Here is a 72,089-nt window from a genome sequence, read left to right as displayed (position 1 = left end):
TACAACCAATAACTTTAGTACTGATTTACTGTATATTCAGGGCACAATGCATGTGTACCATAAGTTGATTTACAATTATTTTGTTTAGCGCCCATTAAATAAAGGAATTACCGCTCTTTGAAATTTACACACAGATCTCATGTAACATTAACGATAATAACTGGTCCCTCCAAGTCTGATTGCGACACAATGTGAAGTGATGTGGGGAAGTTTACAAAATTGATACTTATCAGTGAAAACCTTAACAAATACAGGGTCTGATCTTGCAGTCTGTGCTCATGAGAGTAAGGGTACGTCTACACTATGAAATTAGGTCAAATTTTTTTAGAAATCGGTTTTATATATTCGAGTGTGTGTGTCCCCACAGAAAATGCTCTAAGTGCATTAAGTGCATTAACTCGGTGGAGTGCTTCCACAGTACCGAGGCAAGCGTCGACTTCCGGAGTGTTGCACTGTGGGTAGTTATCCCACAGTTCCTTCAGTCTCCGCTGCCCACTGGAATTCTGGGTTGAGATCCCAATGCCTGATGGGGCTAAAACATTGTCGCGGGTGGTTCTGGGTACATGTCGTCAGGCCCCCCCTTCCCTCCCTCCCTCCATGAAAGAAAGGGCAGACAATCGTTTTGCGCCTTTTTTCCTGGGTTACCCGTGCAGACGTCATACCATGGCAAGCATGGAGCCCGCTCAGCTCACCGTCACTGTATGTCTCCTGGGTGCTGGCAGACGTGGTACTGCATTGCTACACAGCAGCAGCAACCCATTGCCTTATGTAAGCAGACGGTACAGTAGGACTGGTAGCCGTCATCGTCATGTCCGAGGTGCTCCTCTGTGAGGTCGATCAGGAGCGCCTGGGCAGACATGGGCACAGGGACTAAATTTGGAGTGACTTGATCAGGTCATTCTCTTTAGTCCTGCAGTCAGTCCTATTGAACCATCTTATGGTGAGCAGGCAGGCGATACGGATTGCTAGCAGTCCTCTTGCACCATCTTCTGCCGGGCAGGCAAGAGATGAGGATGGCTAGCAGTCCTATTGTACCATCTTCTGCCGAGCAGCCATGAGATGTGGATGGCATGCAATCCTTCTGCACCGTCTGCTGCCAGCCAGAGATGTAAAAGGTAGATGGAGTGTATCAAAACAAGAAATAGACCAGATTTGTTTTGTACTCATTTGCAACCCCCCCCTCACCCACCGTCTAGGGGCCTCATTCCTCTAGGTCACACTGCAGTCACTCACAGAGAAGGTGCAGCGAGGTAAATCTAGTCATGTATCAATCAGAGGCCAGACCAACCTGCTTGTTCCAATAAGAACAATAACTTAGGTGCACCATTTCTTATTGGAACCCTCCGTGAAGCCCTGCCTGAAATACTCTTTGATGTAAAGCCACCCCCTTTGTTGATTTTAACTCCCTGTAAGCCAACCCTGTAAGCCATGTCGTCAGTCGCTCCTCCCTGCATCAGAGCAACGGCAGACAATCGTGCATTCGAGTTGAGAGTGCTGTCCAGAGCAGTCACAATGGAGCACTCTGGGATAGCTCCCAGAGGCCAATACCGTCAAATTGTGTCCACAGTACCCCAAATTCGACCTGGCAAGGCCGATTTAAGCGCTAATCCACTTGTCAGGGGTGGAGTAAGGAAATCGATTTTAAGAGCCCTTTAAGTTGAAATAAAGGGCTTCATCGTGTGGACAGGTGCAGGTTTACATCGATTTAACGCTGCTAAATTCGACCAAAAGTCCTAGTGTAGACCAGGGCTAATTTAATTCTTACAGGTTTAAAAGGTCTATTCCCATAAGCAAGCATTTCAGGATCAGGCCACAGACTTACATTCCTCACCCCAAGTAGTGTAGGACCAGATTTTTAAAGGCAGATAAGTGTTTATTCAAGTTTTCAAAGGTGCTTATGGCAGTTAGGCACCTAGGCACTTTTGAAAATCCAACTAGATGCCTCTCTGCATCTTTAGGTATCTAAATACCTTAAAAATCTGGCCCTTAGTCCCCCTGTGCCTCAGGTTCCAATCTGTAAAACAGAGTGTACTATAAATCCCTACATCACAGGAGTGCTATGAGGATAAAGTAAAGATTTTGAAGTGCTCATAAACCATTGTGATGGGGACAATAGAAGAAGCTTAGATACACAGATAGAAGAGCCTGCCCTTCTGTACAGGGTGGTGAGAGTCAATCACCCTGTTTTATAAGAAAACTTGATGAAATTGTATTTCTCCTCCACTATTAATAGCAGTTCTATGATTGGGTCTGAATACAGATAGCTACACAGCTGTTCTGAGGTCAGGTGAGTAAGGAGATGATAGTTTACATAAATTACAGGGGTTATTCTTTCACCATATTGCAAGGATCAGTGCATTCTTGGGAAATTCTCATTACTTGACTTTTGCACTTTCACTGCAGATATTGCATTGACACTGATATATAGGGACTTTGGCTGGGGCTTATCTCCTTTTATATGATCACTCTGATACCTTCTATTTCATTTTGACAGCTATTATGCAGTACAAGGCCAGTGAACCTGATCTTCATTATTCCTTCTCACTCATCTTTTTGTATCCTCCTCTTTAGACTCCAGGGGCTTGATTTTCCCATTCATTTCAAGGCACTGCATAGAGAAAAAGAGTGTGTTACATCACACAGAAAGCACAGTAATGTAAAACACAGCAAATATGCAACACTTTGTGTTCACAGCAGATGTGGAGACATGCATTCCTCAGGTGTCACTGGGCTGCACAAAGCTGGTGAACTGATGGAAAAGTGGGTGCAGTCATGGAAAATGGAGGTGTGGTGAGGAAGAGGTGGTCATGCTCCTGATTTAAAATAAAGCATGGCATAAGAAGAGTACTTTGGTTACCTACTGCTAACTCATGTTAAGTGTACTGCTTATAGCATGCACCTTTGAATATGAGCACTGCCAAAAATATTGCTTTTATTTAGATCCTTGAATGACAGGTGGGAGAGAAATATGAAGCATTATAGTGAGTAACAAAGTCCAGTACTAAAAGCCTTCAATGCCTTGAACTCCCAGTGAGTTCAATGGGATTTCTGCATACAGGGGGTTGCAGAATGGGATGTGCATCATCATATAAAGATATGTTTCATCTTTGAGACATAAACATCTAGACTAGTAGTCAGGAGCTATTTAGTAATCACATTTAATGATTAATGTACTTTGAGAATAAATAAGGAAGCAAGAACAGGTTTTCAATGAACTGCATAAATAAATGGTCCTAATTATTGTTCCCCTCCCAGCTGCTCTCAAAATGTCCCTTTTAATGAGGCTAATTAAACAGAAGACTGTATTAAAATCAAATATGCTGCTCAATAATCAATCCAACAAAGATATGGCATTTTGTGGGTTAGGCATGAGTCACATGATGGCTACTAAGTTTGAAATACATGAAGGGAAATAAACATATCTTAGACAGATATCTGAATAGTGCCAGTCAGCATTAATATACTGTAAGTGAAACATCAGTTATACTAAATGTTAAGTTAAAACGCACACTCCACAATATGATATTAAAAATAAGGAAGGAACAAGAAGAATTAGCTTTAGGCTTCTTTTCTGCTAGCACTGAATAAGAAACATTGCATTCACTTTCTTAAGCGGTCTCAATGCAATACACACCTATTGCACAGACACCTTATGATCTCTAGGAGGTAATGGCTTGTGGTCCTACAAAGACACCAATGTGTAATCCTCCCCTTTAAATATAGACCAATAAGACTCTAAAAGCATGAGGAATGAGTAATATATGAGTCAGTTATTGGAGTGAGAATAAACATTCAAGGGCAATTGATCATCATGGTTCAAGGAACAGCCTGAATGCTAGATGGAGTAAGGAAGGAATCCCCCTTCTTATATCATAGTAGTGGTGCATTAATGGAGGCAGGTTGGGGTTACATTTTCCTCTAAGGAATCTAGGTTTGGGTGTTTGTCAAACACTTGGTGGGCCATTGATCTGTTCCATTATGATAAATGCTAATATGCACCTGTGGGGAAATCTGAGGTCAACTGAAGTTTGGCCATTGACTTCAGTGGGGCCAGTATATGATTCTCGGAATTTATTTCTCTGAAAAATCATCAGGTTTACTGAGTAACATGGTAAGGGAGCAGAAAAGAATGGGAATACTTGTAATTTGTACTGAACTAGCAATCTGAGTATGGACATCATGAGATTTTCATAGTACAGAAGCCTGGGGTTCCTTTTCTAATGAATAGAATACCTAATTTGCAATATTCTCAGAATCCAACATAATACAAGTTTTTAATTTGCAATGGGGACTACAAGTAAATGACAAGAATGTCAAAACATTCATTCATACATTTTTAAACTGTCATTAAGGATGACTTATTCTAACTGTAGGAGAAAGTACACACAAAAAAAAATTAAAGCTGAGGTACTCCATAAATTAAAGGTGATTGCATTTTCCTGGGTGTGCGTTTGTGTGTGTGAGAGAGAATATGTTCTTTAGTAATGGTGTTTACTGTCTGAATATGTTTGAGCTTACTTTAATGGATCTAACTTAATTTTATATATTCAGGACACAATTTCTACAAAATAATGAACAGTTATGAAAATAGAAAAAGAGTACTTGTTGCACCTTAGAGATGAACAAATTTATTTGAGCATAAGCTTTCGTGAGCTACAGCTCACTTCATCGGATGCATGCAGTGGAAAATACAGTGGGGAGATTTTATATACACAGAGAACATGAAAGAATGGGTGTTACCATACACACTGTAATGAGAGAGATCAGGTAAGGTGAGCTATTACCAGCAGGAGAGAAAAAAACCTTTTGTAGTGATAATTAACGTGGGGCATGAAATTGTCTATTAGATAAAAGGTCACTTCTATAAACTGCCATTTGTTTGTACAGGCAATGTATTTTTTCCTTCATAATAGATATAATCATTGTGACTTGTCTCTGCAAAATATTTCTAATTACTTATAGTAGTACGAAATTTACAGTTCCATTTTACTATTAATCCAGTCAAGTATTATTATTGTTTAAATTCAGCTTCTACCAAAATGACTGTCTGAAATCACCAACAATAGTTAATTAACTGGCACTATCCTGAGAAAAGAAAAAAAATAAATTACTAATTTTAGTAGGTCTTATTATGAATTCACAAGCTTTCCAGAGCATTTTTAAGTATTTCCAATTTTCAGATTCATTGATGATAGATTACTTCATGAATTGTATTTCTTATTTTATTTTATTTTATTTTGCCAAAGTCTCTCTTGTGAATGGTATTGATGGTGGGAGAGTGATGTATCTTGATTACTGGAATTTGAGAAGATTATCACTATTCAGAAAAGGTAAAATCAATAATTTTTAATCAGCTTGCATTTGCAATGGCAGTCTGTATATGTTTTTAAGTGCTGAAAAGCAGAGCTTCAAGCTAAAAGAACACCTACTCTAACAGTAAGAGTGTATTTTTAGGACATGTTATACCTCTGTGAAATATCTAAACTGCTAATACAGTATAGCTTCCCCTTCATATTACAGAAATACTGAGACACAGATTTTCAGTGTATTCAGGATCAGGCCATCTAAGAACTAACAAGAAGTGCTTAAGCCTCACCTTTTGGAAAGGAGCTTCATGTGATGCATTTCTATCATGGAATCAGAGGATAGTGTTTAAAAAAAAATCTGAATCCTATGAAGAAAACATATATAATGTTTTTCTCAATGCCTCTGATGCCACAGTTATACTGAGGTAGTAAAAGCAAGCATACTTACTGTAGGATATTAAGACCAACATTTTTTATTGTGTCCATTGCCTTTCTTGAGACAAGTAGGAGGGTACCCCAAACTAGAGGCAGCTTTTGAAAATGTGGGCCTAAATGTATGAGAAAGCATGTTTTCCCACATAAGTGACATTACCAAGGGAGCATAATAGAGATAAGTAGCTATCTTCTGCAGGAACAGTATTAACATTCTAGTGGTATGAAAGGAAAAGGGAAAGGGAATCTAGAGAAGACAGGGAAGGGAATTTAATCTGGATAGGTAAGGGAGAGTAGGGGAAACAGATCCAGAGAAACATGCACACCATGGAGAGAAGAAAGAATGGATAGTGAAACACTATAGTCTGAAAGCAAAGGAGATTTAATACCTGAGCCAAGGCCTACCAAAGTCTGTGAGAGTCTTTCCTAAGACTTGGGGGATAAGTGGGTACAAGAGTGAAATATAAGCTTAAAGGATATTGCTAAAGGAGCCCTCTCATAAAGAACAAGCTTGAACCTAAGATAATTTCTATTTTCTTTTTTTCAGGACATAAATAACCATACCACTTCATATTTTATAGAAATGCTTCTTTCTCTCTCTTTCTTTCTCTTTCTCTCATTCTGTGTAGTTTGTTTTCCACTTCAGAACATTTTAATTTCATGAAACTCTAATATATATATATATTAGTTCTATGTGAAATTTTAAAACTTTGGAACCTTCTGAAGTTCCCCTCCCTTTTGAAGAAATACTGTAAATATCCCTGACAACTGTAATAACTGGACATTTTTAGAGCAATACTAACAGAGAGGGTTAACAGCTTGTGCTTGTACAAAATACTTGAAGTCAGTCAGAAAGCCATTATTATGACCTTGTGCTGACCACATTCTATGAAGTGTTACATGATCAGGGACAGGAAAGTTGCTTAATGGAAGTTATATAGTATCTAGATGTATCCTTGTCACACTTCATCTAAACTGATACATTGCAATGGTCCGCACTGCTCAGACCTGGCAATTACTGTCCAATTCCAATCTATTTCACACTGCCACTATAATGAAAAATAATTAGGAGCCCGAAAATGAGTTTTCACATGAAATGGTTTCAGTGCTTGGACACAATCGCCTTTGGCAGATGGCTTTGGGTTTTCTTTAATATAATAAAGACAGTTAATCATCTCTAAAGAGTGCACTGAATGAATAAACTTTTAACACTACTTTCTCCATTGAAATTCACATTGTGATTAAATGTGATCAGGAGTTCATGGTTTTGTTTTGGTTTTTTGGTTTTTATGGTTAACTGTTCTGAAACAGAGGACACCCATGAAATCTCTGTACACTGTAATATATACAGGTGAAGAACAAAAATTAATCCAGAAGTCAATTATCCGACATCAGTGTTTAGAAAATCATACCAAAGCTGAACTAAATAATAATAATACTAAAAATTTGCTCTCCTAAATATAGTAAAGGCAACAAGTGTTCAGGATTTAGAATGGCTTCATGATGTCTGCCTAGGAAAATATGGGTTAATTAAATCTTAGGAAATAATGTAAGGGCTCTAACAATAAGTTAATGCTGTTGGTAAATGAAACTTCAATGAGAAGCTGTGATTGCTGAAGATAACCTGCACAATAGACATGAATAGGTCTGGTTAAATAATGGTAATAGATTAGATATAGATAGATAATGAGTTTCAAATTATGATATAGATATACATATACACAGAGAGAGAGAGATACATAGATATATATACATAGATATAGATATAGATAGATAATGAGTTTCAAAGTATGGTATGTGTGTTAAACAATATCACTAAATCATTGACCTCTAGAAGACAAATATGAGCAAAACTTATAATGAAAAACCAGATACTAGTTTTGACTGCAGTTTATGCTTTCCAGTACAGTATTTAATAGCAGTAGGAGAATAAAAATAAATACATCTGATAACACTGTCTACTGACACAAACAGGTGTGTGAAAATATAATATAATATAATATAGTATTCCCCACTTCAGAGTAGGTCTATAATTTGTTAATTTAGTCATTAATATGATTTTTTGTAAAACATTATTTATTGAATATATTTAGGAAAGTGTTCAACCAGCTGTTGGAATCAGAATTTATGGTGTGTGTGTGTGTACAGAGAGCTAATTAATACTAAAAATGAACAAAAACAAATATATATTTTAGATATAAATATTTGATATATTTTAGTGGAAAGTATTTGGAAAGGAGATATTTCTTTCCAACTGGATAATAAATTAAGGTGTACACTAAATTACATTTTACAGAATCATCAATCATATGTGCTTTAGTGATGGTGGTGTGTTTTTTCTTCAAATAGCACTTGTTTAGCAAGATTTGGCTAAACGCTTTTCTCTTAAAATCCCTTTTCAGCTGCTTTGCCTGTATTCTTTGAGATCTTCTGCCGTCTTCAATAATTATGCTAGTTGCATTGCTCTAAGAAACAATGTTTAAGTGTTGGAGTTGACTCATTCCAACTGCTTTTTACCTAAATCCACTTCATAGTTGGCATAACATACTTACTCTAAACTGAACCTGCAAATAAAATAAATAACTCCATCCTCTCTTGATATTAATGCTAACCCACACCCCCCAAAAACCCACCTTTTTTTCAAAATAAAAGTAAAGCAGAATTTGAGACTCCTTGTCCTGAAGGAATATTATCATAACTTGCTGTCCCCTATATCTTGACTTGCTATTACTGATTGGAGAGCTGCCGTGTAAAGCACCAAAGTTATGATTGAAGTTCTATCTCGTTCAGCCTTGAGAATCTCTTAGTGTATTTAAAACTCATGTAAAATATCTATTTAATTTAGCTTTTCAAGGATTTAATGATTGTGCCTTCATGTTCTTTGATCTACTTTTATGGCAAAGAACTCTGAAATGCTTTCACTAAAAAACTTTAAATAAAGTTTTCCATTGATACATTAATATAGCATGCTACTATATGAATAGCAATGTATTACTATATGGATAGCAATGTATTTACTCACCAAAAAACATCACACTCTGGCATTTCAGGTTATTCAAGAATATTATTCTTGACAAATGTGGTGAATCTATTGTAACTCCATTGACATCAGTGGAGTTACTGTGGAGTTACTGGTGTGAACGAGAGGAAAAAAATGCCTCATTTCCATTTGGTACAGAAGCTGTCATAGGAAAATGTGGCTTAAAGCCACCTTCACTCTTCTTGGATTTTTGAGCCAAATGGGCCCAGTTTGGCCCTGGATTAATTTAGAGCAGTCTCAGGGACCAATTTAGAACAATACTCAGCAAGAATGGCTCCTCAAGGAGGCCATTCCACAGCCAATAATATCCAGAGCATTGTGTCACTCCACTCTGTAGTATGGGATGAAAAGGTGAGAGTTTTATTCTATTTGAACTCTCTTGAGATAGGTGTATTCCTCTGGGGACTTTATCCAGACAGTTATGGCTCATTAGCACTGCTGGTGTGGTTCAAAGATGATATAGTGGACATGTGAGTTGGTCCCTAAAAGTTTTTATTTATTTTTTTACCCAAATAATTGAGGAATCAGGTCCTTCTGTGCAACAGTGACAGCCCACAGCAGCCACAGTAGAACAGTGGAAAATGCAAGGCTGAGACAAGTGACCCATGACAGCGAAACCCACTCTTAGCACACATTAGAATGACCAAAAGTCCCTCTGGCTTCAGAACAAAATGCAGAACCCATTGATTTGACTTACATTTCCTTTATAAAAAAACTGTGTGCAGAGGGAATGAAATCACTTAAATATATAGACTTTAGTTTTTAAAAAAGTATAAAATGCTTGGATATCATGGCAATTAGCATGGCATAGGGGCAAAGATTCATATCTCTTCATTTCCAGCCTTTTCCTCTAACCTCAAGAATACATTGTCTCTTCTTTAACCTGAACCAGTGCACCTAAAGTATTCTAATAGCTTAGCCTTTTGGTTTGTTTCCCATTAATTCTGGCTTTTTTCTATGTGTAAACTGTTCCCATGTTCACTGGCAAAGCAGATGGAAAAAAAAGGCACAGGGAGACACTTCCCCTTTCCTCAGAGGCAGACAATATACCTTTCTCATGTGAAGAGAGAACTAGGAAGTTCACCAACCAATAGGCCAGAAGATACATCACATCCTTTAGGGGGTGGAGAAGGAGTCTGTGATTTGGGAGGCATATTCAGAATCCCAGCTGGATAATATACAAACTTCAGGCACCAGCACCGTTAGCCAGGTATACTTCACTGTACTTCTTCTTAGAGGAAGCATAACTAGTACCCAGCAGTGTGTTGTGTTATCCTGCCCTCAGATTCATAGATTCATAGATATTTAGGTCAGAAGGGACCATTATGATCATCTAGTCTGACCTCCTGCACAATGCAGGCCACAGAATTTCACCCACCACTCCTAAAAAAGACCTCACACCTATATCTGTGCTATTGAAGTCCTCAAATTGTAGTTTGAAGACCTCAAGGAGCAGAGAATCCTCCAGCAAGTGACCCGTGCCCCATGCTACAGAGGAAGGCGAAAAACCTCCAGGGCCTTCCAATCTGCCCTGGAGGAAAATTCCTTCCCGACCCCAAATATGGCGATCAGCTAAACCCTGAGCATATGGGCAAGATTCATCAGCCAGATACTACAGAAAATTCTTTCCCGGGTAACTTGGATCTTACCCCATCTAAAAACCCATCACAGGCCATTGGGCCTATTTACCATGAATATTTAATTACCAAAACCATGTTATCCCATCATACCATCTCCTCCATAAACTTATCGAGTTTAATCTTAAAGCAAGATAGATCTTTTGCCCCCACTACTTCCCTCGGAAGGCTATTCCAAAACTTCACTCCTCTGATGGTTAAATATCCTGTCATGCAAATGTGAGATAGCTCTTAAGCCAGACACATGGCTGGAACCGCTCCATTCTCATCTTGTGTGGATTCCTTAGATTAAGTCAAGATTTTGCCCTATATTTAGGAGACAGAGATGAATAGATACAGTTATCATAAACTAACACAGATGTCATCAATATAAAGGTGTCTGTGAATGGTGTTGAATATATTATATTGAAGTCAATGGGGGTGTATAGCCACATGGAGTCAATTGCAGAAACAGGGCCTACATGCTTGATCTGGCTCCCCCTGAACTCAAGGAGAGTTTTAGCAGTGCATGATGGGCCAGGTGCTTAAACTTGCTCTTCTAGCACTGTGATCATGTTCCCTATGAACCCTTTGAAAAGGATGCACTGGAATAGGTTATAATTATAGTATATTATAAATGCTGGTTCAATATTATATGTCTTTCATTACATATGTAATATGAACACCTTTATATCCATTGCTCTACAAACTGCTGCAAATATGACAAATGGATATTAGTGTTGATTGTGTCTGGGATACCAAAGTGTCCTAGAAAGACATTCTAATATCTTATGTGTAAGGAAATGTGAGAAATTTTAAGATACAGAAGTAGCTGATTCTGGCAGGCTAGGGAATAGAAATAGCAATTTAAGGATATTCTTGAAGAGAAAAGGACCAAATTCTTCCCTCACACTAACCTCATTGTGTGTCACTGAGAGGATAATTTAGCCTATTATCTTTTTGGAGCTCTTCACATATGTGACCTTTTTGTGAGATAGCTGTGTCAACTTTTAAAATCTTTCAACCAGTGCAAATGTGGCTACTTGAGTTTTAAATGTAAAGAGAAGCACTGTGTACTAAGAGGCAGGGAGTTATATTAAGCTGACACAACAATATATCAACTCCTCCACTGCATAATTTAGACAAACATAACAAAGCACTAAATGCCCCATTTTCCATGTTAAACTTTAACATGTTCACAGAAGGCACATTCCTAGTGGGGATAAAGCTCCAGTACTTCTTCCAAATCACTAGTGCAGCTGCCAAGTGCTATGTATTTTTCTTTTTTTTTTTTTTGTTAATGAGTTTTCTCTTAAAACAAAAAGAGACAGAGAGAGAAAGAAAAGTTTTTAAACTGCCTGAGGCCAGAATTGTGTCTCAGTCCAAATCCTCTGAAGTGCTATTTATAAATTCAACACATGTATACACTAAAACCTACTGTACTGCTAAATAATTGTCAAAGGTATTTAGTAACAAAGCCAAATACCATGTTTTCATGGGTTATTTATATTAAAACAAAAAAAATCCTTTATTTCTGGCACCACATATAGAATTATCAGTTATAATTATGTCTGATGGTGTTCTGTAACAGTATCCCTATGTCACACCGCATGGCAAGAACTCTTCCTACTGTACACTCTGTAATGTGATAAAATTGCTAAAATGTCAAATTGTGTACTTGCAAACAACTTCAATAGCTACAAATCATTTTTATACCCTAGATAATTGTGTCAAATGTCTAATTTCAGATTGTAGAAGAAGCTATGGACATTTGTAGTATTCGGGTGAGGAATTGTTCTGTCTAGGTAGATACTTTCTTGGAATATATAGTATCTATAAGTGTTACTTTTCATCTGACTTAGTAACTTAACGCTGTGTATTGTAAAGGTTTGCTTAATTTTTTTCGTTGCTTTTTTCTCTCTTATTTTTAAGTAAACAATGGCATACATGTCAAAAGATAACAATTACATTTTAATTTTATTTACTTATCTCAGAATTTTTTTACAGTGAAGAGGCAATATTTTAGATACATAGCAAAGACACTTTACTTAACTGCACTTTTCTGAATACAATGTTAACAATAATCAATTTTACAGTGCAATTAGCATGTTTTTTTCTTGATGAGAAGTTGTCATATGAGACCAACACACAGGATTAGTCTTGAACTAACTTTATTAACATTAAGAGCACAAGATGCATGCATTACATATTTTTGCCTGATACAGTGTTTAATTACACAATCACAGACTATTTTTTCCTTTGGGCCCTTGCATCATTCAGTGCACAGAAGAGAGCAGCTATTCAATATTTTGTTTACTCATCATTGTTCACTGGCCTGATTTAATGCACACTATTCAAACCTTGTTCTGAAGACAGAACCATTAATTTTCTAATTGGACTTTCTATAGTGCTTATCACGATAGTATCTGAGTGCTTCACAAATATTAATGCAGTTATTTTCACAAAAAAATTTGAGGTGAGGTTTTATTATTCCCATTTTACTTATTGGGAACCGAGGCACAGAGAGATTAAGGTCAGAAATATCCATTAAATTGCCCATTTTGAAACACCTAGAACTAGATTCTTCTGAGTACTTAGTATTATGTAGCATTTTGTATATTCAAAACACAGCTCCAACTGATTTAACTTGCAGCAGAGGATGCTCAGCACTGCTGCAAACCAGACCCCAGCGCATCAAGTCAGGCACCCAGAAAATGGAGGACACACAATTGGTGACCATCTTGAGATTTAAGAGACTTGAGTAGCATCACCTCAGAATTCTATGACAGAGGCAGAGATACAATCTAGTTCTCTGACGTAGCATTCAACTGCATTAAGCACAAGACCATTTTTATTTCTCTTTCAGCAATCCATCTAATTCATTACACAACTTCCAACTTCTGCAACAAATAAGGCAGGGGTCTTATAAGCAACAGTTTCCTTCACTACACAACCTTGATTCATCTCCAAGCAGATTTGTCCTGTGCAGTGACTGTGGCAAGTGACCTGTGTAAAATATTATACATGATCGTGTAATTAAAGATTGTATCCATTAAGATACATAATAGGGGGTTAACTGAGGTTCCCAGAAACCTTAATTTTGGCATTTCCTAACTTTTGAGCACTTGACTATGCAGCCTTAATGCTCTTTGAACATTATTTTGGTTGTAAATTTTTGTATATAATTTCTAAAGTTTACAAAAACTGAAAAACAAAAACAAATTCCATCATATAGAATCATATTGACACCCACATTCATCATCACCAGGACTGTACCCTTTAAATCCACGGGCCTCTTCGAGTTAAGCTAATGGAGTAACTGATAGCAGTAGTAGGTATATATATATGTGATATATTTATACCAATGTGATATAAGCCATCATGTGCCAGCAATGCCCCTTTGCCATGTACATTGGCCAAACTGGACAGTCTCTACGTAAAAGAATAAATGGACACAAATCAGACGTCAAGAATTATAACATTCAAAAACCAGTCGGAGAACACTTCAATCTCTTTGGTCACTCGATTACAGACCTAAAAGTAGCAATTCTTCAATAACAAATCTTCAAAAACAGACTCCAATGAGAGACTGCTGAATGGGAATTAATTTGCAAACTGGATACAATTAACTTAGGCTTGAATAAAGACTGGGAGTGGATGGGTCATTACACAAAGTAAAACTATTTTCCCATGTTTATCCCCCTCTCCCCCCCCCCCCGCTGTTCCTCAGCCGTTCTTGTCAACTGCAGGAAACTTGATTATCACAACAAAAGGTCCCCCCCCCCCTCCTGCTGGTAATAGCTCACCTTACCTGATCATTCTCGTTACAGTGTAACACCCATTGTTTCATGTTCTCTGTGTATATAAATCTCCCCACTGTATTTTCCACTGCATGCATCCGATGAAGTGAGCTGTAGCTCACAAAAGCTCATGCTCAAATAAATTTGCTGGTCTCTAAGGTGCCACAAGTCCTCCTTTTCTTTTTGCGGATACAGACTAATACGGCTGTTACTCTGAAACCAGTAGTAGGTTGTCATTGTTTATGTAGACCAGCACTAGATGAGGATCTGACACTTTAACTGTAGATTTTACAGATGTTTGCTGACAGCATAGGAATGGTGATACTCATGAATCTTGGGTTCCATTCTAGGCTCTGGAGGGGAGCAGGTAGCAGAGATTGCATATTACAGCCTACAGGATTTGCATATTACAGCAGCTTCTATTATCTTTTGGAATCTAAGACTGTAAATCATTTATTTGTGTGTTTTCTTTCTTTAACCATGTAAATAATTCATTTCTTTTTCTCAGTTAATAATTTTTTAGTTAATTGTTTATAGGATTGACTACAAGCTTTGTCTTTGGTGTAGGATCTAAAGTGCAGTTGACCTGAGGTAAGTAACTGGTCCTTTGGGACTGGAAGTAATTGGAATACTGTTGTGATTTTTGGTGTAAGGGACTATCACAAAGGCAGGCTTACCTGGGTGGCAAGATAGACTGGAGTGCCTAAGGGGACTGTCTGTGACTCCATATTAAGGCTGTTATGGTGCCTGAGGAGTTCACACCTGATATTTGGTTGGTGAAATCTAAGTATAGAGCTCACAACCAATTTAGGATTTATGTGCCGGTTCTTAATGGTCTGCCATATTCCCATGCACCTGAGCTACTTCAGACAGCTTTACAGTGGGCACATACTTTTCTCCCATTCCTCATATGCTTGACCCCTCCCACTCCATAACAGTTCCAATTTCCTGATCTCGCTTGTAAATGTTTCTACTCCTCAGGATTCTCATCCCAATCCCAGTCTTCTTGCTCAGCAAGGCCTACGTCTCACCCCTCCAGGCTCCACATCTCAGTCTCAGAAACACACTCTCCCAGCTTGACAGTTCTTTCCCAGGCATTTCCAGTTCTTTCCTCCCAAGCCCTTGTCTCCTTGCCCATCAAATCCCTCTTCCCTCTCCTACTGACTCCTCATCCAGTATGTCTCTCTCCCCTACCTTACCCTTCAGTTGCTTCCCCTCCACATCCTGCCTCCCTACTGGCTCCCAGTTCCACTCTCCTTCCTTTGTCTTTTGATTCAATCTCAGCATACCCCAGCCCAGCTCTTTGCCCAGGCTATACCAGTTCTTTCACAGCATCCTGGCACCTCCATCAAACTTGTCTCCCCCCTTGCCCCACTAATTCTTAGTATTAGTCTTGCCCAGCCAGTTTTAGTCTCCCCATGATTCCTCATTTGATCTCAGTCTCCTCCCACCTACTGGTTCACAGTTTTCCTTTTGTTTTTCCTCCTTGGGTCCCAGTCCCAGTCTCCTTGCCCAGTCAGTCTCAATCTCTCCCTACCCCAGAGCTCATTCCCAGTTCCTGTCTCAGGCCGAGACAGACACTCGCCATGGAACATTTCATCACAAGTACTTAAAGGTTGGCAAAGTTGTAAGCAATAGAAAACAGAACTTTATAATGGGCAGTGTCAGGCTATCTTACTAAGCGGTGCTATCAGCCTGGAGGAGGCGGGGGAGTATATTGTTGCCTTCTTTGGCATGAGTGGTTAGCCAATATTCTGGGCCTTGGTTGTTTCCATTGGGAAGATAAATTGCTGATAAAATTAAGGTATTTCTTTGGTGTAGTCCTACATATTTGCAATAATGTACACAAAGTCTTGCTTCCTAGAACACAGTAGGAACAAACAACAGTAGGCAGTTTCCTTGCTTACAGTTTCCAAGTCTACCCCTGCAGCCTATCCTGCATCCCAAGGAGATCTTGTCCCTCTGCTCCCCCTTGGGGCCACTGCTGCTTCTGTCAATGTCTGCTGCCTCTGAATTTTCTGGCCTCTGCCTCTCTCTCTCTCTGTCACATACAGATTGCCAAACAATACTCTAGCCACTGTATGTGCAGTCCATTCCACGGAAACCCCTCTGACCACAGGATTTAACCTTGCTCAAGTTTCAGGATGCTGCCAATTGCATTGGGAGTTAACTTTGATTATCTCCACCTGTGTTATTACATAAAGGGGCTTAACTGCTCCTTCCATTTAGCTGAAAGAACAGTGGTTATCACACCCCCATCATCTTTAACCAGGTCTGGGATTGTCTATTGATTATGAATCACTTGATGGCAGCCATTAACTCCTTCTAGCATAATAGTATGCTGCAAGACCAAAATAAACAAACAACAAAAACCTCCCAACTATATAGAGGCTTTGATTCATGGAAGCATCCCTTTTCAGGAACCATCTGAGCACATGCTTATTTCCTCTGATTTTCTGAATAGAGATGTACTTGAGCACACATTTAAGTGTTTTTTTCAATTTAAGGACTAAAATAGAGTTAAGGTTAAATTAAGGAAAGAGGGCTAAATCTTGCAAAATGCTGAACAGTCTAGCCAATCCAGAAAAGCATTTATGCATTTCAGTAGTCCCACTGAAGACAGTGAGACTCCTCATATGTTTAAAGGGCTCCTCATGTGCTTAAGGGCCAATCTGGTGAATTTTCAGTGCTTCGCAGGCTCAAATTATGTATCTTTAAAATCCTACTTTCTTTATCTTCAAAAATAAATTTCATTTAATCTGGGACCATAAACACTGTCTTTTACTTTTACATTGTACAAGACCAGACTTAACTGAGTTCTAGGTCCCACTTTTAGTCTCCGTGAATTCCTTTTACCCAAGCTCCTATGGCCCGTGTACAATTGACATCACATTACACATACTGCTTACTGTCAAATTCTTTTTTACTTGCTTCTTATAAATGGATACTTGAGGGTCTGGTTTTAGTAGATCAAGTCAAGAATAGAGGCTTCAGCCACAACATATAACAGATGGTGGCTGGCCAGGGCTGATGTGTAGAACATTTCTGCCAATAAATAAGAAGTTGGCTGGTTTCTTTTTCTGAGTGTCCCTTTTTGCCTGCATAGTCTATAATCCACTTTTCAACTTTTTAATACACCATTCAGCCAAGCCACTAGAAGATGAATGTTTGGAGTTTGTGGTTAGATGTGTCATTCTATTTTACATCATGAATTCCTGAAATTCTTTTGTAGTAAAATTATAGGCTGTTATCACTGACAATCTGCTCTGGGATACCAGTTCTTGCTAATAAAGTGTATAGTGCATCAGAAGTATGTGATGCTTTTGTGGATGACTTACAAAAATACCTCTGGTCATTCAAATAGTTATCAATCACAATAAAATACATAAGGGACTTTCCAAAACCAAGAAATCCATACCTATGCATTAACAAGTGTGGACTGATGCCTTTTCTGGTGTATATCTATAGATATACTGAACATTCTTTATCATTTCAAAGGGGAGTTGTGGTAGAAGTGCCAATCACATGGTTTATTGTCTATATTGCCACAATGAGAGCATTTAAAATTAGGTTACTCAGTCCAACGCATTGTACATTTGACATTATTTTGGTGTACAACACCTTTGCACTAGGTCACTTCATCTGTCTCTTGTTATAATTAAAGTTAGTTGAAAAAAGTTAAATGAAACTTTTTTTTTCTGTTGCAAAATGCTGGTTTGTATAAACTGAAATGTTTTGCAGAAATGCATCAATCTGACTAAAATGTCCTCAGGTCCAGGATGGAAATGAGAGCAAGCCAATGTATCATCTCATAATAGCCTGGTAATTAGGGCAGTTGTGCAATGTGGGAGACCCAAATCCCTGCCTGAGGCAACACAGGGTTTAAATCTTCTGCATGCAAATAAAAACAAATTTAATATCTACTGCTCAGGAATATGTAGACCAACTTCTGTCAGCAAACATTTCTGTACAGCTTCACGTCTCAGGCCACACACCATGCCATCATACAGATTTGTTACAAATTCACTGTACTAGTTTAACTTCTCTAGTTCCGCTACATATTTCACTTATGGACTCTGCAGGCTGCTGATTCTGCACATGGAGCCAGAACTAACTGACTGTGACAAATCCCTTTGTAATCTCTGCATAATTTTAATCTTTTAACTTTCAGGTGTTGCTAGTGGAAGCAAGATCCCATGTATTTTATGTCCCAAAAGTCTCAAAAACAAAGAAAGGTACCTTTTTTGTCATCTGCTACATTATTAACATAAAATCCACTCTTTCAGCATATAATTCCCAGGGGATGCATTGCAGGGAGCCATGTGTCCTATAAACCCAGTGATTCTGCCTCCACCCAGAGAGATATTAGTATTGAATAAAATACATCTTCATCTTCATCTTCACTGCCAATTTGTAGTATCTTTATGCTTTCTTTGTGATAAATTGCAGTGTGAGGCTTGTACACACAGAACCATTCTTGAACTAACTCTCTTAACAGAAAGCAGGAAGAACAATTCACAGGAGTATCCCATAGCTTGCTAAGAATACAGAAAAAAATATTAAGAAATCTATGCCATTACATTACTGTGAGCTAACAAAATTAATGTATCCATAAAGACATTAGCTCATTGTGGTTACGAACTAGTTCCCTTTCTATGTCACCAGCTCATTTGTTATGTACATAGAGAACACCCAAAAGTGTTTGTGCAAATGGAGAACATCTTACAGGGGATGGTGAAAGCATTCTTTAGATTTTGGCTTGCGGCTACTTCCTATCATCAGAACAATTTTACAGAAGAATGCTAGAATGAGTGAGAGAAAAGTACAAAAAGTACAAAAATGCTAGTTAATTCATAGCATTCCTCTTATAACTCTTTTGGTGTGTGCCCTCATTGGAAGTCCTGAAATCAGTTCAGAGATATTAACGGTACCTGCACTTTGAAGACTGATATGTGATAGATACAATATGGAGGCCCAAAATAAAATAATGAAAGCAATCATTTAAAAGCAAAGTTGGAGAAAACTTGGGTATCTTTAAGTAACATATTTGAATGAAAGGGATACAGCAAATCAGATATTTTATTTTGCATGCAACTGTTGAATCCAGTAGTACACCACATGAACATGAGGCATGAGGAATTAAAGACATGGAGAGAAGTGAAAGAGAATGCTTTTGCTTAAACAACATGGGTGAAAACTTGGCTCAATTTAAGTCAATAGCAAAACTCTCTTGGCCTTTGATACGGCCATTATAATAATTACTATAATTTTTCAGAAGTTACTATATTTATTACTTTATTTTTCTGTAGTACAATTTGCAGCCATTTCATCATTTATTTTACTGTGATAAATACATTAATAGAAATTTAACCCACTGGAATACTTTGGGACAAATTCTGTCAGCTACACAGGGGTCACTAATGTTTATTTAATTGGATTTACATGTGTGTAGCAAAGAGCAGGATTTAGTCCTTTAAGAACTGTCTCTCAGTATTTTTAAAGCACCCATCACTGTTGTATATTGTTTTGTTATAAAATAGTATAAAAGGGCTGTTCTTTTGAGGAGGTATGGTTGGTGACAGTGGAGTAAGTTGGTAAAGGCTCTATCTGTTTTCTTCCAAGTTCCAGCTAGTTTTAGCTGGGGCACCTGGTGGAGAAAGAGAAGAGAGAACAAATGTAAAAAAACCCAAAACCAAAACAGATATCGACTTAAAGTAATTCACAATGCAGCACAATAACAAAGAGACAAATGTCTCAGCTAATGCTACAAGTCTTACATTAACAAGTTTTTCTTGTTCTGCAAACAAACCTCACAGAGAGGTTTTACTACTTGGTCCCACTGGAAACACATCCCTGAAGAACCCTATGGTGTCACTGCTAAGTAAAAAGAAAAGGAGGACTTGTAGCACCTTAGAGACTAACAATTTATTTGAGCATAAGCTTTCATGAGCTACAGCTCACTTCATCGGATGCATGCAGTGGAAAATACAGTGGGGAGATTTATATACACAAAGAACATGAAACAATGGGTGTTACCCTACACACTGTAACAAGAGTGATCAGGTAAGGTGAGCTATTACCAGCAGGACAGCGGGGGGGGGGGGAACCTTTTGTAGTGATAATCAAGGTAGGCCATTTCCAGCAGTTGACAAGAACGTGTGAGGAACAGCGTGGGGGGGGTGGGGAATAAACATGGGGAAATAGTTTTACTTTGTGTAATGACCCATCCAATCCCAGTCTTTATTCAAGCCTAAATTAATTGTATCCAGTTTGCAAATTAATTCCCATTCAGCAGTCTCTCATTGGAGTCTGTTTTTGAAGATTTGTTATTGAAGAATTGCTACTTTTAGGTCTGTAATCGAGTGACCAAAGAGATTGAAGTGTTCTCCGACTGGTTTTTGAATATTATAACTGCTAAGTAAAAAAACTATCACCAAAAGTTCACTCTCCCTTTCTTCCTTTATGCTGAATAATCTGTTAAAAGACCAACTGCTGTTACAAAGATAAGGACAAAACACACTGGTAACAGGTAGATGGCACATGGAGATGCTGACATGGTATCCTGCATCTGCTTGATTGCAGAAAACACAAACTCCCATTCTGTTGATGTTTAGTGTTTACAATAAATTGATAATGATTTAGAAACTCCAAATAATGCCTTTGATTATTGTGTCTATTGGGGAAGAAGATTAGTGTTGCTAGACAACTGCATTTTAGCACCAAATTTGCAGACAACCACTTATCTAGCTGCTACCTGTGTGCTAGTTAAAGAAATTAAACCCTCCTAAAGGACGTTAAGTTTGTAATTCTGTTTATGATTGCACATATGTAACCATTTCTCATCCAGCATGACGCAAACATAGTCACCATGTTCTAGATCCAGCATCTCTGTGAGCTCCTTTCTGCCCCCTCCCTTCCCACAAGTACCTTCCACCAGCCGCTCACTGATCGGCGGCCAGCCCTGAGGCCGCGCCAAACAGCTGATCGGCGGTCAGCCCTGGAACTGTGAAACCACTGTGGCTGGTGGGTGCCTAGCACCCCCTATATTTTTCCATGAGAACTTGAGCCCCAAAGCACCCATGGATTCACCACTTTTGTGCAGAGACTTTATGACTTTGCTGATGCCAGGCCACCACACCATACTGACTGATGGGCCCATTCATGGCATTTAGTCAGTTCTTGATGTCCTTTTGTGGATGAGGTTTAGGATTTCTTCTCTAATTGCTTTTGGAATTCTGAGGAAATAATTTTTAATCAGGACTCCATTTGACTTGTTAATTGTCCATGTACCACAAAGTAGTCTCTTGTCACTTCCTTAGTGTCCTTTGGCTACTTGGGCCAGCTGGCTCTAATGTAACTTAGAAGTTCTTGAAGTTGTTTGTCCGTCAAGGTTGCTTTTTGTAGCAGGTGTAGTCTCTTTTCTGACACTGGTCTGTACATGTTCACAGCATCTACATACACCTGTATATCATCTTGAAGCTCATGGACAGTTGACGGTGATGCTGGGCTCTGTCACAACGTGTCTTCTGCTACCAGATTTTCCCCAGGAACGTCGTTAGTAATTGCGCTAAATCACATTAACTCTATCAAAAGATGTTGGCATCTCACTGGTGCTAGATCCAGGTCTTTTCCACTGATGTGGTTTACAAGTTCTTTATGGTCTGTTATCAGGGTAAAAGAAACCAATCCACACAAGTACCTGTAAAAGTTCTCACATGCTCATACACTTTCCAGGCACTCCTTTTCAATCTATGCATATCATGTTTCTGCTTCTGTGAGTGTGTTAGAGCAAAATGCAACTGGCTTCCTCTAGGATCCATTTTGTCGCAACAATACACCATCATAGCTTCTTACATCGACACTGAACATCGTGGGTTTGTTCACATCATAATAGTTGAGAACTGGAGCTGCTGAGATCATTTTTTTTCCTTTTTGAAGGAAATTTCTTGATCTGTCCCCCATATTGATGATGTGTTGGACTTTCATAGTTCATTCAGTGGTTTTATCACTGTACAAAGGTCTTGTAGGTATCGACCAAGATAATTTACATTCCCCAGTATGCATCTCAGATCTGGTACATTTGTTGGTGCATTCAATTCTCAAATTGCTTTTACTTTCTCCGGGCGAGGATTGAGTCCATCTTCGTTTATTGTTTTCCCCAAAAACTTGATTTGGTTTAAGCGGAAAATCCAGTTTTTCTTGTTTAGCTTCATTCCAGACTGACCAATTAAGATTAGAACTTCTTTTAGTGGTTTGTTGTGTTTTCTGTCGATGACCCATATATTAAAATGTCATCCATGAAAACTGCAACTGAATTGGTGTTCATTAACAGCTCTGCCATCTTCTTCAGGAAAATTTCAGATTCACTGGTAATCCCAAAAGAAGCAAAATCTCCCAAAGGGTGTAATAAATGTAGTCAGGTTAGTACTTTGTTTGGCTAAAGAAATTTGCCAGAAGCTGCTCGAGGCATCCAGCTTGCATAATACTGTAGCTCCTTTCACTTCGGAGAGGAAGTCATTCAGTGTTGGGAGGATATATTTTTTTCTCACAACTGCTTCACTAAGTCTTTGAAGATCTATACATATTCATATTTTTTTCAAATTTTCTTTATAACTGGCACCACTAGGGCACACTATGCTATTGACTCCGAGATTTTCTTCTTTATGCCAATTCACTCCAGTCTCTAAATCAGTTTCCACCTTGTGAAGCAGTGAGATAGGAATCCTGTGAGGTATACATACACTACCTGGTACAGCATTGTTCCTTAAGGTTGTTTGTACTGGATCTCTTTTCAAAAGTCCAGTATCACCAAATACTCTATTTAGTTCTTCCATCTTTTTCACTAGGCTCTGTCGTCAGATGTTTGGCTGCATGTGTGTTCTCCCTGTGTGCTGTACCAGCTCTGTGCAGACAGGTGGCACAGCAGACCTCAAGCGAACAGCCCAATGACTACAAGATCCATTAAGGTACAAAAGCATCCAACCAGTTTCATTGCTGATGAAGCACGGCCCTAGCTCCCTGGATCAATGTCTACAGTTACACTAACACATGTATACCCGTGATAATGGATGCATCTCAATCAGTGGCGGGACTTTCCACTGCTAGCTAGGCTGGTCAAAGACACTCCCTCTGTCTGAGACTCCATTTTATACAGCAGTACAAACAATTTATGTATTGCTCCTCTGACATAGCTGATGACCACCCATCACCTTTTACATCTCTATCCATTACACTGTCATCCTGACCTTATCTTTAGATGGGGTCAGTGTGTTCCTGTTTTCTTTAGGGAATGTGTTGGTATTGAGGTATTCTGGTACCACCCTCTGAAATGTGTTTGTGTGAGTGCTCTGTGTCTAGCACTTCTTAGGAATGTGTGTTTTTGAAATATCAGCCTTGTTCCTGACAAATTCTGTAAGCAGGGTCTTCCTTTCATTCGCAACCAGACTTTGCTTTATATCAGCAAAGCTTTGACCACTACTTTATCTCAGGCCTCATACCAAGCCTCTGATATACGGGCTTATGTTTCAGACCCTCTTCCTACTACAGGCTTATAGTGACTGCCATGCTGTAGCTGAGTTGGTCTTTGATCCTGTGATCACATATACTCTGAATGCAAAGCTATTGACTTTGTACATTGTTTCTGTGGTGAACTGTCACATGCAGTTTTGAATACCTCCAGAGCTAGTAAGGGCTGTGTCAGGGATTTTCAGCTCCTGGAGGGATTGAAGGTGATTATACATCCCTTCCAGCAGGATCTGTCACATCTGCTCCTGAGTTAATTTTAAAGTCAATAATCTTTACCTGAATATTTAGTTTTACTCTTCAGGCAGGCTGTGCCATCACACATGATAGACTCCAGAACAATTGCTTTTGACTGTCTGTAGTAATGTGTTTCCTGACTACCTTCATGCAGCAAACAGATGCAAAATATCCATATTTTGTGCATTTATTACAGCTTGCATCTTTGGCTGGACACACATCTCTTGGGATATGAATTTTTCCACATCTTGTGCATTTAGTCTAAAAGGTTTTGTCATTAGCCTAGGACTTCTCCCTCATTGCATCAGGGGCTTTATAATAATTAAGTTTGTGGTCATGTATCTCCTTTACTGCTTGTAAACTAGTTTCTGTTGTTGTTTTTTTATGTTGCCCCTGCCTTTTGTTTTGCTCCTTCACTAACTCAGTTTTCTCTGTTGTCTGGATAGCTGGGTGTAGGCTTAGAAATCTGTCATTAATTGTAGCTGCTATAAGAAGCTTTTGTCTATAAACCTGATAACCAGACTATCTTTGATATTTTAATGCTTTACAGGCTCCCAAATCACAGTTTTTTTGGACAGTCATGCAAAGCTCTTATGAAAGACCCATCAGAGTCCCCCGGTTCTTGAATTTTCCAGTGAAAACACCTTTTCATAACCATATTTCTATGAAGTACAAAGTGTGCATCAAACATAGCCAGAACTCTTTCATAGTCATGTTTATGACTGTCATGAGTAAATGCAAAGGATTTAAAGCTATGCTCTGCCTGCTTCCCTATAGCATAAATTAAAGATGATACCTGAATGTTGTCAGTTTCCTGAGGGAGTTTACTAGCAATGTGAAATATTACAAACTGCTGCTTCCAGTCTGTCCATTCTGAAGGTCTGTCAAAGCTGAAGTTCTCTGGGGCATTTAATAGTGGCATATTGATGAGATAGATCTTGCTAGATTTGTTGTTCCTGTTTCCTTCTATTTGCAATATTTTTTACTGTTTTTCTTCTGTTTCTGTTCTCCTCGGGCACCAGTTAGCCTGAATTTACTCTTGATGCCCCATCATGTACTCCTTGTGATAATAGGTGCAGAACTGCTATTAGCAGGTCAGGTTTATGTACCAGATTTGGACTGGCTACAGAGCTTCCATTATGGAGAAAGAGAGTGTGAGAGAGAGATACAGGAGATGTGTTCTCTTAAGATACTTTAATACTACCAGGTACATCGTGTCAACTAGTGGCTGAACATAATACAGTTTTAGCATTCCATCAGAGTTAGAACATGGTAAGCACCCTGATAAAAATTGGGTCAAAGCATCCCCATGTCTCCTCAGAGAAGTAGTCCTTTTGGTCCAGAAAAGCTTGGAAGCTAGGGTGACTTTTGTTTGTCATGTGGTGCACATGGAGTGAGCTTGGGACTTCTGGAAACCCCTAGTACAAAAGAAAATTCAATAAGCATATGTTCTTTTAGTAGGATGATTTCCTTTTGATAACTGCTCCACAGACAAGTTTAATTTGAAGAATGGATGAAAGGTAAGTTAGGTTCTTGTTTTATGTAAACAGGTGTCATAAAAATAAAGGAAAGGGTAACCACCTTTCTGTACATAGTGCTATAAAATCCCTCCTGGCCAGAGGCAAAATCCTCTTACCTGTAAAGGATTAAGAAGCTCAAGTAACCTGGCTCACACCTGAACAAAATGACTAATAAGGGGACAAGAAACTTTCAAATCGGGGCAGGGGGAGGCTTTGTCTGTCTGTGTGATGCCTCTGCTGGGGACAGGTCAAGAAAGCAAGCAATCCAACTCCTATAGAGTTAATAAGTAATCTAGCTAGAAAATGCGTTAGATTTTATTTTGTTTTTGGTTTGTGAAATTTGCTGTGCTGGAGGGAATGTGTATTCCTGTTTTTGTGTCATTTTGTAACTTAAGGTTTTGCCAAGAGGGATCTCTATGTTTTGAATATGACTGCCTGTGAGATTATCTTCCATTCTAATCCTGCAGAGTTGTTCTTTTATCTTTGTTTTGTTCTTCTAATAAAGTTCTGTTTTTTAAGAATCTGATTGGGTTTTTAAGGTTCCTAAAAACCCCAAAGATGGTCTGTGCTCATATTGTTTATTCTCAAGCCTTCCCAGAAAAGGGGGTGTAAGGCTGGGGGGATATTTTGGGGGAAGACGTCTCCAAGTGGTCTCTTCCCTAATTCTTTGTTAAATCACTTGGTGGTGGTAGCGTACCCTCCAAGGGCAAAACGTTTGTACTTTGGGGAAGTTTTACCCTAAGTTTGTAGAAATAAGCTTAGGGGGTCTTTCATGCAGGTCCCCACATCTGTACCCTAGAGTTCAGAGGGGGGAGGAAACCCTGACAACAGGTTTGAACTATTATTATGGTAGTGAATACAACAGAAGAAATCAATGTGGATTTTCAGAAAGGAAGTCATGCTTGGCTAACTTGATTAACATTTGAGGAAGTGACAATAAGAGGATGAAATGACACATTAGAAATATATTACTGGGAATTCAAGAAGGCTTTTGATCATTATTGCATAAGAGACATGTTGAGTGCTACAGGGATTACTGGTGGGCCTACCCTTTCTTGAAGTACAATAACAAGGAAGACAGAAGATATGCAAACAATGAGCATAGATTTAAAGATCTAAATAGGAAGGCATTCTTATGTTGAATCTGAAAGGAATTGTGAAAAAAATGGCAATTTAACATGTAAAAAAACAAACAGAAAGGTTCGGTTAACAAGGGAAAGTGTTGAGAAAATACAAAAAGAGATTATGTCCTATGTGATTTAGGAAGATGACCTCTGGTAACTAGTAGAGGATCAGAAGAGGGAAATAAGTCTGAAAACTAATACTAGGGGTTATACGGACACTAAAACTGGTCAGATTTTTCCCAGTGAATCAATGGTGATAAATCCAGACATATTTTTGACTAGGAGTCACAACACTTTGCAATGGAAGATACACCTAAACATAATTAACTCTGTTTTACAGATGGGGAAACTGAGATACAGAATTTAAGTGACATACTTAAAGGTACATGGTATGTCCAGTGGCAGAGAGAGAACAGAATCCACTCATGTGTTCTATCCACTGGACACCTAATACAGGTTTCACTTGAAAACCGTATGCCAGAATAAATAATAGATTTTAGATGAAGCCGGTTGCCTTAATGACATGCAATACATTGGCTTAAGCCCTGAGAGAACCCCAGTTATTATTCCAGATTCAAAAAGACCATGTATACTGAAAGGCAAGACCCGTTTCTAGCCACCTGTAGAATTTCAACAATAGCAGCAGCAGCTGTGGAGGACAGGAAAAAGAACAGCCTTGGCCTTCAGAAAAGTCCAGTAATGACAGAGGAGGCAGTAGTAGTGGGCCAGGAAGTTCCATTACTCCTCCAAACACCCAAAGGCAGAGGCAGATTAAGATTTATTGGGGCCCTGGGCACAAAGATCCCCACAACCCAGGGGCGCAGGTATACTAGAACCAGGAGGGCCAGCGGGGCCATGCCAACCCACTTTTTAACATGGGTGTAGTAGCCTCGGGCAGGCACAGAGCAGTGGTGGCAGGAGCTGTGCTTCATGGCAGTGGAGCTGTGCAAGCCCTGCAAGTGGCACCAGCCTCTTCCCAAAGTGGGGCTAAGGTGGACCTTACCCCTGCTTGCCATGGGACCTTTCCTTCTGCTCCTCCTCTTTCCTCCGAGGCCCCACCCCCTCACCAGGCTGGAAGCCAGAGCTGGACACTAATGAGAGCTTCCCCCCCAGAGACCCACACAGCTATGGGGAGCCCCAGACCTTCCACCAGCCCTGGGAGGTGAGCCCCAGGGTGGCATGGGCATGGGCATGTGCTGGGGGCTGTTCTTGGGCACCCTGTCCTGCCCCGGGCAGGTGGAGGATCTGGGGGGAAGAGGAGGAGCAGGGGGCAGGGCCATAATTCTGCCACTGGTGGCCCCACCCACTACTACACAGGTTCCAGCACTCCTGTGGGGAACCCCAAATTGGCTGGGGCCCCTGGGCATGGACCCCAGAGGCCCATTTGTTATCCTCCACTGCCCAAAGAGTAGCAGCAGTGGGTAAGGACCTTCTTCCTGGCCCCCTCCTTCCTTGGTCCAGCTAAAGAGTGACACCAGGCCACCTGATCAGCACAAATGGTTGGGGCAGCCAATAATCTCCAGTGTGGAGTGGTACCCTATCAAGCATAGTCTGCTCTTTGCCCCAGGCTATACGTAATGATGTCAATTTTATGACATGGCATACGTTATGCAATCCGTGAGCTAACTTCCTTATGCTTTTAGCTGCTGTGCTAGTGCTCAGTTCAGTCTCTGAAGGGGAACTATATAAATAGCTAGACTCAACCCATATGAATTTTGGAGTAATTTGTTTGTTTAGGAGACTGGGTTACTGTCAGTTAACAATCACCTCTTCAGAAGTGGCTGGAGGTCTTTTACAGTTATTTCAAGAAGCGAAATGAAATACTTTAAGTTTTTGTTCCCTGTTAAATCAAAATTAAGAAGACCTGTCAGGCCAATCAGAACATGGCTGTTGGTCCCCAGGATCTCACCTCCTAACTTGTGATGTTAATTAATGCACAGACCAAATAAAAACCCGGAGATAATATATTTTTAAATACAATAAATGAGTTTATGGGAAATCTTCATTTTTGGGGTTGATTTTAGTTTATTCTTTTTTTAGAGAAAAGGAGCATAACCCACAAATGTCTGATCTGCCTCAAATATATCAGTGGGGAGATCTAGAGTTGTATGATAAAATCAGAAAGGGAAAGAAAAATATGATGGGTATCTGTATTGAATGTCAGGGTACACAGAAGCAATCAGGGAGGGAATAAAAGAAGACAGTTCACTCTTAGTCATGACAGAAAGTTGTTGGCTGTCTTTCAAATTATTATGCCAGTCCAGATATTTTTTGCATAATAGGAACATCTTTCATGTGTCAGAACAGGTTTTGATTATAACTAAATAAGTGAAAGCAGGGATATGTTGATAAAGGTGACCTCTAATGTAAAGTTTTGGGCTGAGTTGTCTAAAGTATATTATAGAGAAAATCCAAGGCAGCCTGATGAGGCATGCAAAACAAAAGACATCACAATACACAATATTGGAATAGCAGTATTAAAATATCCTATTTCTAAACAACAAAAAAGTTCAGGCATATTTAGAAAAGAAAAACATGCCACTGCCAACAAGCAAATTGTTCATAATTAACAGAAGAAGCTACAGTGGTTATGAATAGTACATCCGTTCCTCATGCCCACAAGACAACATTAATTGCAGAACCTAGGTGATGGTTGTCATGGAGTATGTGATAGATTTGTCACAATGTATATTTTAATCTCCTCTTCTTTCTGGCCAGCTGTATCCATGCTCTTCTCTTTAGACGTGTCAAGGTTCCTCCCCCACTCTAGGGTACAGATGTGGGGACCTGAACTCTAGGGTACAGATGTGGGGACCTGCATGAAAAACCTCCTAAGCTTATCTTTACCAGCTTAGGTCAAAACTTCCCCAAGGTACAAAATATTACACCCATTATCCTTGGACTGGCCACTACCACCACCAAACTAATACTGGTTACTGCCACCAAACTAATACTGGTTACTGGGGAAGAGCTGTTTGGACGCGTCCTTCCCCCCAAAATACTTCCCAAAACCTTGCACCCCACTTCCTGGACAAGGTTTGGTAAAAAGCCTCACCAATTTGCCTAGGTGACTACAGACCCAGACCCTTGGATCTTAAGAACAATGAACAATCCTCCCAACGCTTGCACCCCCCCTTTCCTGGGAAATGTTGGATAAAAAGCCTCACCAATTTGCATAGGTGACCACAGACCCAAACCCTTGGATCTGAGAACAATGAAAAAGCATTCAGTGTTTTACAAGAAGACTTTTAATAAAAAATAGAAGTAAATAGAAATAAAGAAATCCCCCCTGTAAAATCAGGATGGTAGATATCTTACAGGGTAATTAGATTCAAAAACATAGAGAACCCCTCTAGGCAAAACCTTAAGTTACAAAAAAGATACACAGACAGAAATAGTTATTCTATTCAGCACAATTTTTTTCTCAGCCATTTAAAGAAATCATAATCTAACACATACCTAGCTAGATTACTTACTAAAAGTTCTAAGGCTCCATTCCTGGTCTATCCCTGGCAGAAACCAGCATACAGACAGACACAGACCCTTTGTTTCTCTCCCTCCTCCCAGCTTTTGAAAGTATCTTGTCCCCTCATTGGTCATTTTGGTCAGGTGCCAGCGAGGTTACCTTTAGCTTCTTAACCCTTTACAGGTGAGAGGAGCTTTCCCCTGGCCAGGAGGGATTTCAAAGGGGTTTACCCTTCCCTTTATATTTATGACACGCCCCCCAAATCTCAGCTAGGGTGAAACACTGGCTGGGATTTCTTCCTGGAGCTCTAGGAAAAACAGAGTTAATAAGACACATGCATCTCTAAATATACTACCAAGTACATAAAGACTAACAATATTTTCCACATCTCAAGGACGATTTTAACCAGTTGATTCTGGGAAACTTTCACGGGAGAGTGCATCAGCCACTTTGTTAGAAGCTCCTGAGATGTGTTGGATGTCGAAATCAAAATCTTGGAGAGCTAAACTCCACCGAAGAAGTTTTTTGTTAGTTTCCTTGACGGTGTGAAGCCACTTCAGTGCAGCATGGTCGGTTTGCAGGTGGAAACGCCGTCCCCAAACATATGGGCGTAGCTTTTCCAGAGCATAGACAATGGCATAACATTCTTTTTCAGTGACTGACCAGTTGCTTTCCCTCTCAGACAGTTTTTTGCTGAGAAACACTACAGGGTGGAATTCTTGATCAGGTCCTTTCTGCATTAAAACTGCTCCCACACCACGCTCGGATGCATCTGTGGTTACTAGGAACGGTTTGTCAAAGTCTGGGGCCCTTAGTACAGGGTCAGACATGAGTGTCGCTTTAAGCTTGTTAAAGGCCTTCTGACACTTTCCGGTCCACTGAACAGCATTTGGCTGTTTCTTTTTGGTTAGGTCTGTCAGTGGGGCAGCGATTTGGCTGTAGTGCGGTACAAATCGTCTGTAATAACCGGCCAAACCTAAGAAGGATTGAACCTGTTTCTTTGACTTTGGGACAGGCCACTTTTGGATAGCATCCACTTTGGCCTGTAGGGGGCTGATAGTTCCTTGACCCCCCTGGTGTCCAAGGTAAGTCACTCTGTTTAGGCCTATTTGACACTTCTTAGCCTTAACAGTTAGTCCTGCCTCCCTTATGCGCTCAAGGACTTTTTGTAGATGTTCCAGGTGGTCTGCCCAGGAATCCGAAAATATGGCCACATCGTCAAGGTAGGCGACTGCATATTCTCCTAATCCCGCTAGGAGACCATCTACAAGTCTTTGGAAAGTGGCGGGTGCATTTCGCAGCCTGAAAGGGAGTACATTAAATTCATACAGCCCGAGATGTGTGATGAATCTGCCAAGGAAAGGTCAGCCTTCATCTAGCGGTACCTGCCAGTACCCCTTGTTTAAGTCCAAGGTAGAGATGAACTGGGCCTGTCCCAGTTTCTCTAATAGTTCATCTGTGCGTGGCATTGGATAGTTGTCTGGGCGAGTTACAGCATTTAGCTTACGGTAGTCCATGCAAAAACGTATTTCCCCATCTGGTTTGGGAACTAGAACCACTGGAGATGCCCATGCACTTTCAGAGGGGCGGATTACACCCATCTGTAACATATCCTGGATCTCCCGTTCTATAGCAGTTTTAGCTTGAGGAGACACCCTGTAAGGGTGGACCCTAATTGGGTGAGCATTACCTGTGTCAATGGAGTGGTATGCCCGTTCAGTCAGTCCTGGGGTGGCTGAGAACGTTGGCGCGTAGCTAGTGCACAGCTCCTGGATCTGCTGTCGCTGCATACGCCCAAGGGTCATGGAGAGGTTCACCTCTTCCACACCACCAGCACATTTCCCTTCGTAGTAGACACCTTCAGGCCACTCAGCGTCATCTCCTCCCTGGGCTGTAAACTGACAAACCTTTAATTCTCTGGAATAAAAGGGCTTTAGAGAATTAATATGGTACACCTTAGGCTTTCGGTTGGAGGTGGGGAATGCTATGAGATAATTAACAGCTCCCAGGCGCTCCTGGACCATGAATGGCCCTTCCCACGATGCTTCCATTTTATGGGCCTGGAGCGCCTTTAAGACCATGACCTGGTCTCCTACTTTGAAGGAACGCTCTCTGGCATGTTTATCATACCAGGCTTTTTGCTCTTTTTGAGCATCCTGTAAGTTTTCTCTAGCAAGGGCTAAAGAGGTTCGGAGGGTGTTTTGTAGGTTGGTTACAAAGTCCAGAATGTTAGTTCCTGGAGAAGGTGTAAATCCCTCCCATTGCTGCTTCACCAACTGCAATGGCCCCTTAACCTCACGGCCATATACAAGTTCAAATGGGGAAAACCCTAAACTGGGATGTGGTACAGCTCTGTAGGCAAAGAGCAACTGCTGCAATACTAGGTCCCAATCATTGGAGTGCTCATTTACAAATTTACGTATCATGGCCCCCAAAGTTCCATTAAACTTCTCCACCATGCCATTTGTTTGATGGTGGTAAGGAGTGGCAACCAAGTGATTTACCCCATGAGCTTCCCAAAGGTTTTTCATAGTTCCTGCCAGGAAATTAGTCCCTGCATCTGTGAGGATGTCGGAGGGCCAACCTACCCTGGCAAAAATGTCTGCTAGTGCCTGGCACACACTTTTAGCCCTGGTGTTGCTTAGAGCTACTGCTTCCGGCCATCGGGTGGCAAAATCCATGAAAGTCAGTATGTACTGCTTTCCTCTGGGTGTCTTTTTCGGAAAAGGACCCAGAATATCCACAGCTACTCGCTGAAATGGAACTTCAATGATGGGGAGTGGCTGGAGAGGGGCTTTGACGTGGTCTTGGGGTTTTCCTACTCTTTGGCACACCTCACAAGACTGGACATAGGTAGAAACATCCTTGCCCATTCCCTCCCAGTGGAATGATCCCCCCAAACGGTCTTTGGTCCTGTTCACCCCAGCGTGGCCACTAGGGTGATCATGGGCTAAGCTCAAGAGCTTGGCCCGGTATTTAGTTGGAACTACCAACTGTCTCTGAGGCTGCCAGTCTTCCTGGTGTCCACCAGAAAGAGTTTCCTTGTATAAAAGTCCTCTTTCTACAACAAACCTGGATCGATTAGAAGAGCTGAGAGGCGGTGGGTTGCTCCGTGCCGCCGTCCAAGCTCTCTGGAGGCTTTCATCTGCTTCCTGTTCGGTCTGGAACTGTTCCCTTGATGCGGGGGACATCAGTTCCTCATTGGATTGTGGACCTAGGCTTGGTCCCTCTGGAAGCGATATAGGGGATGGAGCTGTTTCTGTTGACTGTGAACCGCTCTCCGCTGGTGCACTATGTTGGGATTCAGGCTCCGGCTGAGCCTCTTGTGTAGGGTTATCGGCTGCTGCCAGTTCAGGTTCGGTGGGGCCCTCTGGTGTTGAGGTTGCACGTACTGGATTCAGTGCTGGCACGGGGTCTGGTGTTGGTTGTTTGGCTGGTTCCGGTTCTGGGACTGGTTCCGTCTGGGTCTCTGGGACTGGATCCACTACTGCTGTTGCAGACATTGGCCTGGGGTCCGGGTCCATCACCTCTGACTGGGTCCTGATAGAAGTTTCCGGAACAGAGCTAGGCCTCACGGCTTGTTTAGCCTGGCTGCGGGTGACCATTCCCACCCTCTTGGCCAGCTTCACATGATTGTCCAAGTCTTCCCCCAACAGCATGGGGATGGGATAATCATCATAGACTGCAAAAGTCCACATTCCTGACCAGCCCTTGTACTGGACAGGCAACTTGGCTGTAGGCAAATTGAAAGAGTTGGACTTGAAGGGTTGAATCGTCACTTGGATCTCTAGGTTGATTAAATTGGGGTCCACTAAGGAAGCATGGATAGCTGACACTTGTGCTCCGGTGTCCCTCCACGCGGTGACCTTCTTCCCGCCCACACTCACAGTTTCCCTCCGCTCCAAGGGTATCTGGGAGGTATCTGGGCCTGTGGACCTCTGGTGTGATTCCGGTGCAATGAACTGTAATCTGTTGGGGTTCTTGGGGCAGTTGGCCTTTACATGCCCCAGCTCGTTACACTTAAAACATCGTCCAGCTGACGGGTCACTGGGGCGAGGAGGGTTGCTGGAGAACGGGGTGGTGGGACGATAAGGGGTCTGGAGGGTTCTTTGGGAGGTAGGTGGGGCTTTGGGTGGCCCCCGGTAATAGGGTGTGGTCTGGGGTGGTCCCTTCTGGTCTCCGCTCCAACTGCGACCAGTTTTCTTCTTCTCTGCCACCTCCACCCATCTGGCTCCAATCTCTCCTGCCTCAATTACAGTTTTGGGTTTCCCATCTAGGATGTATCTTTCTATTTCCTCAGGAACACCCTCTAAGAATTGTTCCATTTGCATTAGGAAGGGCAAATTTACTGGAGATTCAACACTTGCTCCTGATATCCAGGCATCCCAATGTTTCACAATGTGGTAGGCATGTCGGGTAAATGACATGTCTGGTTTCCACCTTAGGGCTCTGAACCTCCGACGAGACTGCTCGGGTGTTATCCCCATTCTGACTCTCGCCTTGGATTTAAACAGTTCATACTTGTTCATGTGTTCTTTAGGCATTTCAGCTGCCACCTCAGCTAAGGGTCCACTGAGCTGCGGCCTCAGCTCTACCATGTATTGGTCAGTAGAGATGTTGTACCCAAGGCAAGCCCTTTCGAAGTTTTCTAGGAAGGCCTCAGTATCATCGCCTGCCTTGTAGGTGGGGAACTTTCTGGGATGGGAAGTGGTACTTGGAGAAGGATTACTAGGGTTTGTTGGGATATTCTGCTGAGCCTTTATCTTCTCCATCTCCTCCACATATTTCCTCTCTTTTTCCTTCTCCTCCAGTTCTTTGTCCCTCGCTTCCATAGCTCTCCTGTGAGCAGCTGCTTGGTGTTGTTCTGCCTCCCTTTCTTGTTCCTTCTTCAGCTGCATGAGTTCTATCTGTCTTTCATGTTCCCTTTGTCTTTCCTCAGCCTGAAATTTGGCTAATTCGAGCTGTAGTCGAGCCGCGGATTTTGCCATTCTAACCTCTCTGTTTTTACTAACTTTACACCCGAGGTTTAGAAATAAACAAACAAAACTTGGCTGTAAAATTTTGCTGTGCTGGAATAGAATACCTATTCTCTGATAGTGATTGTCAGCCTACAGAAAAAGACAATTCCCTTGTCTCTGCTCTGGGCCCAAATTAAAGTAAAAAACCTCCAACTACTTGGAAACCTGCTTACCCAGCCCAAAGAAAAAGCAAATGGGTATAACACACACCCCCTATTTACTTTTAGGAAGAAAAGAAAAAAATAAACCTCTGGGTTGGAAGACTGTGAATTTCCCTGCAGGAGTTAAGTACCCTGCCTCCAGGCAAAGAAAACCTGCAATTCACAAGATAATCCCCTTTTGTCTCTGCTTGGCCACAAAGCAGAGAGAAACCAAGCTGCTTTCATTTTCAAAGTTGCTTTCTGGACTTCCTAAAAATTCCTTTTTAAAATCTGTATTTCTAGTTCAAAAAATCTCAACTGGATCTCAAAATGATTTCAGGTTAATCCCACCACTATGCCACCATGTCAAGTTCCTCCCCCACTCTGAACTCTAGGGTACAGATGTGGGGACCTGCATGAAAAACCTCCTAAGCTTATCTTTACCAGCTTAGGTCAAAACTTCCCCAAGGTACAAAATATTACACCCGTTATCCTTGGACTGGCCGCTACCACCACCAAACTAATACTAGTTACTGGGGAAGAGCTGTTTGGACGCGTCCTTCCCCCCAAAATACTTCCCAAAACCTTGCACCCCACTTCCTGGACAAGGTTTGGTAAAAAGCCTCACCAATTTGCCTAGGTGACTACAGACCCAGACCCTTGGATCTTAAGAACAATGAACAATCCTCCCAACGCTTGCACCCCCCCTTTCCTGGGAAATGTTGGATAAAAAGCCTCACCAATTTGCATAGGTGACCACAGACCCAAACCCTTGGATCTGAGAACAATGAAAACGCATTCAGTGTTTTACAAGAAGACTTTTAATAAAAAATAGAAGTAAATAGAAATGAAGAAATCCCCCCTGTAAAATCAGGATGGTAGATATCTTACAGGGTAATTAGATTCAAAAACATAGAGAACCCCTCTAGGCAAAACCTTAAGTTACAAAAAAGATACACAGACAGAAATAGTTATTCTATTCAGCACAATTTTTTTCTCAGCCATTTAAAGAAATCATAATCTAACACATACCTAGCTAGATTACTTACTAAAAGTTCTAAGGCTCCATTCCTGGTCTATCCCTGGCAGAAACCAGCATACAGACAGACACAGACCCTTTGTTTCTCTCCCTCCTCCCAGCTTTTGAAAGTATCTTGTCCCCTCATTGGTCATTTTGGTCAGGTGCCAGCGAGGTTACCTTTAGCTTCTTAACCCTTTACAGGTGAGAGGAGCTTTCCCCTGGCCAGGAGGGATTTCAAAGGGGTTTACCCTTGCCTTTATATTTATGACAAGACGTCTCTGACACACTGAAAATTCTGGACATTCTTTTACCCCAGGGAAAGTAGGGAGTGAGGACACTTCAGATTTCAGGGCAGGGCAGGGCAGGGCAGGGAGTATGGAACTTCAGTGCTCTCTTCCCTATTTAAAGGTCTGCTATTAATCAAATTCTGGAGTTGGTAAGAGATTTTGGCTTAGCCACAGGATTGGAGGGAAGGTACTACCCATAAGGGGCAGCCTATTCCTTCTCCTCTACCTCACACCTCTGGATGGATATTTGCTGTATGCTCTGAAGTGTTGTTAAGATATCAGACACAGACACAAACACAGAGTAGCTTCTGCCACCAACACTGAGTAACTCATCTAGAACTACTCCTCATGGAGCAGGGGTTCCCTTTTGGACGTGTGTTTGTACAGTGCCTAGTATAATAGGATTCTGGTCCCTGATTGGGCCCCCTATGCACCAACACAATAATAATTAATATCTTGACCAAGTCAGGTACCAGAGGGTCAGAATCCAAGACAGGCCAGAGGACAAACAAAAAGTCTGACATCAGGAGGCAGGTAGGGTCAGGTTACTGGGAGGTCAGAGTAGGGTTACCATATTTCAGGTTCCCAAAAAGAGGACACTTCGGGGGGGATCTGTGGATGGAGAGGGTAGCTAGGGAATACAGTTGTGGGTGGTGGAGGGGGTACCATTGGCAGGGGTACTCACTGGAGATGGGGGGCAGTGTCACTCCCTGTCACAGTGGCAGGGGGTCTGGCACAAGCCCAGGATGCAGAAACAGCCATCAGTCAGCACCTCCTTGCAGAACCCCTTCCCGAGGGCTATGTAGGGAGGTGGGTGGGTAGGATACAGCAGCTGTGGCTTGCAGTGCAATGGACGAATCAGCTGCAGATGCAGGGAAATGGGTCAATCAGGAAGCGCACCACATTTTATTATGTTGTTAAAATTCATGACTCAGGGTCACTTTCATAATTTTGGGGGGGCTGACCCATGATATTTGAATGCTTGATGTTAGCAATACTATACATCCCTTCTAAAACTCTTTGATGATTTATTTTTAATTTCTACTGTTGCAACTCTCATTACACATAAAAAGAACAATGCCCAACAAAACAAATAGTGTATCAGCTGCTGTATGACATCCAGAATATTGCATTATTATTTCACTTGGGTTTCAGTGCATGTGATCTACAGTACATTACAAATTCATGTCTCATGCTGTGCTGGGGGAAGGATGGGATCCCAGGGAGCCCTCACATGCAAAAAGAATATCATTTTTGTTTCTGCAAAATATGGGGAACATACATTTTATTGTCACAAGATGTTGTGAAGAAAAACTACTGCCTTTTACTTATCTCTACCCAGGATATTATGCCAACAAGATCTCTTTCCTCACCTTCCCACTTTTGTTATTTATGCAATATTTTATCCCAGCTCTAAAATTACCTACTTTCCTCCACTGCCCTCATGTCCATCCCATATAGATGGCTGATGTTATCACAGCTAGAAATTGAATTGTCTGGGAGATTTTAATTTCTGCCTCTAATCATTTTCTTACAGCTCTATGGAAGACAGTGTTTGGCAAAACATCAATTCCTCTGCTTGTGTTCTCTTTTGTTTGAATGAAAGTAATTATGTTTACAACACATTAAGCATCGTATCTTTCCTTTTGGTGAGTGCAGAAAAGTCTGTTTCTTCTTCAGCTACCAGTTCTCTCATTGAACAGGTCTGGCTTTCATTATAGATTACAGTACTAACAATAAAAACACCTGAGAGAGATGTAATGTGCCTAGCTGTGGATTGTTAGTGACAATAACAGGGCCAAATAACTCCTCTGAGTAGCAGAAATTGTCCCCTTAAAAAAGGCAAAAAATGAACTGGAAAAAAAATTATCACAAGGTTCAAGGGAAACCTCAGCTGAATAAAATGAATAAGGTAGAGTTGCAGTTCTACTTCTTTTATTAACATTAATTCTTGGTATCATGTCTTAGAACATAGAAGTCTTTGGAATTTGTTGAATGCAGTTGTTGCAAGCTGTATCCTTCTTCTAATTTCTTCATCACATCTTCTGTCTGATATCATGAGACTCCCTAAGCGGAAACTTCACTTGCTTCACTGCTTGGCCATCAAAATATAGGTGTTGTGTACTTTGTGCGTTACTGTATTTACTTAATATCATTCTTTTTGGCCTCCTAATATTAATTGTCATTCCATATTTCTTGCTGGCAGCGTTCACAGCAGTAAGCACATTCTGAAGTTCTTCCTTAGTCAAAGTGGTAAAAACTAGGTCATCAGCATATCTTATTTTGTTGACGTATGTACCGTTGACCTGTATTTCCTGATTGGTGTCTTCTAAACTTTTCCCTTTACACCTTCTATGTATATATTGAATAGCTGTGGAGATAGGATACAACACTGGCATATACCTTTCTTGATGCTGCAGTACTCTGATATTCCACACTGTTTGGATTGTTGCTTTCTGTCCCCAATACAGGCTTTTTATTAATTGTAGATCTTGGAAATCAGTACTATATTCTTCAAGAATATGCATCATCTTATCATTTTGGATATTATCAAATGCCTTCTCAAAATCCATTAAACACATATGAATTTCCCTTTGCACTGCTATCACACTCTCAGATAAGACTGTCAGGCCAGAAACTGCCTCCCTGGTAACCTATGGGCAGAAACTTCTCGTGTCCGTGTGCTGATGATTCTCAACAAAACTTTGTGTGTGACTTATGAGTCTTATAGTCTGACTTTGTTCATATTGTCTAGCATTATAACCCTTTGGTAGAGGAATGAAGAGTGACTTCTTGAAGTCCTCCAGAAGTTCTCCTTGTGTATGTATCTGGTTCAACAGTTTTAGCAGATAAGTTTTTGAATCTTCATTCAGGGATGGTAGCAGTTCAACAAGAGTATCATCCTTTCCAGCTACTTTTCCTTATTTTATACTTTTTAGAGATATTTCTAATTCCCACATTGGAATACGTGACATTTGGGGTTCACCCAAGCCAGTAAGGAATTCAGTCAACATGTGCCTTGTAACTCTGGGTGTCTTGTGACTGTGCAGCTTCAGTTCAGAGCTCTGACCCCAGCAGCCTGCCAGCAGCCCACAAGCCTCACCCTGACTTTGTCCAACTTGGATACTCCTTGTAGGCTGACCTTAACACCCTTCCAGCCCTGAATTTGCCCTAAAATAGTCCTTGGGTCCAGTCCCTCTCACTGGACCCTCACAGAAAAAAATATTAGGTTTGCTGCTTCTACAGGGCAGTAAAACACTCCAACTCGTTAACTTACTAGAAACACACACTTTCCTGAACTTACCCAGCACTGATGATTTATAATGAAAACAAAAATTTGCAAATTGGATACAATTAACTTAGGCTTGAATAGAGACTGGGAGTAGCTAAGTCATTATGCAAGATAACCTATTTTCCCTTGTTTTTTTCTACCCTCCCCCCCTCAGACGTTCTTGTTAAACCCTGGATTTGTGCTGGAAATGGCCCAACTTGATTATCACACACATTGTAAGGAGAGTGATCACTTTAGATAAGCTATTACCAGCAGGAGAGTGGGTTGGGGGGGGGGGGTGAGAAAACCTGGATTTGTGCTGGAAATGGCCCAACTTGATTATCATACACATTGTAAGGAGAGTGATCACTTTAAATAAGCTATTACCAGCAGGAGAGTGGGGTGGGAGGAGGTATTTTTTCATGCTTTGTGTGTATATAAAAAGGTCTTCTACACTTTCCACAGTATGCATCCGATGAAGTGAGCTGTAGCTCACGAAAGCTTATGCTCAAATAAATTGGTTAGTCTCTAAGGTGCCACAAGTACTCCTTTTCTTTTTGCGAATACAGACTAACACGGCTGTTACTCTGAAACATAGCGTACCCTGCCATCCTCAGTTTTATTACAGCTAATTGCTTTTTTTAACTTCATTTGACTCTTGGCTCCTTTATGGGGTAATGAAACTATGTTTGTGTATGATTTCATATTCTTTGATTTCATCACATCTTTGTTCTAGCCATTTTTTCTTTTGCCTCTTTACCTGCTTTTGAAATTATTTGTAGAACTTTCAATATTCCTCACTTCTCCCATCTTTGCATTCTCTTCTTGCATTTATTAAGTTTACAGTTTAATCAGTCATCTGTGCTGGTTTCGCATTATGTCCATTTTCTCCTAATACCAGTGTAGTGGGTGTATGTTCTGCTGTCTTAAACTTTTTCCAATTTTCCTCTACACTGTCTTCATTGTTGTATTTTTGGGAGGCATCACTACTTTGGTTGATTTTTGAAATATATTCCATGCATTTTTGTTGTTTTGAGTTTGTCCACATCAATCTGCTGCCTTGTGTGTCTGTTAGATTAAGCATTTTTTTAATCTTTAGTCTCAGCTTCATGACAAACAGACTATGATCACTATTGCAATCTGCCGATGGGAACGTTCTACCATCTAAACCTGCATCATGAAATCTTGTTGATAATAAAACCTAATCTATTTGATTCCTGCTAGTGTGTCCCAGTTTGCCCTCAGGACTGCAGTATCTATATAATCTTCTTGTGTGATGCTGAAACCATGTATTACAGGTCACTACATTGTTTCTGCTTGCAAATTCAAACAGTCTGTCTCTTCTTTCATTCCTAAATTCTAATTAATAGTCTCCGGCTATGTCACCCAATCAACATTTTCCTATCAGATACTGGCCAAATTCCCAATATACTGTTGGCTAGGGTTTTTCTTTAATATTGTTTCTTCTTTGTGCCTCTGTCCACCTGAATAAATCAGGTCATATCTGTTCTGTAATTGTATATGTCCACTAGCTATCCATCTCACTTCGTTAATTCTGAGGGCATCAAATCTCTAAAGCTCAGCTTCTTCTAACACTTTTTGAAGTTTCTCTGCTTGATATAGTGTTCTTACTTTCCATGTTGCAATTTTCATTTTTTCACATTTGTTTTCAGTTTTCCAGTTGTCGTTTGCACCCACATTATTGCACCCAGTCATCCATTTTACATTGTCCTGCCTAGGTACAAGGCAACACTGATTGCTAGTCAGAGCATGAGAATTCTTTGCTGATTTAATTATGAATTTCAATGTCTGGTGGTGATTCACCCAGGGATAGAGTTTCATAGTGAGGCTCCCAACACTCTTCTATGAGCAAATGCCATTGACTCTTTGGGGTTCATCCTCCTTTCCAGAATTCCTTCTGGCAGCACAATTGCCTGCCACTGTGATTAGGATTGGCTGCTGGCTTATTTAATGGAGGGCTACATTTGCCATGTCTAGTACTGCCTTTGAGCTTTTGTGATATTTTATAGGGGCAGCAGTACCACCATGATTGGTTATTTGACAGGTCTCCCTGCTTAAATTGCAGCTAGTCTTCATATCTGAAGGCAGTTCCAGGATAGTTTAGGTTAGTCAAGACTAGAAAAAACTGTGAGGAATTTCAGAGGGGTCTAGCAAAGCTGAAGGAATGGGCAGTGTGCTGGCAGATGAAATGCAGTGTTAGCAAATGCAAGGTAATGTACCTTAGAAGGAATTATTTGAACTGTTCAAACATAGTGCTGTCCTTTAGGTTAACTATAGTCTCTCATTAGAAAGAATGTGGAAAGCTCAATAAAACCAATAAAACCTCTGCTTAATGTGCACCAATGATAAAAAAAGCAAATAAATGTTAGGAGATATAAAGGCAGCAGGAGGACATAATACTGGAAATAGCCAGAAGCCATTGTAGAAACTGATAGTGCACACTCACCTGGAATTGTGCACAGTTCTGGTCACCGTATCCCAAAGAAGATATAGCAGAAATGGAAACACAGATGAAGAGACTGAAAAGACGGGGACTGTATAGTTTAAAGAAGAGATGAGTAAATTGGAACACGGTAAAAGTACACAGAATAATTAATACTTCAGTGAAGGTAAATCAGGTGTTTCTATTTGAACTTTCTCATAAGACAAGAACAAGGGGGATATTCAAGAATATTAAAAGGTGACTGATTTAGAACTGACACAAGGAAATGCATTTTACTCTGTTTGTAAAAAACCTGTGGAATTCCACAAGGTATGGAATTATCATAAAATATCATGGAGGCTACGATATTGATATGATTCAGAAAAGGATTAGACATTTGTATGGATAATGAGAATATGCACAGTTACATTTTTAGGAGTTTTTTAAAAAAGAGATATATACATTTTCATGCACCAGGGAATAAGCTAGCCATTATCTATCTCACAGGGGTCAGAATGAAATGTCAGCTGTAGCCAGATCATTCCATAAAGTGTGCACTACAGAGTTTCTTGTACCATCTGATATTGACCACTGTTGGAGGCAGGATATTAGATTAGATGGACCACTGTTCTTATCTGGTATTGCCATTCATATCTTCCTATACTTAGAACAGAAAGTGAATAATGTATCCAAAGGAAACAGCAGTGACATAGGCTAATAATATATTTAATTTTGCCAATACTTCACAGTGATCATCTTCATTAAATACATGCCATAATACCATACATATCTTTTGTGCTTTCAAGAAGACAGGATTGTAGTTGTAGGTCTCATCCAAAATAAATTACTTCCAACAAAAAGATTACCCCATCAGCATTCTAGGAGCTTGTTCTGCATTCACTCAGTGGAAAGGATGCCACCTATTGAAACATTAACATCCAGGTACTTGCTCAAAACTGCTCAGGTTGTGAGATGTGGCTAAGATACAGCAAAGGCTGTAATGCTAAGGTATTAGTACAGATATTACTTCAGGCTAAGAGTATGATTCTATTACAGTTTTATGCCACTGAAATTCCATTTGCTTCAATGAAGTTACTCCTGATATATATATAGATGTGTAAAGCAGGTCCTAAGATTCCCTCTTATAGCTGTGTCAATACAGTCATGGACTTCAACACTTACTGCTGTTCCAGCTTGGGCATCATCATGAGCAAAGACTTCAGATCAAGAAAAATAGTGGGATGGTTTTCAGATGTGGAAAAACATCACCTCTATATTGGATGAAACCAACCAATTAATTTTCTGTGAGAATGTAAAACATTGTTTGGCCTATGCATTGAGAGATGAAAGACAGGTTTCATATTTTACCACATCACCTGTAGTGTTCAGTTTTTTATTGCACAAATTTTTCAGTGTTTCTATCTTGCTTCCAAATTTTGTCCACACAAAAATATTCATTTGCAGCCTTTGATCAGTTTCACTTGCATGTAATTGATGAAATACTCATGTGCAAACCCCATTCACACTCAGTTTGGGCATGCAAATAGAGATTTGCATGATCATTTCTGCAAACTGGCAATACTTCTAAAACACCAAAAGTGATTGTGAGCACTTCATTCTGTGTTTCCAGAGAGAGACTATGCCGTGAAGTTGCTACCTATTTATATGTACATGGTCAAATCCTCAGCTGGGGTAAATCAGTATAGCTTCATTGTCTTCAGTGGAGCTGTGATTATTTACACTAGCTGAGGATCTTGCCCACAGTATTTTAGTCAGCCTTCCAAACTCTTTTTTTCAATACAAATTGGATCTGGATTCAAAAGAAGAGAAAATTAGACTGTCTATTTTTTCTTGTCAGACAAGGAATCTCATAATATAATGGGTGCAATGTAAGAAATCATTAAGACTGATGCTATGTTCCCCAGATTGTATGATCTGAAAATGACCAAGGCCGATTGCGTCACCTTCTTTTAAAAAAAAAATTAAGCTTCATCCTCATTTCATAGTGACAGCTGATGGCAAAGGAAATGTATTCATTCAGAACCTTATTTAATGAGGGAAAGACCATTGAGAATAGCTTCTCATTTACTTCAGTGACCTGCCACTACAGTCACTGGGATCAGTCACTTGGTCAGTGCCAGCTGTCTAATTTAATTTCCTACAGATCATGGTTCCCCCGACTTATATATCTGTAAACTTTCCAACAGGTTTTTTTTTTGTTTTGTTTTTTTGGTGCCAGGAGAAAGGAAAAGACTTTCTCTGCTTCACTTGTATTTCCAGATGTTCTTATTGCTGTACATATGGTGATAGTTGCTCTTTCTCATAAGCAGGAGTTTTAGATGATGTGTGCTGCACAGAACCAAGATACAACATACTAAGCACTAAGAACTGGCTAGGGATTAGTTGAATTCAGAATCTCTCTGATGACTTTTAAGCCGTGGATTAATGTTATTTAAATGACTCTTTCTAATAACCTTGGGTTCTTTTAACATTTATTATCCTAAATTTAGAAATGCCTCAGGATGTGCTAGTAACATCTTTTAAGTTTTAGACTCTAATTGAAGAGTCTGAAATGAAACTATGTATAGAGTGATTACTGTGTGTAATATATAAATAATATTTATTATGTTGCCTTCTTTCAAGTTCTGCTTGCCATGAGCAAGTTGCTATGTTTCTAAAGGACCATTATATTTGGTAATATCTACATTTTTTCTCAGACTTTTTCAGTCTAGATAGTGTCTTTCTGATGGTTGGAACTTAAGCTGGGTGAATGCTACAAAATGTTATCCATGAATATTTGTTCTAATTTGTGAACAAATTCCCTTCTACTTTATTGATACCCTCTCCATGTTCTCTTTCTGTTAGAATTTTTGCAAATTAGTTTACTAGCAGGAAAGTTCATTGAAAGAGTTGATTTTAATCAAGTAATGGAAACTAAACAAAGACATGAAACTAAGAGTTACACATTCAATCAGTCCTTCAACAAAAATATAACATGTTCAATGAAAGTTAAACAATGTTGTTCAAATTTCAGTTATTGAGTATTCACAGTGAGTTGTTCCCAATGTACAAATCAAGAGATATTCATCGAGATAATTTGCCAACCAATGTCAAAGAGCAAATAAATGTGAAAAAAATAATAAAGGATAAGTAATAAACAAGATGGACATGAAAAGAGGGGAAAAATAAGGGGAAAAGGTTGTGAAAAAAAAAAGAATGAAGAGAATACTAAAAACTAGGGAAATAAATAGAAAAACTGAGGAAAAGATGGGGTAAGACAGAGCAATAAAGCATGGAACTGTGTTTATCTGCTGGAGTCTGCTGTGTGGAGAGAGTTGTAGTACTCAGGCCTACCACGTTATATTACTTTAACCAATTAAGCTCTGCTTCAGTGCACTGAGTGCTTATAGCACTAGATAAATGGTTTTGTTCTGTATTCTCCTTAGGGAGCTACTGTTCTGCAAGCAGTTGTGATGCCAAAATATTATTATAAATATGGCACTTAAATTTCTGGGATAAAGCCAAACTGCCTACAGGCTGCAGGTGTTTGGGCACCGTAGGCTGGGTGACAGTTTTCTTGAGAATAGTGACTATTTGGCAACTACTGTCATTCATGTTTTAATTTTCTGGAATCATCGTATGTGCCACACATGGTATCGCAATATAAAAGTACTGTTTACAGATGGACCATGGGGCACAGCTGTCTTCTGTTAACTCTTCTTGCTAGAACTGTGCTTAAAGCTACAGATATTCTGCTGACCCATTATGGCAGTGCAGTTTGTTAACTCCACCCTGGTTATAAAGCAGGTGGCTGCGGCTGAGGAAAATAGGGAGCTGGCCAGGGGAGGTTCTGGTGGGAAATCATAGGGGCAGCAATACTGTCAACTCCAAACATTCAAGAATCATGGGACTTGGGGCCTGGGTTGGAGGAGGTGGGCCAGGTGACCCTCACAGACCCCCCAGAATTATAAGATTTTAAATAAATAAATATATTTGGGGTTCTTTTTATTTGACCTCTCTTTTCTGACACCTTTAGGGTGCACCTGCATTATGTTTTCAGGCTTTTCTCCACAACCGTGAACCATAGAAACTTACTTAAAAAAAAATGCTGAGATTCTCATGTAATCACTTGTTTCCAGGAGCTGGGGCTCTAGGTAAATCTTAAGAGCTGGCAACAAAGCAGCCAAATTCAGGGAGGATGGTTTTGCTCTTGTTTTAGTTACCAGTAAAACTAAACTGCAGAAAAGGAGTGAGGTTTGGATTCTAACTCAGGCTTAAATGCTCTATTGAGGACAGGATAAACCAGGCCATTATCAAATAAATAATTAATGGCCCACCAGTGCCACAATAGCCATTTTTCTGCATATAAAAGCCAGGCTGGTGTTACGGGGTAGCAAGCAGGGCAATTGCCTGGGGCCTCATGCCACATGGGCTCCCACGACGCTACCTTACTCAGGCTTCTGCTTCAGTCCCAGGTAGCAGGGCTAAGGGCCCTGGGCTTCAGCCCCATGCTATGGGGCTTCGGCTTTCTACCCTGGGCCTCAGCAAGTCTAATGCTGGCTCTGCTTGGCAGCCTCCCTGAAACCTGCTTGTGGCACCCCAGGGGGTCCTGTACCCTTGGTTGAGAACCACTGGGATAGGCATTCAGCCCAATCACATGCTCAGACTGAAAAACACATCAGAACCCACTTTCCTACCTCCCAAACTTTTGGGGCCACTGGGAGGAAAAGGTGGATCCAGAATGGAAGCCAAGGGTGTGAGGAGGAGGCTCTTTCTTTTCTATGTCCAAAGAGCTGAAAATATGTGAGACATTATTCTTATATTTCCTCAGTTGCAGAGTCTGCCCCCTAGCTCCTTGAAACTGTGGCCTCACTTCCCTGCTGCAGACTTTCACATCCCTAATCCAATCAGCCCAGCTCTCCAGGTCACCTCACAATACATTCATTGTATGACAAGGAAGGAAGGAGCTTCCCACCCTGCTTCCCTCTATTCTTATCTTAGGCTTTTTGAGAAGGGCATTTTTAATGGCTTCCCCCTTCACCCCACTAGATCTTCGGGGGGGGGGGGGGGGGCTGCCAAATAAGGACCAACTAATCCCCGGAGTCCAAAACCATAGGCCTTCTGAGGGACTCCCTTTTCTGGCTGCAGTTGCATGACCTGTGCTGGGGTTAGAAAAGTTCATATCCCTATCACCTGACATGGGTCTGTGTCTCCCACCCCCTCACTCCATTAAATTACCACAAAATATTATAGTAGATTTAAGGATGCTGTTCTACTGCTGTTCTAGAGGGCCCAGATACCCTTTGTGGTTGGTAAAGAAATCAATTTTGCAAGGGCTTCTAGGTGCAGCAGGAGCAGACTGTGCTGTTCCCTGCTGTGTAAGGCCAATACAGACTAACTGTCATTGTTATGTGTCATAAAACTAGCTGTTGCCCTGTAAAGGAAAATCTTTGCATGCTAAACATGCATGGTGAATGGGGTTTCTTTTTAAACAGAGTGTCCTAATATTGATAAATTACCCCTTGGGAAACAGACCACATATTCTCCAAAATATGGCTAATGATACGTTAGGCTCATTGACCTATGTTATTAGAAATTAAATTGATGAAAAGATGCAGCCTGTATTTAGCATCCTTGCAGATGAAAGTACCACTGTAAGAACACACAGAAAACCTCTGATTTATGTTCACTTGATTGACTTACAGACACTTGTTTCAAGAGCTCATTCTGTGGCTAACATGCAAATTATCTCTGGGACTGGCCAGACAATAGCTTAGACTTTTCTGGCCACCCAATAAGAATAATAATATGTCCAAAGTTATAGCCTTGGAGAGTGATGAGGCTAAAGTAATCACTAGTATAGAGAACAATGCTGGACAATTGTTAAGGTTAAGTTCAGTGCTGATAAATCACTACTGCACTGGCACAAGTTAGCATTTGTGAATGCTGAGGCTGCCTATACAGACCTTCATCTGAAAGAAGATCAAACATCTTTCACAGGTTTTTTTCATTATTTTCAATCTTCTTCCAAACACTGGGATACAAGGAAAGAGATTGAGGAAGTTATTGGGTGATCACCATGGAAAATAAAAGTACAAGACATGCATTGCCTGGCACAAATATAGTTCCATACAAGCTATATTTAAAATTCTCAGTGTAAGATTTTAATATTTTGGGTGCCCCATAGGAGAACATCATAAATGAGTCTGATTTTAATAGGGTGAATGCTCAGCAGTTTCTGATAACTAGGCCTCTTCATGTGTCCCATATTGGGCAAACAAAATCACTGGCCACTTTTGGTAAATATTGGCTTGAGCTCACTAACTATTTTAATGTGGGGTCTGATTCCAATGCCACTGGTTTTAGAAAGAAATTGCCCAAAGCACATTTTGTAAGGCTAATCTTTTATGCATATGAATGCCTTGACACTTATAATGGAGCTGAGCTTTGTTTAACCCGGAGCCACATGCGGCTTTTCAGAAGTTAATATGCGGCTCCTTGTGTAGGCACCGACTCTGGGGCTGGAGCTACAGGCGCCAACTTTCCAATGTGCCGGGGGGGTACTCACTGCTCAACCCCTGGCTCTGCCACAGGCCCTGCCCCCACTCCACCCCTTCCCGCCCCCACCCCTGAGTCTGCCGTGCCCTCGCTCTCCCCTCTGCCCCCAGCCTCCTGCATGCCATGAAACAGCTGATTGGGAGGTACAGGGAGTGAGGGGTTAGGGGCTGCCAGTGGGTGGGAGGGGCTGGGAGTGGGGAGCGGGGCAGAGCTGATGGGGGGCTTCTGACGTATTACTGTGGCTCTTTGGCAATGTACATTGGTAAATTCTGGCTCCTTCTCAGGCTCAGGTTGGTCACCCCTGGTTTAACTCAAAGCGAGATCTAGATGTTGTAATTACCAGTGACTATAAATTAGTGTTTGTGGAGAAACTTATGAATGATAGCTGTCTTTGGACAGGAGAGAATGAAAGATGCTAGAGGGTCACCTAAAAAGTTATGGAACACAAAGGAACACATTGCTTTACAAAGTTCTCCATTTTATACTGGGGAAAGGAATATTGAGTCCCAAAAGAGTTTAATTATTTATTTATTTGATAATTGAAAAAGTAGGTTGACAGAGACTGACATTAATGTACTATATGCCTGTGGCACACTTGGAATGAGACCATTATTCTGTTTATCTTCAAATGATATTCCACAGTGAAATACCAGACAGTTAGAAATGGTGATCTGCTATTATAGGAGGGAAAACATCAGAAAAAGGGTAATTTATTATCTATAGCAGGATAGTTTCAAAATGTGTTAAGAGCAGAATGGAGTGAGTAAAGCTAAAACCCCTGGTGATACAAGAGAGCTACCAATGGCATATGTAGCTATGTAACTGTCATGATTATTTTTGCTGAAACTTTTATATTTCTGGGAGATGACTATCTGTTGGAGGCAGCTGGCAATTATTTGTTTTGTTCAGATATGGCCCATAACAGAGGAGACACATTCTGTGTTCTGTCATGGAGACTTTACTTTAGTTCTTTCTTGTTTTCCCTTATTTAAATTGAAGGAGTGTGTGTGTGTGTGCATGTGTGTGTGTGTGTAAAAACTAACTACTCCAGGGCAAAAATCTTCCTTATTATGGAGACTGATAAATTTACACAGGGAGTGTTTCCCAACTGTAATTAATGCTTTGCCCTTACTGCCCTGATTCATTCTTGCAAGAAGGTCTCTACCTCTCGAAAACCTAATTAAACTAGTTGAGGATAGATGGCACCATCCTGGGTAAATGGTCAGATTTCCCCCTCAGTTGAGAGAACTAAAAATGCCAAAATCAGGGCTGTCAAACTTTTTTTAAAATACTTATGATTAATCGCAGTTTTAATCACACTGTTAAAGAATAATTGAAACCCATTTATTTAAATATTTTTGCTGTTGGGGGGTGAAAGTGTGTGTGTGTGTGTGTAGGGGGCTTGGGGGGGGGAGCACTGTCTCTTTTAGGAGAGCACTCAGGAGCCTGAATGTTTTTTTCAGCCAGCAGCAGCTGCTATTGGCAGCAGCAGACAGGCTCCCCCTGTTCCCTGACCCCAGTTCAGCAGTGACAGGGAACAGAGTTGGTGGGAGGGGGACACCCTGCCATCAGCCCCGCTGCTCCTGCTCTGCATAGCAGACAGTAGGCAGTCTCCTGGTCCAGAGCAGCTTGGCTCGGGGTCGCTCCATGGGGCAGGAAAGGAGGTGGGAGCAGCAATGGAACCAGGCAGTGGGGAGCTAGGACACCCCTGCCCCTGAGGCATGCAGCAGAGCTCTCCTGATCATGGCGCCCTGGTATGAGATTAACACACGTTAAAAAATATATATTAATTTGTTCTGAGTTAATTGCATGCATTACTTATGATTAACTGACAGCCCTAATCATGGGCAGCGGGTATAAGAGGCCTCCCCTGGCACTGCTGCCTGATGCCTGCTTGTGGGTTTGGTGGGGGGAAGTTTTTGCTTTATTATGCCCCATGCAGGTTCCAGGATGGCTGAGGAGGCAGTATGTGCTATTCAGCTTCCTGGGTTCATCAGTGATGTTCCTGGACTCCAGAGAGATTACTGATGAACCCAGGAAGCTGAGTAGCAGATAATGCCTCCTGAGCTGCCCCAGAACCTGCATGCGGCATATCAAAAGCTCAAGTTCTTCTTCTGAAAGAGAGATGCTTTTCCTGCAGGGAGGCTTGGAGTCTGGGAAGGGCAGGTGTGGCGCAGCTGCAGCTGGCCCAGGACTCCTCTGGCCGTGGGGGTCTCGGGGTTCCAGCCACTGGGGGAGGAAGGGTCTTAGGGCTCTGGCTGCAGGGGGGCTTGGGACTCTGACCCGGGGGGCACAGGAGGAAGGGGTTGGCTAGCCTCCCCGATGGGGGGCTCCACCTGCCCCCCATGGCCCTAATTATTATTTTTGATACAAATATTTGCACTGTAAAAAAGTTGAAGCATGAAGGGGCATACGAATATTTAGCATATCTGGCATATAAATACCTTGCAATGCCGGCTACAACAGTGCCATATGACTGCCTGTTCTCACTTTCAGGTGACATTATAAATAAGAAGCGGGCACCATTATCTCCCGTAAATGTAAACAAATGTATTTGTCTTAGCAATTGGCTGAACAAGAAGAAGGACTGAGTGGACTTGTAAGCTCTAAAGTTTTACATTGTTTTGTTTTTGAGTGCAGTTATGTAAAAAAAAAGCCTGCATTTATAAGTTGCATTTTCATGATAAAGAGTTGCACAATGTATGAAGTCTGAAGTATTTGTATGAAGTGGACTGAAAAATACTATTTCTTTTATCTTATTTACACTGCAAATATTTGTAATAAAAAACAGTAATTTAAAGTGAGCATTGTACACTTTGTATTCTATGCTGTAATTGAAATCAATATATTTGAAAATGTAGAAAAATATCCAAAATATTAAATTTAAATTGGCACTCTATTATTGTTTAACAGTGTGATTAAAACTATGGTTAATTGTCACTATTTTGTCTAATCAAGTTAATTTGTTTTGAGTTAATTGCTTGAGTTTACTGAGATTAATTGACAGCCCTATCCAAAATGTTTAACTTTATGTCAGCCTCCACACACTGGAGAGGCAAAGAAAGAAAGGAGAACCTTCCTGTAAACTAATTCTTCTAATACCACTAATAGATGAATAATTAGCTCAATTGAATTTAAAAATTCTTTTGTGTGTAAGGTGCTTTGAGGACATATATCAATATACATGTGTACTGTTACCTCTCACACTCAAACATCTTTGAAAAATACTTGTAAAATATGCAAAGATCAAAAATAATGTAAAAAATATTTGTTTATTGCATTAAAAGGTATTGGCCCCACCAACCCTCCCCCTCTTTTTATATAGACTATGCCTTGCAGTAACTTTAATAATATTTGGCCAAGATACACTATTTTTGCCTTTTGATTCCTATTTTTGTTATTGTAGGGGTGACATGGCATAGAACAATGTCAAGACATTTCTGAAATGAACCCATCCCATCCCACTATCAGCTGAGGTCATCTGATAACCACACTGGGAGCTGCCACTCTGGAAAGCTCTTGCTTCAGCCAGTCATCACCGTCTCTCTAGAATTTTTTGGCCAGTGATGAAAAGAAGGGTACTGATCTTTCAGTTCTTAAATCAAAACTGAAGGTCTTCTTTGTTTAACCTTGCTGCCAATCACAGTCTGTAATTACATTATTACACATCTTTTGTAAAGCACCTTGAGATGGATGAGCACGATAATAAAACGCTATATAAGCTAACGTAGTTGCTGTTGCTGTTATTGATTTACAAAGCCAAACAATATGTTTTCATGCAGTACAGCTTTCTTTGCAATTGTTAATGTGTAATAAGTTATAGCACAAAATGACTAAGCACAGTAACTTGTATATGTAAGCAGTGTCAGGATGAGCTCCACCCTGACATCTGGTGGTGAGGTGTGGCAAGTTGTGGAAAAGAACTTCAGGGGCCGATCTCATTTGCATAGGCACACCCACCACGCCTAGAATGAGACCATAGCTGCCCAAATGGTCACTGTGGCTGCTGTGGGATCCCCAGTGTCTCTGTTATTGGGGCAGGAAGAATAAATTGTTATTACCCTGATTATGGGAACTGTGCTTGGAACTGTACGTGGCCTTTTGTTATGATGGAGGGATTCACCATCAACTAAGTAGCACTCGCTAGGCAAGGGTCATGGGTTCCAAAACTGTGTGAATGGAGAGAGGCTGGGGACAAGTAGTAATACTTGGTGGCATGGGCCCCTTGGTGAGGGCCTTACATGCTGATTGCACTTCCTCCTCTCTCCACCGTGGAATATCAGAGCTAATTTTGATTTCATTAGAAGTCTAGTTATAGGCTGCTGAGCTCACTTTGGGCTGACAGTGCACCGGCACTGGGGCTCCCCTACTATAAGCTGAATTCACCTAAGAGCTGAAATCACTGAGTGTTGTGTTAAGTAGTAGGGGAGCCTGAAGATATATTGTGGAGCAGTTTGCGGGATGGCTGGTGAAGCAGTTCAACGCGGAGCAGTGTGTGGATGGCAGGAGCTGCTTGTGGGCTGTGGAGCTGAGCGAAGGAGTTCATGGGGCGGCTGGCGGAGCGGGGCGCAGCTGAGCGAAGGAGTTCGTGGGGCGGCTGGTGGAGTGGAGCGCAGCTGAGCGAAGGAGTTCGTGGGGCGGCTGGCGGAGTGGAGCGCCGCTATGGAGCTATGGGGCGGTCAGCTTCAGATCACGTAAGGTGCCTCTTACCCCCGTCCCATTTCCACCCAGGTTGGGAGGTAAAGCTCCGCCGATAAACTTTCGAACTCTGGGGCTGCCCTGACCAGGGACAGAGACTTTTGGGGCATTGGACTTTTGGGACTTCGGGTGATTTGGGGTTGCTGGACTCAAGAACCAAAGGGAAAAGGGCATGCCCCAATTTGCCTGGGGTGGGGTTGTTTTTGCTCATGGGTTGTGTTATGAATCCTGTTGGTGGTGTTTCCCCAACATAATGCCACATTGTTTCTCTCTGTTATTAAAAGACTTTTGCTACACTCAGACTATGTGCTTGCGAGAGGGGAAGTATTGCCTCTTGGAGGCGCCCAGCAGGGGTGGTATATATTTGTCCCAGGTCACTGGGTGGGGGCTTGAGCCGGTTTGCATTGTGTTATTGGAATGGAACCCCTAGATATTGAACCCGGCCCTTGTTGCTGCCAACTCTGACGGGCAGAAGGGTTACATATAAATAGAGAGGACATTGTTTTATGCACCACATTTTAAGAGAGTTCTGCCTGTGAAATTTGGGTTTCCCCTTGTAGGGTGAGATCATCATTTCATGAATAGAATGGATAAGAGAAACAGAGAAATCTTGAATAACTTTGGCACCCATACCACTTATGTGACAATATTATGATAATAAAAGAAGTGCCCTAAATCATTTAGAGTGAGATTATGATTTAAGGAGTAGCCCTTAGTAAGGCATAGCAGTGTTGTCAACTCACAATTTTATGATGTTCTACTGTTAGTGTTTTTTCTTATAACCAGCTCCTGGAGTCAAGTGATTATGTGAAAATCTCCTTTTCATTAAAAGGTAAGTTTCTGTTCCTCATGGATGCAGAGTAAAACTTGAAAACATGACCTGACTGTACCACAAAGACCAGAAACCAAAAGGCAAAGAAAAAGAATGCATTTTAATCTCATTTTTTTTAGCCAGCCTTGTGATTTTTTTTTTTTTTGAGGCTTATTTTGTGACTTTTGAATACTTGAAGTTTCCAACCTTCTCATCAGTTATTTATAATGTGTTCACTGAGGGGGTGGGAAAGGAAATAAATAGTGAAAACAGGAAGGATCCTGCAAACTCCAAAAAGAACTTTAAAGCAACCACACAAAAACAAATACTGTCACCATGTCTGAGGATGATTGAGCAAACAAAATCAGAAATATTTTCTTATGCTTTTCTATCTGATTTTTTGCTTATTCCTATTAGTCACCCTTGCAATGATTTTGCATACTTTACTCTGATTCATATATAATTATCATCAGAATGTGGCCAATACATGAGAAAAGGAGCATGGTTATATCCTGTTTCTCACTATGCAAACTGCAGCTAATACAGCATATGTATCTGCTTTGTTTTAATCATCAAAGTCTCCCTTAGAATCAGCTGCTTAGCCATGATCAACTAGGACAAAATACTGTTTTCTCTGATCAACAATGCCCTCCCTCTGGCACAGACATAAAAAATGCAATCAATCCATTAAAAAAAATTAAAGTTTAAAAAACAAACAAACAAAAAACGCTTCCTCCCCTCTCACTAAAATCACTAATTTTGCCAATGCAATCAAAGGAATCAGAGCAGTGTGAAAGCTAAAAGGCTGTCAGGGAGATAAATGTTAGAAATATCCAATATTTTTTGTCATCTAGAACTGTTTCTTCTACTGATGTAAGAGACTAGTTTGACTGTAAATTTACTTTTTGGCTAACCTTCTTGGGTGAATCAAGGAAGTCAGGCAATTGATTGCAGTCAGGAGCCATTTGGTGTCTGAGTCTCTTCTTGCTTACACTAGTATAATTCTATTAACCTCATTGGAGATGCTTTTTACTGACACCAGTGTTCTTGGGAGAATCAATCTCCCTCTTTGACTTATGCACAGGGCTAGACTCAGCTAACATTTGCCAGTTGTTACGGCAGAGTTTCAAGGTTTTGGTCAGTTTATTTGAATATTTACTATGCTTAATTTGTGCATAAGGGGTGGTATGTATCTAGAGAGTGATTTTGTTCCGAGTGAAGAGTCTGTGTGACTTGTTAAAGAATGTTTTGTGTCTGTGGAGCAGAAAATCAATTAGCAAATTCTGACCTTAGTTAGAACTGTGCGTCCTGGGCCCTACACCTTTTATTATGTTTTTTGGTTAGCCTTGTTTAGGCTGTGGGGAGTTATGATTGCTCTCTATAAATACATCAGAGAGGATAAATACCAGGAACTGAGAGGACTTATTTAAGTTTAGTGTCATGCTGGCATCAGAAAAAATGGATATAAACTGGCAATCAACAAGTTTAGACTTGAAGTTAGACAAAAGTTTCTAACCATTAGAGGAGTGAAGTTCTGGAACAGCCTTCCAAGGAGAGCAGTGGGGGCAAAACTCCTAAATGGCTTCAAGACTGAGCTAGATAAGTTTAGGGAGCGGATAGTATGAGGTGACTGCCTACAATGGCGTGTAGACGAGCTGTGACTGCTAGTAGCAAATATCCCCAATGGCCAGTGATGGGACACTAGATGGGGAGGGCTCTGAGTTACTACAGTGAATTCTTTCCCAGATGTTTGGTGTGTCTTGCTGACATGCTCAGATCCTAACTGATTGCCACACAGTGGAAGGCCTATGCCTCTGGAACTTACTCCCTTAAGAAATCACCATAGTTCAAGTTTGGCAAGGTTAAAATCACAGTATAAATCATATATCTGTTTGGGTGTACTGACCCTTACTGCTCTTTCTTTTAACAACGGGAACCAGGCATTACGTTATTTATTTTGTTAATGGCATTTTACTGATGTGAAGTGCCACGTGAGGCAGTAGCTACTAGATGTGGAAGGGAAATGGTTTTCCTGTCTTGTGAATATTTTGGATATATTTCCTGTTCCACATTGGGATGAAACAGAAACATTTTGAAGTTTTTTCCATGAAAAACATTAGAAAAAACAACCGACACACCAGACAAGCCAATAGAATGATAGTTGGTGATCACCTGGAATATGGGGGTTTAAGTCCCTGATCTCCCTGAGTGGGAGCAGCAACTTGAACCTAGATCTCTCCCCTCTAGTCTGGAGGGTGGGTCTCTGTCTTTCTCACCCTAGCCTGGACCTGAGAAAGTTTTGTGAAACTGGCCCTTTCCTGAGAACAGTTTCAGTTTTGGTGCATTGTTTTTTTCATAGGAAAATACCATTCAGTCAAAAAACCAGGTCAATCAGGCTGCAACCTCTTACATCTGTCTTACATTTGGCCCATATATATGCTATTAACAGGCAATTATAAAGTATGGAAATATAATTCTATGAAAGATTTCTGCTCACACAGAAAGCCACATAATAAACATCAGCAATAATCCATGACCATTTCCAGAAGTTCATCTCCTTCTCTTTTCATGCCACTTACTCTTCCTGGAATATCTTCCCTGAACTGTTCAATAAGCCTGCTCCTTTATCCCTCTCAAAACCCACTTTTTCTTCCAAACTTCTGAGGCAATCAGACAACATTTAATGGTCGGGTTCGGGGTATGTCTACACTGCAATATGACCCATGGCATGGACATGGCTAACCCACATCAGCTGACTTGGGCTTGTGGGCGCAGGCTGAGGGACTAAAAACTACAATGTAGACATTTGGGCCGGAGCTGGAGCTCAGGTTCTGAGACCTCATGAGGGGGTATGCTCCAGCCCAAGCCTGAATGTCTACAGTGCAATTTTTACTCCCACAGCTTTGCCCCATGAGCCCGAGTCAATTGACCCGGACTTTCAGATTTGGTGCCAAAGGTTTTTTATTGCATTGCAGACATACGCTGAGGGGCCATGCAGCTGAGGAAACTCAAGACTAGATATTTCCTAAAGTAATTACAAAACTAAAATAAAAGCATATGGACATGAACGTGACTAGGGTTTTCAAAGGGGCCTCTGGGAATTAATAGGTATGAAGATATACGTGTCTGCCTTGTTCTTGCTCATACTTTGTATGTTACTCATCTTTTCAGTTTGCAAACTCTTCAGGGCCAACACTATCTACCTCTGTTTTTACTGTGCCTAGCACAATGGGTCCTGGTCTTAAATGAAGCATTATGGTACTACTGTAATGTAAATTAATAATTGGAAAAACACAAGACTTAAAATGTTGCCCTCCAGAGTGAGAAGCAGCAGTGGCTGAACACTATTGCAGCAAATGTGAATAGGAGGTGAAATTGTGGCCCCATTAAAGTAAAGGGCAAAACTCCCATTGATTTCAATGAGGACAACTCTTCACCCTCAGTTCTATAGAAGGTAAAGAATTTATAATAGGTGCTATTAATACAGAAATGTAAAAATACTCTGAACAAGCCCCTTTATAAGATTTGCTTAGGTGTATGAAAATTACAAGTGAACCTATGCTACAAAATCATGCAAAATTAGCAGTTTGAAACTGTTTTCACCAAAAACTCAATAGTTACAAGTGAGTTTCATTGTAAGCTTTTAAAACTAAGGCTCAAATTTCAAATGAGCTAGGTCTTGCATGAAGTGAAAGAGAAGAAATTGTTCAAGTGAGGTGAAAAACAACATATTTTGCACAACTATCCTGGTCCTACTTTACTACCTTCTAGACATCCAGAAATAAGAGGACCCATCACACAGCTAGACAAGATAAGTGTGTATACATACTCTGAGTAGACAAAAAGGCACAAACACACACATCCCAGAAGAAAGATCCCCAACAAAACTGAAGTTTAGTGACAAATTAAATTTTCAAATTAAAAATTTAAAAGTATTATGTGGGATAGAACCATACCAGCAGCAACATCATTAAAAATAAATGAGAGTTGAAAAACCTATTTGGAATCTAAACACATTACAGACCAAAAAAGGTCAAATAATTAAAAAACAAAACACAGACAGCAAAGAGAAATGCTGTTGTGTTGGTGAATAATATCCAAAGCAATATGCTTTTTAGGTTTAAGGGGAAAAAATAGAGCACTATTTTAGTGCCTAATTTATAAGTTATAATTATTATTTATTCATTATATCAGGTTGAATCTCTCTTGTTTGCCTCAAGATGATATGCAACCTTTGTGAAGTGTTGATCTTCCCCTCTTTGAAAACGTTTTCTTTTTGTATTTCCTTTTATTTGCTATATTTGAACATAGCTCTTTTCCTTTTTGTTACCATTTTTCTTCTGTACATAATTATTTCAATTATGTCCATTACATTAATTTAACAATGTGAGAATAAAGAAGCACTAGGCTAATCTGAAGAAAATCAGGGATTTACATAGAAGCAAAGAGCTATACTTTGAAGGTTTTTTTAAAGCTAAATAACACCAAATTTAGCAATTATTTTTGTGTAGAAAAATTAACATGCAAAGCAGCTTGAAGGACTCTTTAACCAGATTTATTAAGGTGATCATGATATTAAACTGACCATATAGTATAACCTCAGTTGTTTGAGCCTAAATTCTCAAACTACCTTTTATCCAAAAGAGGGTCATGTACCCCAGTTTCTCTAAATTATGTTGAAAAATTCCTTTGATTATCCAAAAACTTGACTATACAAAGGTATTCAGTGTCTCCTATCACATGTGGTTAATCAAGCCTATAGTAAACAATAAACCATATCTTATTCATTATTTCTAAATAATGAGGTAAATGTGCAGTAATTAGTAATATGGAAGGAAAGGCCCTAAAAGAGCTGGTCAGAGAAACTTTGACAAAACCATATTCTGCCAGAATATGCAGTTTAGGTGAAATCAAAACATTTCATAGAATGGGGTTGCTTTTGCCAGAATTTCAAATTTAAGAGAAAAACTGGGGAAAATAAGTCTGACAATGTTGAAATGACCAGATTCAACATCTTCAGAATACAATATTGAATGTTTTGTTTTGAAATTTTAAAAGTTTGTATGATATTATAACTATATTGTAATATAATATAATAATAAATAACATGATACAAAATATGTCAAAATTGAAACAAATATTGAATCACAAATTGATCAACCAGCAATTAAACTTTGCAATTTTTCTTTGAAGAGAATTTTGAAATTATTTGGTTTTGCTCTTATTCAAAATGAAACCATATTTCAAAATCTCAAAGTACTTTATGAAACAGAACTTCTACCCTGTACCCAGCACTAGAACCTAGCAATGAATCTCTCTCTCCCTCTTTTGACCCCATTTGCTGGTTGGTTTGTGAAGAACCAATGAAAGTTCAGCAAAGGCAATTTTAACCCTGCTTATCAGTTGACCCGCTACTGGTAGCTGTGATTTCCTTTTATTTTAACACTCGATTGTCCTATTTGCTGAAGGAAAGAAGAGAGAAAGAGAGTGTCAGTGCTCTCAGACCATCTGAATTTGGGAAGAAGGAATCCTGAGGTAAATTCAAAGTACAGTTTTCCTCTATGATAGTGCCAGGTTCTACAGCAGTGGTGGGCAACCTGTGGTCCGTGGGCCGCATGCAGCCCATTAAGGTAATCTGATTGCGGGTCGTGAGACATTTTGCTGACATTGACCACCCACAGGCACGGCCCCCACAGCTTCTAGTAGCTGTGGTTCGCCGTTCCTGGCCAATGGGAGCTGCAGGAAGAGGCAGGCTGCATGGATGTGCTGGCCACCGCTTCCAGCAGATCCCATTGTCTTGGAACAGAGACATGAGCATGGTGTGGTCATGCACAATTGATTTCATTAATTTGGAGGCTCAAAATCAAATTAGATAAAGTCGACTTAATTTTGTAGTGTAGACAAACCCCTAGCTATTTCTCCTCACCATTATAGGGTATGCAGAGCATGTCGCTTCTATCAAGTATCTGACTGAGGGGCCATTCAATGGCCTCCCTCAATTGCTTGACTAACACTTCTGCAGTGTGTTTTTATTTATACTGTCCCTGTAGAGTAAATTAGCTCACCCTCCCCTAGGATTGACTGTGCCCCACTTAGTACTTTTCAGGTGACCCTATTGTCATGTAAACCAATGCTGTGGCCAGTTGAAATAAGCTTTGAATGAAGACTAATAAAGTTTCATTAGGCATCAACCATAGCGGAAAGTAGATGAAGTAACAGCATATATGAGTTGTATCATGACTGGGAAAGTGACTTTGGTGGTATGTTTGGGAGGTAAATTCCCTTCATGGACACTATTTCTTTAAAAAATGTGTCAATTCGTTAAACAGGTAATGTTTGGCCTTCTTTATGGTAAACCAAGGATAATTCTGTCCGGCATGCTAAGGCTATTTATATGTAGATGCTGTATGATTTTTTTCAGAAATCAGGCATACTAGTCTGCTATATCTCCCTATTTTTCAGAATGTGGTTTTCAGAGCTGACTCATGAATACGTCTATATTATCTGAAGATAATGTAAAGCATTCCCATGGTAACATGAGATAATGTGATTCTGGTTACCTTTGTTCCAAAACAGCATACACTGTATTTGCCCTGGAAGAATCTTTTGTGAATTGGGATGAAACTACTGCATACACATCCCTGAAGCCAGACAAGTTTAGCTAGTGAGGTTTCTCTGCTTGTCCAGAAGACTTGGTCTTCTTCAGACTGAATTACCCATTATGTTCATGAGGCAGAATGGGCCTAAAACAAAAAACTGACCATCATGTCACTGAGCTAGCTGGAAATTCAAACAGGGGCTTCTAAAAATGAGTTAAGGTGGGGATCTGGTTAAACTCACATCTGTCAAGATTGAATATAGCAGCCTTGTCATAGCGTAGATTGTGTGACCTGGGCACAGCTCTGAATCAGAGTTGCAACATCCCAAGGGGAGCTCAGTGAATGGATTTCTCAGAGGCACAATCCATCTCGGAGTTCACCAGTGCTCAGAAGGAGTGCACTGTCCTAACCTTCTGCATGAAATATTGTAGATTACAATTCTAAGTAAGATGGATTAACAAGTCAACTCAAACATATGCACAATTAAAAATCACATGCACAGATAAATCACATTATCAGTCTTTTGTTGTAGGAGTTATAATACTTTTTAATCTGTTTCTCAGGAGTTTTATAAGGATTAGTTAGTGAATGTTTTTAAAATGCTTTAAAGATGAAAAATGCTAGATGAATGCTAAAGATTTTTATTTATACAGTAATCAGCTATAAGCTTGAGGGCTCTGCATAGGAAGACAGAGCTCCTTTGAGTCATCCTGATGTTTATTTCATGGTTAAAGATGCAGGTTAATTATTGCTGAGTTGTAGTGGCAACTTGTTTACTTCATGTAGGACATCAGAAGGGTTGGAATGGCTCTTTTAGAAGCAAAGGGAATAGGAACTCATACAGATGTCCTGTCAGGGAAACTCTAGGAACAGCCAAGTTTAGGGTTTGTGTTACACTGTTGCCATCTGAAATGTGAACATAATGTCTTCATCACTCATAGCACTAAGAAGACATTGTTCACTACTCTGGCAATCTGTGTATCCAGGGGCAATGAGAAGCACAGCATCATCCCAAGATTTGGTGCCTATTTTGGGTTCCATACTTTAAGAAAGATGTGGCCAAACTGGAGAGAGTCTAGAGGAGAGCAACACAAATGATGAAAGGTTTAGAAAACCTGACCTGTGAGAAAAGGTGAAAAAACAGGGTATGTTTAGTCTTGAGAAAAGGAGACTGAGGGGGAACCTAATAATGGCCTTCAAATATGTTAAGTGCTGTTATAAAGAATATGACAGGTTTCAGAGTAACAGCCGTGTTAGTGTGTATTCGCAAAAAGAAAAGGAGTACTTGTGGCACCTTAGAGACTAACCAATTTATTTGAGCATAAGCTTTCGTGAGCTACAGCTCACTTCATCGGATGCATACTGTGGAAAGTACAGAGGAGAGTGGGGTGTGGGGGGAAAGGAAACCTTTTGTAGTGGTAAACACCCATTTTTTCATGGTTTGTGTGTATAAAAAGATCTTCTGTACTTTCCACAGTATGCGAAAGCTTATGCTCAAATAAATTGGTTAGTCTCTAAGGTGCCACAAATACTCCTTTTCTTTTTATAAAGAATATGGTGATCAATTGATCCACTGAAGTTTGAACAATAAGTAATGGGCTTAATACACAGCAAGGGAGATTTAGGTTAGAAATTAGGGAAAGCTTTCTAAGTATAAGGATAGTTAAGTACAGCAAGAGGTTACTGGGGGAGTTGTAGAATCCCCATTATTGGAGGTTTTTAAGAACAGGTTACAAAAACACTTGTGGGATGGTCTAGCTATATGTGGTCCTGCCTCAAGATGATCTCTTGAATCCCTTCCAGTCCTACATTTTCTTGATTCTATGATCTTTGCCAGACTTTTGGATACTGTGGTGATAATGGAGCTGAATTAGTAGAGAAGGATACTTTATATGAGTGAGATCTACATATTGGTGGCATCGGAGTCCATGGCACATTATGGATGATGAGTAACACAACACCAAGTTTTAGTGGCCATACCGCTGGCTCAGTGTCCTATCGCTCAACCCTCATCTTCACCTCATGCAGGATCAAGCTCTACATTTGTAATCTGCCTATCACCCTAAAGATGCTTAAATGCCTGGCTAGGAAATTTAGTCCTCTCTGCATTACAAAGCATTGTCCACACTGTGTGCTGCCCTGACACTGTTGTGAAGACAATTTCATTTAAGCAGCCTCAGTGGTATTCAGTGAAGCTCTTTTTCCTGAGCATTCTGCAAAACTGTTGGGGTTAGGAACTGCTCTGAAGCTCCCAACGTTATAGAGACCACAGATGTATGGAAAAGAAGTTGTCTCCATCCATCAAAGAAAAAATGGGTTTCAGAGTAGTAGCCATGTTAGTCTGTAACAGCAAAACAACGGGGAGTCCTTGTGACACTTTAGAGAATAACAAATTTTTTTGGGGCATAAACCCACGAAAACTTATGCCCAATTACATTTGTTAGTCTCTAAAGTGCCACAAGGACTCCTCGTTGTTTTTTCAAAGAAAAACAGCTCTTCAGCTGCAAATGAATGTGAAATCTGGTGTGCCAAACTCCAGTGACCAACAATATTTATAATTGGTTATTTAGATAATATGAACCTCTAAATTACAGAACTGTAAACTGCAGGCAAATAGAATCCAGAACATCTACTATGGTAAAAAAGACTTATAAAATATGAGAGAAAATTGAAGCATGTTAGAGGGTTTAATACGTGGACTATTGAGCAGTAATAACTTAATAATGTCACGCTTAATCCCTTGACTTCAATGGAAGCGTCTGTGGAATAAGACACTTATTTTTCTTGAATAGTACATCATAATCTAGTCCTTAACTAGCAAATGTAAAAGAACTCCCTTTTGACTAAATGAGGAAATTTAAGAAGCATTGGCAGAAGTTTACAATTAAAATAACCTCATCAAGAGGAGAAACTTTAAAAAGTTGATTTTGTGTGTATACATTTTTATGAATTGTAAAATCATACTAATGAGTATAAAATATTTTGTATATGTATGACAATGATTTATAGCTTCTCTCATTTTTGTTTATATAGTAAAATACCAATTATATTATTCCACAATAATATTTATACATGTGTATGTACAGTAATTGTGTGTTTGTAAAATATAATAGTATTTATTTTCCTTTCTCTCACTCTACCTTTTGAAGAAATAAAACAGTTATAACAACTGTGTCTGATCCTTTGTCTACGTTCATTTGGATTTGCCAAAGTGACCATGGGTATCACCAAACAGCAGGCTCTGGGTCCAGTCCTGCAAGTGACATGCTATTGGTAGGCTGCTCTGCCAGCATACAATGACTTGCAGAACTGGGCCTTGGTCAGTAAGTGACTGGAAAAAAAATTCTGTGAACATCTCAATTTAACTAGTTTTTAATCTTTGGTTAAAAAACAAAACTTTATTGTAAATAACTTATCATAGTGTATCTAAAAGCTTGAACAGAAACTTTAATCAGTGATGGGGAAACAAAGGCTGGCTTCCTGATGGTTCATTTAAGGGTGGGGCAAAACATCATCAAAACGCACTCCAAGTTTATACATCATTTGAATAAGTATTCAGTAAAAGCGAATAATAAGCATATCTCCACATCTAAAAAGCTACATTTCAGATGTCTGAATAGCATGGGCTGAGAATGGGCTATCTGGATGCAATTACAGAGAGCACCAAAGTAATGCCATCCATCTCTTCTTCCCCCTCTTTTTTTTCTTCTGCTTTTCATTATATAATTTGTATATATAAACATAATCACCCTGACTGCTGACAATGGAAAAAAAATAGGGATGTGTTCCATGGCGTAGGCATAACACGTGAGGCTAGAACTTTAGAAACATATTTTTTCTTTCAAATTTTATAGGCTAAGTTTTCTTTATTTTCATGCAGCTGTTATCACAAAGCCTGACATTTGAATGCTCCTCTGAATTATATTGCAGAGTGGATCTGGCTTGTACAGGAAATAAATATGTGAGAGGAAGGTAATATGAAGGATAATTACTGCAGAAATCTTCCCACACATATTTTGTATGAATTATTAAGTGTGAAATTCAGTAGTCCCAACTCCAAGCATTCAAAAATCATAAGCCAGGTCCCCCTAAATCATGAGTGGTTTAAAAACTATGAAACTAAAAAAAAAAGGTTATTATTTAACTTCATTGTTTTCAATGATTCGGGTGCGCTCAGGTCACATTCTCAGGCTTTTCTTGGGAACCCTGAGGACATGAAACTTACATTTTTTCAAAATGAAAGATGAGATTCTCACATACTCCAGGAGCTAGGACTTTAAAGGAAAGCACCAGATATCATGAGACTTGTGATAAAATCATGAGAGGTGGCAATGCTGGAAATTCAACCCCCCTGCACGTGGCCAATATGATGGTAAGGAAAAAATTCCTTCCCAGCCCCATTTAACAGGGCGGCTAGTGCAATACAGGCAGCAGATATAGCTAATCACCTGGCATATTTGTGACCTAAATAGGGACGGAGGGTGGGTGCTGCCCAGCCTGTTCTGAGTGAATGAGGGGAGGGTCTAGGCCCAGGCTGACCTTTTTAAACCCACGCTGACTGCTTTTCCAGAAGTTTTACGTCTTCCCTCCTCCCCCAAGCCAGAAAGCACTGCCCTCTTCTCTCGGCCAGCCAGACAACCCACCTCCCACTTAAAGGGCAGGGTGGTGATTCTTTAAAAGAGTTAGGTCTTGTCTACTTTACTAAATGGAATGTGCCATAACTAAAACCAGATGTGTTGGCACTTACCCTTTTATATTTCCAGTATAGATAGGGTAAATATGCCACTTTTAGGGATAGCACCTGACCGTAATTTGTAGTCTATGTATTTTCTGAGGGAAGAGAAAAATTAGTCAGCGAAGCATAAAATGCAAAAAAAAATGTACTCAATGTTTTATCCTTTAATTTTGCTGATGGAACAATTATCATACATAATCCTCATGATGGTACTCAGTGCTATTAGAAAATCTAATTAGCTATTAAGGGCTGTATTGCCAAATAAATTGTTTATTTAATAAGAAAATGTATACACTTAACATGAATTATCACATTTCCATGTGAAACTTTATGATTTTTTTGAGTGATTTACAAAGAAAATTTGGCAGAAAACAGGATATACAGCGTAACACACCAATGGACATTTTCATGGAGAAACCCCTCTTTCTCTAGAAAACAATCATCTTTATCTATTGTGAACAATAAGAAATATGAATAAGTGTCCTCTTAAAGATAGAAGATTAAAGTGCATTTGTGGAAAACATCATTTCACAAGACTTTGCTGCTACTAATTTGTCTCCTGATTCATACTCCAAATGATGTCTCTTCTTCATCTTTTCCAGCTTCTCTTCTAGGAAAAAATGCCCTATACTTAGAATTTCTAACCTCCCAGGCCAAGATGGAAATGCCTACTTACTACTAATACGCTCAGAATGAATGATTCTGAAAAATACAAAATAGATCCAGTGTAAACATCACATTATCCATGGAAAATGTGCATTTCTAACTACTGAAAAGACACACAAATGCTGTAAAGTGTTCTACCTAATTAGGAAATTGATTCTTTCTTTTACAATCATTGTACTTAGTATCGGTTACTAGAGTTTTTCTCTCAGATCAAAAGACATAATTTGTGAAAAAAGATATAAAACAAGTTTATAAACTACCAGTCACATTTTAATGAATTTTTTTATTATTACAGTTCAGTGAAAACATTCTCTTGCCTTACTGGGAACCCAAACAATAACAGCATCATGTGTTAATTATCAGAGCAGAAAATGAAATTTACTACCAAATACATAGTGAAGCTGATGTGATTTGTTGCCCAAACTGAGTGTAATCAGGTTCTGAACAAGCTACCTCCCTGATATCTAGTGATGAGCTGGGGGAAAAGACTTCAGGAACAGACCTTGTTTGCATAGACATGCCCACTCTGCCTAGGTGCATAGCATGATGGAGCTGCTTTGCCCAAATGATCACTTTTGGCTGGTGCTGGATTGCAAGTCACTTTGGTGTTGGATGCAGGGGTGATGAAAAGTTGTTGTCCTTGTTGTGTGAATGGGGGGTGGCAGAGCTATGCTTGTCCTGCCCTAGTTGAGGGAGTCACCCTCAAGTAAACTGCACTCATTAAGCAGGGATAATGGATTCCAAATCCCAGTGATAGGAGAGAGGGTGGAGATAGGTGTTCCTACTTAGTAGTGTTGGCTCTACTTAAGAGTCCTAGATGCTATTGGACTCTCCATTGTTTAAAGACAGAGCTGATTAGACTCAATTGAGTCTTTCATTTTCTTATGTATCGCTACAGCAGAAAATCACTGAGACAGTGTTTCCCATGAAAGAGACTGCCCAGCCTGCACTAGCAATAAGGCTCCCACTAAGAGCTGTAATCACTGAGTGCTGTGTTAGGTGGTGGGCCAGCAACATGTCACAGAGATTGCAGGAGAGAGGACAGTTAAATCACTGCTAGCCTATATGAAAACAGATTGCAGTGCAATCTTCTCCAAAGTGGCTCAGCTATTCCAGCCAACAAATTACAGAGGTGAAACCAAATTTCAAACCAGCCCCAGCCACTCCCCAAACACCTACTACAAAGAAGCTCCACTTACTCCTACAAGCCTGAACCAAAGGTCTAGGTAGCTCAAATAAAGGTATATAAGTGATTGCGTATGGACAAGGTTACTCCCAGTTAGTCTCATGTTTGAGTCACAGTCTAGTCCTATATGTTGTTCTACTCTGAAAATTGATTACGTACAAATATCTTCTTTTTAGTTAATAGATCTTTTTTTGCTCGTAGATAGGTAAATATGTTTTTAAATTAGTGACAAAATAAGTTTTTGCTATTTTTTTCTCATGTGAGACCTATAAAGCCAACACAGCTATGGGAGAATGAACCTCATCTTGTTTGTACATCAAGAGAACTGTAACCTAATTCTAATTGCATGGTCACATTCTGTCCTCATCTGTCTCTGTGCAACTTTCTGGAAGATATTGGGATTACACAGATGTCACTTCAGGCAAAATTTGATCTGCAGAATCTTTCTTAATGGCGATGATGTACAAGTCAGAAATAATCCAGATGAGCAGGGCTGGAAATTAAAATAGTAATCTGAACAGATATAATCTGGAGTAACATAAAAAATTAATATGAAACCTGCAATGCTATTTTAAAAGTGATTCATCAAAGCAGAACCACATATTATTGGAGTTGGGGAGATCTGAACTATTCAGTCCCTCCAACTCCATTAAACTCTTCCATATCTAACGATTTCATTTTCTAATACAACTAGCCATTGTAATAGGTAAATAAGATGAATCCAGAATCTGAATGTCTTTAGGAAATGCTGCAAAGCTTTTCTTTTTGAAAGACTGTCCCACCATAAGAATGACACTCACAGCCCTGACACTCTCTTACAAATTCAAATCCAAAGTAATATCCTAGAAGTGAAAGGCACCTCATCCCATCTTTTCAGCCACTTTGTCCCCTTTACTGTGTTTGCTTAAAAACAAAATAGATGTCTGCACATTTATCATCCTTCATTTGATTGTGCATATCTACATTCCATTACAGGTATATGGGTGCCCAGTGCACTTGAGTTGGAGACTTTTGCCAGCAGTATTACTACGCAGTACATGGGCCCCTTCTCTCCTTGTTCTGTCATGTGAGGGCATAAAAGGGCATGGTTGCCACCTCCATTTCAGTTCCTTCTCACTGCCCATGGAGAGAGTTGAAGCCCCCTGTGGCATTTGCTCCAGACATCTAGATTTTAGAACTTTGGGGTATATAATTAGTATATAGTTATAATTAATATTTTTTTCAGAGTAACAGCCGTGTTAGTCTGTATTCGCAAAAAGAAAAGGAGTACTTGTGGCACCTTAGAGACTAACCAATTTATTGAAGCATGAGCTTTCGTAAGCTACAGCTCACTTCATCGGATGAAGTGAGCTGTAGCTCACGAAAGCTCATGCTCAAATAAATTGGTTAGTCTCTAAGGTGCCACAAGTACTCCTTTTCTTTTAATTAATATTTTGTGGTGTATAGTTTAGTTTTAGTAGTTAGTTGGAGGATTTATTATCATAGAATTGTAGAACTGGAAGGGACCATTGATGCTTCTGGCACCACTGATACACCCAGCACCATCAGTTTAATCTCTGTTACAGTAGTCTCTCTGACTAGTTATGCCACTACTGATCACTTAATTGGCTTTCCACCCACGCAGCCCTCACATTCTTTGGATCCTAATGTCCCCCGTCTACCCAGCCCACCTAGAATCCAACAGGAACTGCTCCTCACTATTCTGGGGAGGCATACTTTTGTTTTTCTAACTCTGAAAGAGAGGAACTTGACTCATCTTTAAGATTATTTAGGTCACCTTACAGGTCTTTGACAGCTATGAGACCTAAAGATGAGTGCTGTTCTTCCTATAGGGAAGTCCCAACTTGGGGGTCTCCTGCCATGGATGGCTCAGTCTACGCAGCACCTTCCATGCACTTGTTCGTCATGAGATTTCCAAGAGACTCTAGACCTTCATCACCATGACACTCTAGGAGAAAGTTCCCTACTACCCTGCTATAGGAAACCTCAGCATCCTGTTACCATCCCTCAACCCACTTAGGTGGACCCCAAGGAGGAGGGAGAATTAGTGGAGAAACGCTTAGATCTCCCCCCCCCCACACACACACATTTCTTCATCTTTATCATATGAGGCCATCATTCCAGAGTCCTCATCTCCCTGCCTCCCCCAGAGGACTTCAAAGCCTTTCAGGACTTCATGAGGAGGGTGGCCACTTCTTTAGGGATGCAGGTGGAACTTGTGTAAGAGAATCCATAAACCTTCCTAGATATTTTACAGACTTCTCCCCCAGGAAGAGTTGTGCTCCCATCAATGAAGCCTTACTGGAGCCAGCAAAAACTCTACGGCAGATTCTGGCCACTATACCTCCTACAGCCAAATGAGCGGAGAGATGGTATCAAGTCCTTAACAAGATTTTTTCCTATTTCTTTACACATCCAGTTCCTGATTCTTTGTTGGTCACAGCTGCTAATGAGCAGTCCCATAGAATCCACCCAAAGGCCACTCCTAAAGATACGGATGGATTTATAGCCTCCCAAGGTTTATTATAGCCTCCTGAAGGTTTAGCGACCAAAAGGTTCGACCAAAAGGTTTATTTCACCATCACTTTTCAAATGAGAGTCACTAATTATGACTCTTTTATCAAAATATAATTTTATTAATTTCTCTGCAACTTTCAATTTGCTGACAAGTTGTCAGCGGAATATAAGGAACAGTTTTTAGCTTTGGTTTCCAAGGGACATCTTACTGTTCATACATCCCTTCAAGCAGCAATAGATCCCACTGATTCAGCCTTGTGTTCCATAGCCACTGCAATCTCCATGTGGCATTCTTCCTAGCTACAGGCTCCTGACATTTCAAGGAAACTGCAGAACACCACAGCGTACATGCTTTTTGAAGGTTCTAACCTATTTACTGCTAAAATGGATAATTCTGTACACACACTCAAGGCCTGTCATGAAACACTTCATTCGTTAGAAGAAAAGGAGTACTTGTGGCACCTTAGAGACTAATCAATTTATTTGAGCATAAGCTTTCGTGAGCTACAGCTCATTTAATCGGATGCAACGCAAAAAGAAAAGGAGTACTTGTGGCACCTTAGAGACTAACCAATTTATTTGAGCATCCGATGAAGTGACCTGTAGCTCACAAAAGCTTATGCTCAAATAAATTGGTTAGTCTCTAAGGTGCCACAAGTACTCCATTTCATTCATTAGGACTCTATATTCTGATTTACAAAAGGAAATAATTTAGGCCACAATGTTACTCCAGACCCTCTTTTCAACCGAAGTCACAGCATTCCTCTAAGAAATGGTTAAAACCTCTCTGACATTGTCAGCCATCTTCATCAGTGGAAGGTCCTTCTTACCAGATAGCTCTAACCTCTAAGCAATCATTTTAACTTCTTGATCAAAGACAGCACACCGACTATATCTTCTCCCTTCAGATTGCATCTCTCCCTCTTCCACTGTGCTTGGGAAAGCACTACATCAGACAAGTCATGCTCAACACCATGAAGGAGGTATATGTTATCCAATTCACCTCCCACCCTTTTCTCATCCCACCTTCCCTGTCCCTTTTCATGAACCCTTCTCAAGAGACTATGTGACATCAAAAACTATGGTCCCTTCTAGAATTGAGAGCAACAGAAGTTTCTTACTAGCATGGAGGGAAAGTCTTCTATTCCCAGTACTTTCTGGTCCCCAAAATATCTGGTGGCCACTCTTGATGTAAGAAAGCTGAACCAGTTCATCAAGAAAATCAAATTCAGGACGGTCACCCATGCTTCTATTATCTCTAACCTGGAGATGGCTGTCCTTGATTTACAGGATGCACACTTCCACATGACAATACATCTTTGCCATAGGAAGTACCTTTGATTCATAGCAGGCACCAACCTTTGCCGATACAGAGTGCTTGTCTCTGGATTGCCCGTAGCCCCAGTGGTCTTCACCAAGAGCATGGCAGTAGAAGCAGCTCATCTTCATGATTTGGGCTTTCAAATATATCCTTACCTGGATGATTGGCTTCTTCATGGAGCATCAAATGACCAGGTCCAAGAAAAGCATCCTAGTCATCACATATCTGTTCTCCCTTCTGGGCCTGAAACTCAGTTTGGACAAATCACAGTCATGACTGATATGGCACATAACTTTCATAGGAGAAAACCTCAATACCAGGACTACCATGTCTTACTTTCCAAAGGAAAGATATCAATCTATAGACTTCCTTTCCAAAAGCCTCAGATCCAACACAACAACAACAGAGTGTGTCTGCCTTCAGCTCCTACATGACGAGGCCTCATGCATGTGTGTAACTTCACATACCAGACTTCATTCTTTGCTTTCTGCAGCTCTTGCTCCATTCAGTATATCATTATTCCAGGCACACTCTGGACATGCAGATTTGCATATCTTCATGAGTGCTTCAGTCCCTTGAGAGGTGGTTGGGCCCCCAAATATGCACAAAGGAGTTTCTTTTTTGTCTTCAGAACTGACCATGACTCTGGTAACATATACATCTACCAAAGGTTAGAGAGCCCAACTTGGTCAACTCCATACACAAGCTCTGTGGCTACCCCAGAAAGTTTTGCTCTACATAAATGTGCTAGAGTT

General features: G+C 40.4%; 1 long non-coding RNA gene across 1 annotated transcript; it reads left to right on the top strand.

Moving 5' to 3' along the window:
- Nucleotides 1-14,730: 14,730 nt before the first annotated feature.
- On the top strand, nt 14,731-52,497 carry LOC144930376 (uncharacterized). The gene is made up of 3 exons (XR_013635503.1): nt 14,731-14,785; nt 18,366-18,429; nt 52,208-52,497. It is a non-coding gene; the product is annotated as an uncharacterized LOC144930376 (long non-coding RNA).
- The last annotated feature ends 19,592 nt before the right edge of the window (nt 52,498-72,089 follow it).

This window comes from Lepidochelys kempii, chromosome 3 (genome assembly GCF_965140285.1).
Source record: "Lepidochelys kempii isolate rLepKem1 chromosome 3, rLepKem1.hap1, whole genome shotgun sequence".
NCBI classification, from domain to species: Eukaryota; Metazoa; Chordata; order Testudines; family Cheloniidae; genus Lepidochelys; species Lepidochelys kempii.
The sequence above is the reverse complement of the archived record's forward strand: the minus strand, read 5'-3'. Positions and strand labels throughout refer to the sequence as shown.